We start from the raw sequence: 72,089 nt of genomic DNA on the forward strand, positions 1-72,089 counted from the left end.
TCTGAAATGAGGCCAACGCGGAAGTAACTTAAAACTGCATTCTATCAAAAGGCCACCAGGGGGCGACCGTTTTGGTGTCAAAAGGACTTCCATCTCTATACAAGTCAATGGAGAATTCACCAACTTCTCACTTGATTTCTAACCTCAGTAAACGTTTTCAAAATGTGTTTATGGTCTCAATCGCTAGTTTAAAGCCTTCTTCAATGCAGTATGATGTTCATTTGGGAAATTTTGGCCTCCCTGATTTTATATTTGATGATAAAGCAGGGTATGCATTAGGGCGTGGCTACGTCGTGATTGACAGGTTGATTGGTTCACAGGTTCAGGAGGGCGCCTCATGCTCCTCCTGATGCCCATATAAGTAGAATCCGTGTTTTTATTTTACCCAGCATGCACCGGAAATTTTCAAGATGGCGTTGCCCAGATCCGAAACTATTGGCCTCCGAGCAGCAGTCCACAAACCAATGGGTGACGTCACGGATGTTACGTCCATTTTATATACAGTCTATGGTTCCAGCCTGAAATATCTCAACAACTGTTTGAATGATTGACATTAGGTTTTGTTCAGACATTCATCATCCCAAGAAGACCTATCATTTTCTCTGGCAACACCATTTGTAGTTAACTAAAGTAGTTAAAACTTAAATGAACCCTTAACACCTTGTTGCCATTATCAGGTATAATTTTAATTTGGCCGAAACTTCACAGCTTTATAACTAAATACAAACAAAACTACTAGTATTCCCAACAACCTCCATGCCTATTAGTTAATGTTAGCATGCTAACAGGCTAATGTAAGATGGTGAACATGATAAAGATTATACCTGCTATAAACATCATGAAGCATGTTGGCTTCATCATTGTGAGACACCCAGTGATATTTTGTAGAGTTACTGACTGTATAAGCGGGTAGAGGTGAATGAATCTCTGGCAGTAGCAGCGTAATTTGGATCCCATGCATTATTGCATTAAAGGTATTTATGCTTATACCACCCACTCACCACACATTGAAAGTATATTATGGCCCAATTTGATAGTTTTACCAAGTAATTTTTGCATGAACATACAGAAGGAAAAACTAACAACCACCAAAACAGCTTCAGTGCTGCTCAACAGTGTACACGACTCTACAGAAGGGATGAATGCCATTCCTCCAAAAGATATGGCCTCATCTGGTGTCAATGTTATGGTTATGACATGTCAGCCCAAAACCTCTCAATCTCTGAAGAGTAGTTTAATTTCTTACCTGATTGTAGTGACGTGTCAGTGTACTCCAGAGTGAGACATCATCAGTGGGGTTGATTACGGTTGCAGTAGAGTCGTGAAGTGGTGAGAGCTGCTGGTTCTGGAAATATCAACATTCAACATTACTTAACATAGAAACACAGGACTCACCAGCATAATCTAACAATCCTATAAATTTATGTTTTTCCCCAATAGTTTCAATGATTTCAGCTTTCTGAGAAATCATGTTTTACAAGACTTTTTGACATGGCTGATGACTAAAAATATTACAGTACCCATGAGCCTCGGGCGCCAGTCAGATGCACTAATTAGAGGGTAATGATTTCAAAAAGTTTCGTCTTTGCAGATCCATCCAAATCCAGACGCAGCACTGTTGTTGCTGAATTTACTCGAATATTTCTCAATACTGTAATCTTTAGCTTCCACCCACCGTTAGCTGCACACATGACTGCATTTTAAGCTTAGTGATTTCTTGCCAAAATGCAACTTGGGAGTAGTAGTAAACGGCTACCCCTGAGTGTTTAAGTACACAGTTTTGTATCTTTAACTGTTTATCAAAGGACCAGCTGTTTTCTCATGCAGTTGTTTATTTTGTTAAGATCCTGATTTAACCAGGAGGGTTTTATGCTGATTCAAGCCATAGAAGTGCATCAACCGTGAGTAACGCAACATAATCTATTGGAAAAATGAATGGGATTTTTACTTCTGGAACCAAGGGTGTATAAAATAAATTGTCTCTTTGCCAATAAAGTAAGAGAGAAAGGAGGTAATTTCTGTAACAGATTTGTTATCCTGAATAGTAAAAGCGGAATAAATTTAACACATTTTGTTCAGATCATATGTTGAAATATGACTTGATAAAGTTTCCAAGGAGACAATTTGTCATACGAGCTATGAGCTAGTCTGGCTGTGGTGTGAATAACTGTCATCCAACATGCTGCACTGCATACTCTGACATCCATCTGTCAAAGTGTGACATTAAACAGGGACTTGATTATGAACACTCACTCACCACTGAAAGTCAAACTTGCCACTACTTCTGTTTGCCCAAATATCTTCAAACTGTTTCTCACATTTGGTTGTCCTAGAAGATTAATGTGTTATTGAAGCTAATTTGATTTAAGGTGCCACATATTCACCAACAGCAGTTCTGCGACGCTTTTTTAGTGAATCCACTCCCAGCTGTTCTCTCTATCCAAGACTGAGCTCCATGATGCAGAGACCAATCCTTCAGAAAAGAAAGGAAAAAAAAAATCCAATTTGATTGATGATGACTGACATGAGTCTTTGCCACATCCTGTTAATATATTTCTCGTCTACTCTGCATTACGAGGGAATAGCGGCACATACTGGCTGCTGCTCCTCTTTGTTAAATAGATAATTGACTATGAACTAAACTGCTTGATTAACGTGGCGTCCCTGCATTTTGTTGAGCTTTTTATGTTTTTTGTCTGCGTGTCTTTATTGCTCCCTGAGTTGGAATACAATCTATCAAACTAGTGAACCTTGGATTAACTAAAGTAAAGTACTGCCTGTCTTTTCTCCTGGGATGTATGGATGTTGGAGTATACAGTGCAAGTGCTTCCTACCTGCTCTACTGGGATTTGTGGATTTTTGGAGTATTCAATGTAAGTGCTTCCTACCTGCTCTACTGGGGTCCCTTCTCTCTGGAGGACAGTGCATGTCTCTCTCTTAGCTGTACTGTCACTGACGGACTGTGGTGGCTGGGGTTTTTTCTTCAGCTGCAGCTCCCCTCATGTTTCCTATAATGATCTCCACTCTGTGAATGTGGCTTTTTCCAATGCTGCCATTCAGCCCAAACAATGTAACTGCTTTAATTATGATGTCCTGCACCGCCACACAGTTTTAGAGTTTATTCAACCTCCTAATTACACCCAACAAGAGGTTTTTAACCTGCTGAGTTTGGGATTTAAAAAAACAAACAGACCTTGTTAGATCCACAGAGGCTTGCACCGTGGTTTAAATGTGTAATATGGAAGCAGAACTATTTTGGGAATCAGTGTTGGAAACATTGTGAGACTACCGTATACCAGGTGAGCTGTAGAGAGCTAGATCCACCCCCTACTCAAGAAGCCCCCCTTGGAAGAAGTTTTCGCCAGCTATACAGACCTCCTATATATCTCCATTTCCTGTTTAAGGTGTTGGAGAAAGTGGTTGCTTCTGAGCTTCTGGACCACCTTAATCACAACAATGTATTTTAAAAATTTCAGTCAGGTTTCCATTCAGCACACAGTACTGAAACAGCTCTACTCAAGCTGACGACATCTGATGCAGGGTCGCCTTCTGCCCTAATTCTCCTTGACATAAGTGCTGCATTTGACACTTGTGGATAGCACTATTGTCTTTGAGCGTCTCCACACCACCAATGGACTGTCAGACTTAAGTGGTCTCAGTTGTACCCTTCCGGTAGGGCTAAGTATGTCTCACTTGGAGGATGAAGGTTGTCACAGCTGGCTCTGGACCATGACGCACCGTCTCAAAGGAAATAGCAAAGCATTTATTTAATACAACAATAAGGATAACTCAGAGAATACAATAACGTGGGGTGTGAGAGTCAGTACAATCAGTGGTATAGTAGGATGTGTATGCATGGTGAGTATGGTGTGTGTGTGGGTGTTGTACGGTGCATGGAAGAAAACCAAAAGGACAACTGAAACTGCTGCCACGTCACCTGGGGAGGCAGGCATCTGTCTGGGAGGAAAGAGAGAGAGACAATGAGTGAAAACCCTCCTTACATAGTAAACCAGCTCACCAGGCCCAGGTGTCCCCACTTACCATATTGCCAGGCTTGCCCAGCCCACTGCCAACCAGCAACCCACTCCAGACCCCACTGGCAAACACCAGCAGAGGCCGCCACAAGGTCTAGATCACTCTGTGTCACATGTGGCAGTCCACAAGGATCTGTTCTCAGCCCTCTCCATTTACCATACATGCTCCCCCTTAGATGTGTCATCAGCATACATGTGATCTCTGCTGATGCTGATGATACTCAGCTGTACATCAAAACTGCCCAAAGCCCCTCTGCAGCACGTCACCTCTTAGCATCTGTCTTAAGGAGATTAAGGCCTGGATGAGCACACATTTCCTCCAGTTAAACAGCAGCAAAACTGAAGCTCTCTTTTCTGGCACTCCACACCAGATTCAGTCATCCCTCATACCTCATCTCACCTCTGACATCCAGGACTTCCCTCTTTCCCCCATGAACCTCCCTACCTACAGGAACTGATCATACCAAACCTCCATGTGCACCCTCAGATCTGGCAGCAGCTTGCTCCTCCAGGCCCCCAATTCTAAGCTCCACACCATGGGGGCCCTAGTCTTCTGCTCTGCTGCACCACGCTTGTGGAACAGCCTTCCTAACCATCTGAGGGCAGCACAGAACCAAGACTCTTTTAAAAAAGGGACCTTTCTATTCAGGAAGGCTTTTTCATCTTAACTCTAACTATTTTCTTTATCACTGTGAATGAAAAGTGCAGTACAAATTAAATGTATTATTATTTTATTTATTATTCATAATCTCACCCCGTTTCCAACTGCACTTCAATTGTCCCACATGCCTCCAGCAATGAAATTTCCAAAAGTCAGCCGCCACAGCGGGTGTGCAGCACTCCGCACCATTGATTCTTGAGAACAGAGCCCAGAGACACCAATTTGTCTGTCGACAGCAGCCACAAAAGACCAAAATATAATGCAGTACTTTGAGTAATGTCTGCTATTATTCACACATTTTTCTCATTCTGTTGCTTAAATCTCTGATTATCCTAGTCTCCTGATGTTGACATTGATCTGTTCACCGGCATCATCAGGGCAACGAGTTTTCATCCTATCTTTGAGAAGTGCTGAAAGGCATTCTGGGACATCATTAACCAACACTGTGTCTCAATTCCATGCTCTCTACTTATACTATAAAACACTGCACAACACTTGACAGTGCATGATTTTGGCAATTAGTTGAGTATGATAAAAATGTGCCACTGTGAGGGACTCTAAAGGTAAACAAGCTTTATGGAGAGAATTCATAATCACTACCAACTCAAAAAAGGGATTATAAATGCATGTTTTCCAGAAAGAATGTGCTTTTCTTATTGTCACTTAGTTGTTTGACCTTCACCATGCAGAATGATGTAACACTAAATGGCTGTTTTCACATTTTCTCTGTGCTAACCTTAACTATAATGTATTTTGCAATTTCCTTGTACAAAACTGGAAACACACAAATTGTGTATTGAACACAAAGTAAAAACAGCCATGGACTAATGAGGGTTGAACCACAAAATGTCTTATTACAACCCCTCAGTACAAAATAACAACAAGAAAAAAAACATTCACATATGTAACCTCAAATTGACACAAGGAGGTGAATGAGATGAAAGCAACACAGACTGCACCTTGACTCTGACAAACACAATCAAAGATGCTTCAAAACTGTATCTGTGGTAAATATTCAACCTATTATGTGTTTACAAGAGGTTGAATAATTTTTCCAGTAAATATATAACACTGCTTGAAGTAAGTAACAGTGTAATCTTTCATTTCTAGTGAAGCCTGTACCACTGTGACATTTAATCTAATGCTCCATCTCCCTCCAACGCCACTCACAGCCTTCCTCGGAGTTATCTTTAATGTAATCATCCACTTATTAGGTATGCATGCCATAGAAACATACCCGTTTCAGTTGAATCTGTCCATTATACTGTACCTAGAGGGACGGACAGCTAATGTGTGCCTAAAACATTATGTGTCATTATCACATCCAATAATTTCACCACTTATATTATGATCCATCATACTGCTCGCCGTTTTTATACTGGCAATTTAAAATCTTTCCATCTTTGAAGAGTTATCATGCTTAAGTACAGGCACATAGTGTGCACTGTGCATGCTGGCCTTGGTTTTGGCATGGACTCTGGCTCTCCAAGTGGAGCAGACAAAAACATACATAAATGCCCTCTGGCCAAATCTGTTTATGATAGAGAGAGAGAGAGAGAGAGAGAGAGAGAGAGAGAGAGAGAGAGAGAGAGAGAGAGAGAGAGAGAGAGAGAGAGAGAGAGAGAGAGAGAGAGAGAGAGAGAGAGAGAGAGAGAGAGAGAGAGAGAGAGAGAGAGCAGGAGGGAAGGTTTATTTAACTGGTGGTGGGTAGGAGAGAAACAAAAACAGGAGAAGATGAGAGGCAGCGTGGAGTGGAGAAAGAAATCGATGAGGAGCTCAGAGAGAAATGATGATGGCGCTGTTGAAACAGCTTGAAAAAACATCAGATACTGTAGGTGGACAGGAAGGCAGAGGAAAAGACAGATGAGGAGAATAATGGACTGAGTGGGGTGTTAAAGGGGGATTGGGTAATTTATGTAAAGAGTGGAAGGAGGCACGAAGGGAGGGCTGAACAAAAGAAAGAATGGACTCCTACAAGAGGAAAGTCAAGAGTTACTGAGAAAAATCTGCAACTGTGGGTCCCCACTATGAACAAGTAACATTAAAACCCCCCTGCAGAGTAGTGTTGCTGCTGCCTTGAGATCGCTCTTTAAGTGGGAGATCATATATTCATACACCAGCACACACACACACACACATACACACAGAGCCTATAAATACCCTTGTGAGAGTGGAGTGTCCTTGATAACACTGTGAAATCCTTGAGCAGAAACAGGCAGTCAAACTGTCTCTTAAAATGTTGTGTAGGACCAGCAGAGATGAAGTTGGAAAACCGACGAGCACAGTCCTCATCGAGCTTTGGGGAAAACACAATTTCTTCTTCCTGCCAGTGGATGCATGTTTTGGATTAAACAAGAATTTTTAAGTTATGCACATCAAAGCACAACATGTAGATAGATGATGTGGGATCCTGTGTGCTGGCTGGATTCACTTCTTCACAAACTTGAGTCTAACCGCCCCGGAGCACTTTTATGTTCACACATGTGTTTCAGTCTTTTCAGATATGAAAACAAAATATAAAGAGATTGGGCAACAAAGCCTGTGATATTTGCAGTTTGCATCCTTTATTTTACTGCAGACAAAGAAACATTTAAATCAACTACATTTAATCCTAATACTGCCTTTTAATTCTCACAGCAGACTCCTCTGCAGTTTTTAGACTTTATAGTCAAATATTTGATTATAGTCTGCTAAAAAATAAAAAAATTTAAATGTGCTTTGTAAATGACATAGTGTGGTGTTCATGTTTTTTCACTCCTTGTCTGAGATAACATTTTTCTATTAATCAGACACTTACCTTGACTTTGTCTAGTGGTAACCGAATAACAACTAAATGTGTGTTTGATTCAGTGACTCAAACCAGCTGTTTACTGTGTTATAATACAAATGTCCTTGCAGCCATGGACCTGCAGTAGGTTATATTTCTGGTGCAGACACCAATCTTCAAATGAAAACTATCCAAGAGAAGCCACATGTGGTTTCAATAGACTTCTGCCTCGGAGTAACTGTGGTGCGGGCGTGGGAAGACGGAAAGGAATCATTTCTCTAATCATGATTGCTTTAGATTCATGTGTAAGTTAGCAAAGGCAAAACACATTATGAAAGCACATGAGGGTAATCATTGCAGTGTCATTTGTTGCCACTCAGAACTCAAGGAGAACTGCACAGTCATTATCAGTTCCCAGTATATAATCAACCTTTATAGCTCAGTAGTCAACTGAGCAGGCTTGTTCTTTTCCAGCAATGCAGAAGAAATTAATTAACATGGGAAACAATATTCCATTACATCTACACAAACATAATGGCATCTATAGCATCTATAGCATCCGTGAGCTGGATTTCTTTTTCCAGCTGATTTCATATTGCTTACTTAAAAATCTAATTAGGATATTGAGCATGATGAACCACTCCCAAGCTATTTTTATGTAATCATACATCTGTGCAGACTTTTGAAATAACCATCATTGCAGCACACGTGAACAGTGTACATCATGCATTGTATGCACTGTAGGTACACTCTACACACCCATAGTCCCCATTTACACACAGTCACGTCATGCATCTTGGGCAGTCAGATAGTTATCGGGAAAAGCATTACAAGTGTAAATTAATCCATAAAGATGGAATTTGAGATGGCTGGAAATCCAAATATTTGAAGAAACATTTTAGCCACATGTTGAAAAGGTCTAAATGCATCTGTATCCCCAAGATGCAGACATAATCATGACTTTTACTACCAACATCAGTAAGCTGTCTGTGGAAATAGCCAGCACAGGGTCTGTCCCCCTGTGACGACACGGCGACAGCTACAATTGCAATGAAATTAGCTGTTCTCCTTATCTGATAAGGACAGTCTCCAACAGGTACAACATACTGATTTAACTCTTATCTGATCCCTCATCAGGTGAATGATTTTGGAGGTGAGAGAGCAGGGTGAGGGAGAGCCTGTGAAAATGAGATACACATAGTTTTGCTTGTAGTTCACAGATATGGCCCATTCATTTGTTTGCTGTTCCTCACTACTCCTTATAATAGAAACTGTTAATGAATTAATAGTGAGGAGCACATTGAGATTTCAAACACTCAGTAATGATCATCATCTACAAAATGTGGAGTATTAATTATGGGATTGTTTGTAGAAAAATGGTGTAGGCCCACATGCATTACCTAGTGCATAAACACACCCTCAGAAATGAGACACACAAAATACCATAGGATAAATAGAGTGCAATTATTGCAAAATTGCAATATAAATGCACTATATAGGGATTTTGGACACAGCCTGATATTGCTGTAACTAAACTGCTCAAGTTATTCTACTGGAGTTTTTGGCTGTTACCAAACAGCTGCAGGTGACAAGTATAAACAGGGCCATAGTCCACCCACCCAGGTGTTTCCACTTATGTTGTCTGATCAGATCTCTTCTCAAGATCACGTGGGTGTGTGCAGACTCTGCTTGAATGACAAGTTCCTCACTATCTTGTTAGTTTTGATGCATCAAGTGCAGGACAATTTACACCTTATTATTAGTCCACTCAGAGTTTTGGTGAGATCACGATCGTGATTTACAGCACAACTTTCACCTGATCTGAGGTCTGAAGAACAAGTAAAAACCCCTGTGTGTGTGTTTGTGTGTGTGCAGGGGCTTTAACTGTGAACTTCTTTTAAATTGTGAGCAAATGTTATTTGAATGCCAAAAGTAAAGTCAATTTTATTCATATAGCACCAAATCACAACAGAAGTTATCTCAGGGCACATGTACACAATACCTCAATGAAAGGCATAATTCCAGTGTTACGCCTACGATACATGTCTCCGGTGTACAGTAGATGTTTGTAAAGCGTTGGTCAGGTCTTGGTGTGACTCTCTGTAGGCGTTGCAAATACTGGTTCTCTGAAAATGCTGGTCTCTTGCGAAGTCTCACTCACACTCACACTCACACACACACACACACACACACACACACACACACACACACACACACACACACACACACACACGAGGGCTTGAGTGAACTACAGTGTGTTTCAAGATAAGAATGCGGACAGATAGACTATGATCAGGGCCAAGACCTCTGCGATAACCGCAGCTCATTTCCATTCGCTGTCCTTGTAGCTTCACAAACATTCTGCAGATAGAGACTAACTGCATATTCACCAGACTGAAGGTCCCACATTCCCAGAGAGAAGATATGACAACTTTACCAGCAATTTAGTCCACTACTGCTTAGCACGTCACATTCAGATAAAGTTCTCCAAGGATAATGCAAAAAATGTATTTCTCTTAATCTCTTCACTGTGTCACCCTCTGTCCCACAATGCCTTGGGGCTGGCAAGTGCTGCAGACTGACGTGTCTTTAAGTCTCAATCACCAGCAAGGCTTTAAGTTGAAAATGACTTTCTGATCTCATGGACTCCCTTTTGAGATTTGCTGAGCCGAACACAGTTACACTCAATGCATCTGCGTATGCCAGCAAATAAAAAAAAAAAAAGTCCTGATTTAGATTTTTGACCTGGTGAGGTTTTGGAGTAAAGCAAACCTCGGTAGTGGGTGGTTTGAATTGTGTGAGCATATCAGTTTGTTCATCATCGACACAAATCTAAAGCATCCTTTAATCATTCACTTCATTCCTTTTTATAATTTTCATTTCAGATTTAAAATGCTGGCTGAATTAGTAAATGTTGTGCCACTACTTTAAATGCATTAAGTCAGATTGGGTTGTTATTCAAATTAAAGGGTGATTAGAGACTGTGGCCTAAGAACACCGTGAACAAAAGGATGAAAAGAAAGAAAGAGATAATAGGAAAAGTTGAGGGAAAGGTGACACTTGGATGAAAAGATCAGTGTGTGCGGGTTTAATCTCCCAAACCTCCCCACACAGCATGTAGCAGTCAGCAGGCAAGAGATGGTACTGATGGTGCTGGGAGTGAGAGGAGCAGGTGGCATGGCTGCCAGCCGAAATCAGTGTCATGCCCTTGAGCCACACCTTTCTAAAGGAGCACGCAGCTAAAGTGCTGTCCTTGTTTTCCAGTGTCTGAATATAATACTCACAGCGGACATAAACTAGTTTGAAATACTGAGCTGCAGACATTTTATTTGAAAGTGAAACTGCTATGCACAGTGCATCTACAGTAAGAGGAGTAAGATGCATGATTTATCAGTGATATGTGATTCTGCTTGATTCTTAAAACCACATAACAAGGATGGAAAAGAAAAAAGAAACACTGTTTTTATCTTTACATGTTTTTTATTGCTTCTTCTTTTGGAAGCCCAGAGAGCAAAGCCAACATTTTTTTTTTTTTAAACTCAAAGAATCATTTTAACAGGCAACAAACCCTGTGAACACACTTAAAACAAATGCCAACACGTGCATATCCCACACACTTTCCCCACACATTCAATTTAAGATGAAACAATGAAAAATTTAAATAAATCTGACTCATCGAAGTGAGCATCACAGCACAAATAACAAAGAAAAAATTTGTCACTTCTTCTAAAATAAAGAAAAAAGAAAATGCTTGCGCTTGTAAATGATACATGAGATGTAAGCAGGTCTGAGCCACACTTCTATGTAATCATAGTCAAACCTCTTTGTTAAAATGTAATTAAATTAAAAGGTTAAAGTAATTTCCATCACATTTCCAGTTTTTCACAACTGGCGTTTTGAAGGAAATGAACAACTAAATATCAGTCTTTTGTTGGGTTGCCATTTAGTCAGATGAATCACTCGCCACCCCTCTGCTGCCTCAGTCAGATACGCTGTTATCTCACTGAGTCGGAAAGAGTCGGACACCCGTCAGAGACCGGTCGAAGACACATTTAATCACAGAGCAGCCGTTTGGATGACTGGGGATCAAGTTCAGCTGGCCAATTTGTGGATGTTACTGAGGAGTCTCCTGCTGTATTCCCTGTGGTCGACTGGTTGGACTTCCATTACGGTTACCTTTACTCGGGTCTCATCCTGAGGAGGAAAAAAATAGACTTGAGTGAAGTGCAGATATATCAGTATCAATCAAGTGTTGACTTTCTATAACAAAATAACATTAGAAGAGAATTTATTTTAAGAAACCAGCACACTCACATCTCACTGGGTTTAAATTGTAACCAAACCCAAACCTGTATGAAACCTGACGTCTAATGGTGAAGTCATAGATAAAATATATAAAATGGACGTAACATCTGTAACGTCACCCATTGGTTTGTGGACTGCTGCTTGGAAGCGAATAGTTTCGGATCTGAGCAGCGCCAAATCTTGAAAATTTCCGGTGCATGCCGGGTAAAAAAACAAACACGGATTCTACTTATATGGGCATCAGGAGGAGCATGAGGCGCCCTCCTGAACCTGTGAACCAATCAACCTGTCAATCACCACGTAGCCACGCCCTAATGCATACCCTGCTTTATCGTCAAATATAAAATCAGGGAGGCCAAAATGTCCCAAATGAACATCATACTGCATTGAAGAAGGCTTTAAACTAGCGATTGAGACCATAAACACATTTTGAAAACGTTTACTGAGGTTAGAAATCAAGTGAGAAGTTGGTGAATTCTCCATTGACTTGTATAGAGACGGAAGTCCTTTTGACATCAAAACGTTCGCCCCCTGGTGGCCTTTTGATAGAATGCAGTTTTAAGTTACTTCCGCGTTGGCATCATTTCAGAGGACCGGAACTCCCCGCCTGGGTGAAGTGCAGAATTGTTCATCTGCCAGCTGAGGTCACTTTAGTCAGACCCGATAGGTTAACACTTTTCTTACTTTAAAACAATACTCACATACGTATACATGGAAAGTGTTTTTGTTGCTGATAACTGTTACTCCAAGCACAAAATCCGAAGACGTTTGTTTGCAAAAATGCATTTGGAATTTCAGCTTAACCTAATATGAGCCTTCAGTAGTCTGTGTTACTAGTCAAGTAGTTATCTTCTTAAGTCTACATGATCCAATTGGAGTGATTATTATTTAAAGCCACACTGACTCGTTACACAGGGTGAAGCCAAAAATGTATTTTCATTATTTTCACAGTCACTATAAAAAGGTTTAATCCTGAGACAATTCATTAATCATTTAACAACTCAGCCAGTGTAACCTGCGTCTTTGATTTGCATATAATCTCATATGTGTTTCAACACCGCTATTAGTATTTTCAATTTGCATCTATGCGAGGATAGCAGGTAAATTAAAGACTAGAGGGGGCCGTCAAGACAAAGGTTCCTCTTGACATGTGGTGACAACTTATTTAAAATAATTGCCTTCTAAAGGACGGCGTACTTTGAGAAAAAAAGGCTTGTTAATTTAATGTGGGGAGACTAATACTCTAATCAAAGTCACATCTGGAGAAAACAATTACTCAGCGGTCCAACATTCACCCTCAATTCTCCAACTCAATTTCATATGGTGCGGGAGTTTCGGTTAATCCCAGAAAAAAACGATATAACATAATACCTGGAGACCCGTATACCGACACACACCTCTTACAGATGCCCCGACATCACTAAGGGTAATTAAGACAAATTAGATACAGCGAGGATCCCTGTGGTAGGGCTAGGCAACAATTTTGGCTTCCAATGATTATGAAAACAAGATAATTGAGATAAAACGATTATTGTGCCATGTTCTGTTTCACAATGATGCTCTCACTTTGTCTCGTGTTATAAATCCAGTGCCAGATCCATATAGTAATACCATACATATATAATCTCATCATATAGTAAATGGGGCTTTGAGAGGGATCAGACTTGAGCCATCATAACTCAGAGATTTCCAGATCTATAGGAAAGGGATTTGTATCACATGCAGCACAGAAAACGTTATTCACATATTAAAAAGCCCATGTGATATGATATACATAGGTAAAACTATGGATTACTGAGCACAAGAGCTCCATCAGACACAATGATGGGAACTGTCCTGTTGCCAGCCGTTTCAATGAATCCTCAACACCCTATCTCCTCTCTACGATTCAAGGGCATAGAACACACTGAATTGCCAGGAGGGGGAGATATGGAAAGAAAGATATGCCAAAGGAAGGCCTATTGGATTGACACTTTAGATACACTTCAGCCTACGGGCCTCAATGACTATTTTGATATGAGTGCTGTAATTTTCTAGTGTAGAATTTGGGCTCTATAGTTCATGATGGCCCTTGTCTGATACTCCTCTACAGCTCTGTTTTGTTTTAGTTTTTCTTATGAATCCAGGCATCAATGATTTATGATGGTTCAAGCCTGATCCCTCTCAAAGCCCCATTTAAGGCGCTTTTCCACTACACAGTTCCAGCACGACTCGCCTCAACTTGCCTCGGTTCTTTTTGCCTTTCCACTAGGGAAAGTACCTGGTACCTGGTGCTTTTATAGTACCTGCTCTGGTGAGGTTCCAAGCGATCCAAGCCGGTACTAAAATGTGACGTCGACACACTGCTGGCCGCTGATTGGTCAGAAGAGTTGTCGCTGGAAGAGTCATGAGCCGTCCCACACAAGAATCAAACCCGGCATTTTTAAATACCGGCAGCAGCGTTACCATAGTTACAGCTATACGGCTCAATGTTCTTGCTTTGTGTGACAGAAAGCCTCATACAGCAGCAAGTACACCACTGCCTCCATGTCCTCCATTGTTTCTGTGTTTTGTGTCACGTATAAAACGAAGTCACGGCAGTTTCGCGACCCCGCCCACGTTAAGTAGGTACTTTTTGTAATGGAAAAGGTTGTTCCTGGAACCGTGCCGAGGCGAGTCGTGCTGGAACTGTGTAGTGGAAAAGCGCCATTACTATGTGATGAAATTACATTTGTATTGTTTTACTTTAAGGTGCTTCTGATCTATATGTTGTTTCATATTTGCTGTGTTCCACCCCTTTTTGTGGTCTATAACAAGTTTGGTAAAAACTATACATATATTTACATGTATGTATGGTTTAAAGGTTAGGGCATCTATAAGCTTGTAGCTTCAGCCCTGACCCTTTCGATCAGCCATGCAGCTCTGTTGTTAGAGGGATGTGGTACTGTTTTTTTTTTTTTGTGGTTCTATTTATTTTTTTGCTGATCGAAATAAAGTCAAAGTCAATGACAAGACTGAGATGAGTTATTTTTACCTGCCCGTTCATTATTAAATCATTGATGCTTCCAGCACCTGACAAAGATTTAGCTGAGTGGAGTGGTGGTCATCCTGCATGCATTTGTTTTTCAATTGAATTATAATTTAAGTTCAAGAAAATCCAGTTAAAAAGATGAAAAATGATGTTTACAAAGTCAATGAGTCAACGCGTGATCATGTTAAAAAATTGTGATCTAAATATTGACCAAAGTAATAGTGATTGTGTCATGTTGAGCAGCCCTACCCTGCAGAGAAATGTGGATAATGAAAGTGTAAGTTATACATTACAGTGACGAGCCAAACTTACAAATATACCTTTAGCTTCTAGCCATGCTAACAGCTCCATGGATAGTAATGTCTGAACTTTGGTCTAGACTGAAATATCTCAACAACTATTGGATGGATTACCATGACATGTTGCCCAGGTTGACTGTAATGGTCACCAGAGGAGGAATCTTTGTTTTTAGTGACATATATAATTATATTCTCCAGGTCAAAGATTTCACTTATCCAGTAAAATATCTCAACATCCACTGGATGGATTTGTAGAGATATTTAATGGTTTCTAGGTGATGTGCCTTCTTAACTTGGGTAATGCTCTGGCTTTTCCTGTAGCACCATCATGAGGTTGACATTTGTAGTTTTTAAGTGAAATATTTCAACAATTATTGGCTTAATTTTCATGGAAATTGTTACACATACTCATTGTTCCCTTAGGATGACTTGTGATCATTTTAGTAATACCTTAACTTGTCCCTTAGCACCATCATCAAGTCCAACATTTATTTGTCATTGGTTTATGAATGAATACCTACAAAAATAATGACATTCACATCATCCTGAGCTAAAGTTCCTGTTTAATGCTAATTTAGCAAATGTTAGCATGCTAAGAAGCAAAACTATAATGTGTTAGCATTTAGTTCAAGCCCCAGTAGTGAATATGTAGACTCTTGGTCTTATTACATTCTGTATGCATTATGTACTATCATATCAAATTTAAGAGTGGCACCAACGCTACATTAATGAAATACAGATCACAACACAGACTATACTCAAAATGACCATCGAGCTGAATGAACATTCTGTTGGCCTTAATAACGTAGAAATCTATCCTTAATATATAATACTGAGAGTGTAAAGGACCATATTAATAAGACTTTGGATGGCAGCTTCTTGGAACATTTCCCTTTAGCATCAACACCTTCAGCCTCAAACCTTTTTCACAGGTTCAGGGACAGTGAAAATACCTGAATGTGCTGTTGACAAGATCTCCTGAGACTTGTTTCTTGATGATGTAACATGAGTGTGTTAAGTGTGTGTGTGTGTGTGTGTGTGTGTGTGTGTCTCTCAATGGCCTGTCTGTTAATGTAAGGCAGGGAAAACGGGTCCTCTCTGACACTAATGCATTCAATGAGACAAAATCAATTCATTCACTTCAGACAGACAGATGCAGGCGCACACAGATGCACTTGCACCAAGACACATATATGCACACACACGTTTGAGGCCCTCCTGCAGACAACCACACACACACTCACACGCACACGCTCACACCTTTATGAAGCTTATATACCTGTGTGAACTAATACAGTATCACAGATTCAACATAAACACCCATCCAGGCTTGAAGACTCCCCAAGACTTGGGACTCAATATACTTCATCTAATTATTGAGTGATAATCAGATACACATCCCACATTCTAAGTGTATCAGTAATCTTGTATTTTCCTTTTAAACCAATGCAAATGAGATGTTTATGTGAAAAGATGCACCTATGTGCTCAGTAATCCTGCAGGCCAAATCTGATCTTCAGTATCATCTGAATTACATTAACTTCACCTGTGGCAGAGTGAGAAAGGCTTCTACTACACTGAAGTCTGATTCACTGCACACACTCCACTCCTGCCTCTGTGGGGCTCCACTTTAATCCGACACAGCACACAGTTAAGATGGAATAGTATTTAAATACAAGTGGTTTTGTGTCTGCAGGTGCAGATTTTCATCTCCCCCCTTTCTAAGAATATTTGTACATTTATTGGTTTTAAATATAAACATGAGCTGAATCAAAGTGTGGATGTATGAGCCAAAGTGTTAAAAATGTTGACCATATGATTGAGCTAGATGAAGCATACAGGAGGTGCACAAAGACCATGAATGTCTGCACTAAATAGCATGGTAATTGATAAATAGTTAATTAAAAAGTAAGTCAAACTTTCACTCTGAATCACAAATGTCAACCTCGTAGTAGATGAAAAGTCAGGTGGGGTCAGCAGAGTTGTCCTCTGAATGTTTGTGTTAATGTTCAAAGGTATTTATCCAATACTTTAATTAGATATTTCGGTCTGGACCAAAGTGGTCGAACCAGATCCCAATCCACAGCACCGCCACTCGCTAAAAAACTCATTAGTACTGTGGCATTGCAACAGGAATTCTCCACTGCAAGAACTTTTCCAGGGGACCAAAACGAGAAAAAAAAAAGAGTTTCACCAGAGGAAACAAAATTGATATTCTTTAGGATAGTTCCAGTTGTTGAAATGTCACTGCTCCAGGGTTAGTACTTTCCAAAAGTTCAAGAACTTTAGGGACAAGGTTCAGGCAGAGCTGACAGTTATTGACTGGTCAAACTCTGAGGGTTGCTACAACTTGTGTAACATCTCATCCGTAAAAACAAGGAAGTACTTTAGTGCTGATATTAGGACGACTGTCTGGTATCTGGAGTAAACGAGCTTAGAGCAACGAGTGAGTTAGAGTTAATGAGAGGGAGAGGGAGAGCAATAGTAGAGAGAATAAACTGAGTGAATGAGAGAAAGAAACATTTCGGTTATATTCGAAACCAAAAAAACCCAAAAACAACCATTAAACACTCAGCAGATCATCTACTGTGGAGTCTCACGCTCTGGAGTTTTCACTCTCATTTTCTTTCTTCTCTGCATTGCTCCTTTTTTATTGATTCATTAAATACAATTCTGACAACGGTAAATACACAGAACAACAGTATGACGATGACTTTGTTTCCTCATGTGTGTAATGTTTTTCGAATGCCGCCTACATTTTTAAAGTGCCATGGGTCATTTTTCTAATCTTCACGCTTCTTTGGACGCAGTATAAACACAGGAATGTGCTAAAGGGACTTTTACGTCTTAGTTTGAACTTATTTCTTCTGGTTCCTGGTTATGTGACTTTTTGGTTGAAAGGCTAGTAGTGTGATATGAGACATTTTTTATTTTCTGGCAACATTATTAGTGATTAACAGTCGTTGCAGCTTGCTACAACAACCTCATTGTTCTACGGATGAGATGGTACACAAAACTTTTACATGTTTTCAACTATAAACTAAGGGCCAACTGTTACAGATTATCATGTTTTCAAATTGTTAATTAAGTCATAACCCAAAAGTAAAGAGTTGAGGCTAAAACTGCTGCACCACCAGAATCAGCAACAGATCATGTTCTTTAATATTTATATTATAGCACAGAAAACTTTGGGGGATTTGAGTGCATTGGGTTTGATCAACTATAAAAGGCTGTAGTTTATCATTTCTGTTCTGCCCTGAAATAACACAAACTTGGGTTCATATGAAGGTGAAACCACTTCAAAACATGATCCTAAACCTGGTTGATCTTTCTCTCTGTCTGTCCTTCTTCTGAAAAATGACAAAGTGCAAATTTTTGTGAGTTCATTAAACTGAAGACATTTCATTACATTGTTCTATTTTTAATGAAAACGCAGCGGTAGACATCTGATCTATTTGTCTTGTCTCACACTCACAAGTCATGAGAACAAACTGAGGCTGAAGTAGAAAGACACACTGAACAAGTGATTCATAGACGCTGCGCTGTGCTCGTCTCTTTAGATCTTTAGAGCTTTGAAATAAAAACAGTAAACTTTGACTAACAACCACTGAAAATACATTCTGAACACACATAAGGCCTGTGTAGAATTATGCATCTTTTACATTATTATGTTCTCGGGCATTAGAACAGTTTTTGACACCTTCAATAACTCAACAAAATGTGATAAATAATAATAAATTGATTAAAAATGTTTGATTTTATGTGTTTTTTAATATGTATTCATTGTGTTGGTGGACCTAGAAACAGCTGTTCAGCACATCCATGCTGCTTCATGCACTTCTACTCCACCTTATCCATCTATATTCAGGTTTGGATGTGTTTAACATTAAATGTGTGCGCCTGTCTTACTGTCTGTTAATGAACAGCAAAACACAGGCCTAAATGACTAGAGTGAATTGTGCCTCATTATACAATTCATTAATGGGTTGTTGTGTTAAACTGATTTGGTGCAGGGAATGTAAAGCTGGTCTTATTCATAGTCAGTGAACAAAGTGACCACTCAGTTAATTGGTTTGGACGTGAGGAGGCTGTTCAATCGCAGAGGTGTTGACTTGAAATGGACACGATGTCTTCCTCTTCTTGCTAGACGAGGCCTTCAGATTGTGTTCGAAGTCAGTCTGTCTTACACTTTATGTGTATATATATAGTCATATCCTTCAGAGGATGATTTGTTGTGCCCTGACTTCTTCTGCTCTTTTTTCTTCGTCGGGGCAGATTTTCACTTATGCAATAGGAATATTTAATTTAATGGGCAGATGTCTATTAACTTTACATTTGTACTTGCAAAGAGATTAACCATTAATTTTAAATGACCCTGTGACCTTTCCTGTGATGCAGCTGTGAGGAAAACCTTTCTATTTTGAGCCCCACTACTGGCAGAGCTGTAATAAAAGCAAAATAATCTGTATATTGTTTATTTTTTCCCCAACAATTTTATATTGTGGGCTGCAATAAAAATTGCTGCCTCTAGCATCTGCTAGTGGAGCATCAGGCTTTTTCTTGTGGCATCATAAATAGCAGCAATATGCTGACATTTACTGTAAACACAGTCAAGCTCATTTCACTCCATAAATGAAGATTCCTCTTCACTGCTTCGTATGTTAAATGAGTTTACAGTTACAGAAAATGTGCATTAATTTGTATGAGGACTGAAGTTCAGTACTTTCCCTCGACTTTGTGTAAATCCTCATCAAAATGCTATCCAGTTTGTTTCCAGTGGATGAAGAAAGGCTTATAAACTCAGTGCAGTGCTCCATGTATGTTCCTTGAGGTCAGGACATGGGACTGCTCAGAGCTCATCCTACATCTCAATCATTCCACTCAGATTCTTGGTTTGTGCCCACAGTAGCAAATTAGTGTCTAAATAATTAAGCTAATTAGGCTTAGAGAGACAATAGCTAAATGCTAATTAGTGCCTAATTAAGAGAAATTAATCCACAGCTGTATTTGTTTTCCGGTATCCAAAGTGCAGTGGCTACATAACAAGTCTCTTGTCACTGCGATACTAATTGAAATGATTCTGGATTCATGTTGTGTGACTGACAGTGTGTTGTGATTATACTGCAGTTTGCGCATCTTGTATTGTGGCTTTACATGCTTGGGAACTGCAGTTCAGCGGAAGATAATAAGTGATGACAAGTGTGGTGGTTACAAATTCACGGATGACATGCTGCCAATTAATTGAAATCGCACACATTGCAATGTATCACGCTTTAACGTCATGGGGAGACTTTATCAAGCTAGTTCCATTACAACTTTTATTTTCACTGTTTGGAAAGCATCTTTAACACTTCTGCCTGCACCCAGCTCATCATAAAGATTTCTGCTAGCCGATAAATACTTTAAGCCAAAGAAAATACTAAATCTGTAAACAGTGCAAGTGTTGCCGTCTCATCATTTTGTAATCGTGATACACACACACACACACACACACACACACACACACACACACACACACACACACACACACACACACACACACACACACACACACACACACACACACACACACACACACACACACACACACACACACACACACACACACACACACACACACAGCCATGTCCTACTTTTTGGTTTGATTGTGAAATAGACACTAAATGAGATCATTTACTGTTTTTACAACAATGCCACTTGTTTGCAATCTAGTTATTTGGAAAGCCCATTTATCCAGCCATTATTAGTGTTGGGAGAAATAAAATGCCTGCTGGTGTATTTATTCAGAACAGCGTTAAAACATTGTTTGTAAAAGACATGCGCTAGCCAATCAGGGTCGTGCATTTCTGCAAGGCAGGGATCAGTGAGATTTTTTTTCCACTGCTTGCAGGACAATGATGAGTACCATTATCATTATATTCTGCTCCGTTTATTCCCTGGAAACTAAACTGCATTGCATTGTATCAAACTCTATTGTGCTCCCATGTATAGCTACTTACGTTATACGTCTCCAGCTTGACTCTGTTCTTAAAAATGTGAGTTGTGTAGTTGACTTTCTGGAAGACTTCATCGAATGCAGCCTCATCCTATGGAAGAGAGACACACACACAGAGACACACACACACACAGACACACACACACACACACACACAGACACACACACACACACAAGTAAATACAAGGTCAGGGTAACTGGTTTACAGGAGGTAGTCTGTTAAAGAGCTGTGAGAGTTAGAGAGGAGAACTGTGTGTGTGTGTGTGTGTGTGTGTGTGTGTGTGTGTGTTACCGTGTCTCTGAGATACCCCAGTGTTTCTGCACTGTGACCCAACAAGACCTCAGCTGTCTCCTGGAAACATGTCACCCACTGGTTATCCCCGAAGTCAGCTATGTTAGCCTGAGAGTCAGACAGACAGAGATGATGAAGGGGTGAGAGATTACTTATGTGTGTAAGTCCAAGTGTGTGTGTGTGTGTGTATGTGTGATCACAGACATTTCAATATTCTTTGGCAGGAGGAAGTCAGCAGGACTATTATGCGTGGCAAACAAGATTTAATGAATCCACCTTTTGCACTTACAGAAAGTAGGAGTCTGTACTTAAAGTTGGGGAACTCTCTGTTACACTTCTCACAGCGGTACTTTCCATTCTGTTGGTCTATGACCTTCTTGTTGCATTCTGCAGATGGACAGGCCTGGTACAGACAATTCTCTTTACGAACGTACACCACTGTCGCCATGCAGCTGAAATAGTCCGCCTGAGAAGAGGGAACACAAATGGGAGAAAAATACATCAAATTGTGGGCATAGAGCTACAAGATCAATAAATACTACAAAATCACATGAAATTTGAACGTCTAAAAGGCTGCAATTAATTAGCAGGTGTTGCTCCTTTACACAATATTGTGCTTTGGACAAATTGAACCAAAAAAATCAAGTAACATACATGAAAAACCAAGTGAACCTTTAGTACTATCATTTAAACATTTAACATTTGTGCTGCATTTTGAACATTTCATTTTACACTTGATGAAACCCGGTTGTTCCTGCAGAGGGAATGCAAATGATGCTGTCTGGTCAAATGTCATGCCACCCTTACCAAATCCTGACCAGACATTTTTTAACAGCATTGCATGAAATGTATCACTGTGACGACTGTAACTGCAACAGCAAAAATCCCTCTCGCTGGGGCTGGAGAGCAGACTATGTAAGAAGTATGATTTGCCAGCTAAATAGCACTGGCCACTGAAAGCAAAATTCACATCCTTAAAAACGTACTTGACAGAATACCGAAGAAATGCTGCAGGAGGAAACAACTGAGGAAATAGAATGAGTCAGAGTATGTGTTGATCATCCAGTTTCCCTGTTTAGCTGGTAGCTTTCTCCTTTGAATGTCTTGGTTGTTGCTTGTAATACTGGCAGATGTTAACAACATGAAGTTTTTACCTTTTTTCATTAAAGTTATAAAACGTACCCATGGGATGCCTTTTCTGGAGTCTTGAATGAAAATGTGTTACCAAGATGTTTCATGTACTGGCAACAGATACTGTAGTGTTGGACTTCTCATCTTAAGATAATTCTTTGTGAATCACAATTTATGTAAAATTAGCTTCTTTGGTGTTTACATTAAAACAATCTGTCATATTTTTAATGAGAGTCTCAGCTGACATTTCGTTTGGCAGCGTACAAAGATCGATTACAGCACATCTGTTTATAACCTGGTACACATTTTATTTTATTTATTTCCCTTTTACATATAAATAAAGATTCATAGGCCATGATTGAGGTATTATCTCTGAATCATTTTGTGCCAAGAAAATGCAGAACTGGATCCTCTCAGTCCATCTGTTCATGTCATTACACTTTTTTTCCCCAGTTGCTTTGGGAAAATCATTCACTCAAAATCATGAATCTGAAAACACTGTGTGCAACTGTCATATTTATGGTTCATTTTCTCACAACAGTTAATGCATTTTTTGCTGAAGTCCCGACATCAGCAGACTCAGTGATGCCTCGCTGTTGCCTTTAAGATCAAAGTGGATTAAGCTGCTTTTCTAACGTAATGTAAAACTATCAGACATGTTCCTCGTTATACTTTGTGTGTTAATACCAGGCGGGGAGTTCTGGTCCTCTGAAATGATGCCAACGCAGAAGTAACTTAAAACTGCATTCTATCAAAAGGCCACCAGGGGGCGACCGTTTTGGTGTCAAAAGGACTTCGGTCTCTATACAAGTCAATGGAGAATTCACCAACTTCTCACTTGATTTCTAACCTCAGTAAACGTTTTCAAAATGTGTTTATGGTCTCAATCGCTAGTTTAAAGCCTTCTTCAATGCAGTATGATGTTCATTTGGGACATTTTGGCCTCCCTGATTTTATATGTGACGATAAAGCAGGGTATGCATTAGGGCGTGGCTACGTCGTGATTGACAGGTTGATTGGTTCACAGGTTCAGGAGGGCGCCTCATGCTCCTCCTGATGCCCATATAAGTAGAATCTGTGTTTTTATTTTTCCCAGCATGCACCGGAAATTTTCAAGATGGCGCTGCTCAGATCCGAAACTATTCGCTTCCAAGCAGCAGTCCACAAACCAATGGGTGACGTCACGGATGTTACGTCCATTTTTATATACAGTCTATGGTTAATATTCACTTGTAAAATATTAAGACAACCTTTTAAACATAAATGTACACTTCAATAAATCTAGAGAAACATGTCGAATTAATCTTGCATGTGCAACTCTTCACCTATCATTTCTTAAACATTCACACACAGGGAGTTTTACACAGGTATGTATCACAGTCATTTAACATGGAGCAGACAGACAGGGAAGAATAAAAGATTATTCATACAGAGGAGAGATGTGTATATGTGTCTGGTCACAGGGAGAGGTGGATCCAGAGGAAGAAAGACAACATGTAGGGGAGGCATTGGGAGGGTTTTTCTACATTGTAAAGGCAAATATCAGATGAAATGTTGTGTAATTACTACAGTAAATAGCTTCTAAGAAAAGAGGAAATTGACAAAGAGAAACCTCAAAATAGACGGTTGAAATTGGTGTTTCTATGACATGAGTTTATTCAGTTTGCTGTAGAGGATATTTAAGGCTTTCCGTCCCGATGAGCCCACTCTCTTGGTTGGTTTGATTGGCTAGCCCCCAAAAGCTGTTTTTCCTCTGACTTACAGCCACTCGGGAGGCCACGTCAACAAACCATGAAACTAACTATAGTAGTAGGATTTCATTACGTTTTCTTGCTCTTTACTGAAAATGTCAACTTCCCAAATACATTTGTACATGTCCCACACAAAATACGATCCAAAATATGAGGAGAAGCTTTAACAACAACCTCAGCAACATAGGCTACGGAACGACGGCAGGAAATGGACTATTGTGCTGCACGGAATAAAACGATGTGACTGCTGTAAGTGTTTTAGGAAATGCAGCAGTGTCTCAAAAAAATGTGCTTAACCAATTGACAAAAAACAATAGCAGACCTGTTCACCAGCCAGGAGAACAGGTCGGAGCATTGCAAAGACCGTCGCTAAGCTTTTCAAAAGCAGCGGTCTTAAAGGTGTACAATGAATAGACCGGAACAGACACCTCATCAAAGCGTTTGTTATGTAGGAGGCAGCAGCGCTTTGGTAGATGAACAAGACGCCAGATGGCTCGGGCTGTAAGAACACAATGAGTAATCACTTGTCCACAGTACAAGAGTTAAAATCACAAACCAGTGGTGGGGTACAACAACCAATTTCAAAACACTCAATGATTCAAACTCTTTATTGCTGGGGACAACAGCACACAAACCTAAAAGGGAAGCTACAGTATTCTGCCCACCTAAACTGACAAAGATGTTCCCAGAGGGCGAAGAAAACATCACCTACACAAAGTAATGCAACCATCAGCTAGCAGAAAGAGTGCAGAAACATTTACAGGATCATTCATGTGAACTGTCCTTTCCATCAAAAGGTGTTGAGATCAATCCAAATTCACTCATCCAAACTGAGCGTCAATAATCTTGGGTGGATGTTCTGTCCTCATCAAAATGGTGTTAGTACTCCTCTTGCCTTCCTCTTGTGTTATCATTATAACATAACTTTGCAACACACAGCAAATGTCATGAAACTAAAGCCCATCAGTCTTGAGTGAGAGACAAAAACGCAAAGTGGAGCAAAAGTGATCCTTCTAGTTGAGGCAGGACATCCTTCACAGTTCTGAGAATGCAAATAAGCTGCTTAGGGTGAAAAGAGAAGAATTAAATACAATAAAAAAACTCAGATCAAACTTGGCATCGTCAGTAAAACTGTTGCCAACAAGTCAGTCCAGCTGGTAGATGCACGCTGTTTACACATCTCTATTTGACTTCCAAACAATCTTGGAACAGTTTAAGAAGAGAGCAGAGGGAGTGTGAGATTCCTATGCATAATAGATGCAAGATGAGAGGAAACGCTCTCTCCGACTCTAATACATAAATTGTGTTAATGTACATACACACTCAGACACACACAACTAACATACAAGGTTATATGCAAAGACCCAAACTTACACATTTGCAATACAGCTACAATGAGCGAAACTTTCAGTTATGAATTTAAATTAAAGTGTACACAGTCAAACAGAATCAAATTAAAATGCAGCGATGTTGCAGTAATTTAAACAGATATTAGCACCTTAGGCGGCAGAACTCACACTGGTAAAATCAACAGCTAAAAAGGAAAGAAATGCTAATTTTGGGGGAAAAAGGCTATTCTCTCATCCTGTGGAGAAGCACAGCATTTGATTTCCATAAATATAAATATAAAGAATGCACACAGCAGATGAACTGTGTCTCATTGGGAAGAGGCACACACACACGTGTACACGCCTGCAAGCAGACAGACACACATGGATAAGAACGGGCGCACATGTGCAAGCACAAGACGATAAATACGTTATACATGCACACGTAAGAAAACTATAGAAAAATGTGTTTCCTTAGCATCACCAGAGGGTATTTCTACCAGGAGAGCAGGCCTTAAACAAGATGTTGGAATTACAGCCAGAATTTAAAATGAAATGCTTTAAAATGTATTCTAAACAACAACTACAAGCTAGAGCCGGGCCAGACTCATTACTAATGTTGGCCTAAATGAGTCTATCAAAGACTCTCTCTCTAGGATGCGAGCCAAATTCACACACACTGAGCAATTCAATGCCGTTCCTTCGTCATACAAACATAAAATCCACAAAATAGAAACCGGAGTCCTTTTCCATTATTCCTAGCTGCGGTATTCAGGCGACCGGGCCTCCTTTGAACACTAATTTTTTTTTAAAAGTAAACGCTTCAGACCCCGCGGGACACTCAGCTGAGCGCACGGAGGGGTCATACACTTTCTGTAAAGTGTTCAGTAAAAGCACGGAATGTGAAAAGGCCATTATGTTCATCTCTTCTGAGATGGTTGACGTTGTCCTGTGTCCCCCTCGACCTCTACGGATACTGTCAGTCAGACTTAGAGCTCTCTGACACTTTTTCCCCCCCTAGCCAACACTGAGTCACAGCTTCATAATCTGTCCACCCATCCATCTACCCACTACTCATGCCACACAGCAAGAACCCCTCCGAAACACTTACTAAGAAGGTTTTTTTTAATTAGGAGAATTTCTCCCGTTAGCAACAACCCCTCTACCCCCCTCAACACTCCACTCCCATGTTTCCGCCCGTGTGCCTGCCTCATCACATTTTGTAGACGTGGGCAGATTTGGGACGCTGGAAGGCTGAAGAGGTGGGAATGCAATGGGTGGAGAAGGTGGTGGGAGGGTGCATGTGGCGGGGAAGAGAAGAACAGGATGCTTTCTTTAGGGGCTTGTTGAGGGTTTGCGATGCTGTCAGACGCTACAGAGAACAGAGTAGAGAGGTCAGCCGGATCTGGACCATGGCGATTTTGTCACAACTAGACCACTCCAAATAAATCCCGCCCTTGTCATCATCTCTCCCCTTCTCCTTATGTGGGTTTTTTTTTCTCCTCTCCTTCAGTATTCCAGTGCATACACAGGAGCCTTGGGGCAAAGTCTTAACCTTAAGCACAGTGAGGAGAACCTAGAAGAGCAGCGTGACTAACTCTGCACAAAAAGACAGATACAAAAAAAAACGCTCACAGACACAAACACACAAATATACGAGCGCAGGCTTACCTAAAGATTCATACACATAAACACACACACACACACACACACACACACACACACACACACACACACACACACACACACACACACACACACACACACACACACACACATCCAACATTCTCAAAATAGTTTTCATTCTTATCACACCAAATCCCTGTGTCACCTTCTGGCACCTAAATGCAATTAAAATTTGTATGTGGAAGGGCAACCAAGTGAAAATCTACTTCACATAATTGACGTGGCTGCACATGCCAACTTTAATGCTTTTCCCAAAACCCCAACACACACACAGCTACATTAATTAGAAATGGCTTTAACACTTGCTTACACACACACACACACACACACACACACACACACACACACACACACACACACACACACACACACACACACACACACACACACACACACACACACACACACACACACACACACACACACACACATACAGGGAGGCAAACAGGTAGAATGTCAAATTAGATTCCTTTAAAGTATAAGCTAATGATTGGCTTTCCATTATTATTACCAAAGCTGCTGCCTTAGAGTATGTTACAGAAAAACGTCCTTAAAGCAAAACCATTCAATTACAGAAACAGTTGGAGGTACTCATGGCGGAGAGAGAGAGGAAAGACAAGACAAAGAGGAGAAGGAAAGGAAAAAACAGAAAAAGGGGAGAATAAAAAAACCCTTGAATTATTTACACATTCTCACCTTTCAACTCCTTTCCCCAAATCTGCCAGTTAACTGTTCCTATCTGTATCCTTTTCTCAATACCCCCTTGTCACTTCACTCTTAGTCACCACACTCTTCACTATTTTTTTTTTTTTTTTTTTTTTTGCTGTGGCCTTGTTCCCTTTCCCTCCTTCAATGCAAGTTTATAAGTGACATGAAGTCTGAGTGGCTCTGCTTGGCTTTTCTACTCGTCTCTCACTCTCCAACACTCTCCGTCCTCTCTACTTCCCTTCTGGTAATGTTATGCCCTGTAGGCGTCCTCCACCTCCAACACATAATTAGAATTTTTTATTAGAAACAACATTGATCTTGAAGCTAGCCGTAAACGTGAAACGAGGGAGACTAGTCAGAGATAAACCCAATTAATTAGATTGGAAGTTTGTGAGTGGCACATACCACTTACATGCACTCTTTTGGTCTAAAGCATGATAATTCTGGGTAAAGGCACTTCTTAAAATGGTTCATGGTTCAATTTGAGAGTTCTCACACACTCCTCTAATGGCGGCATTCAGCACTTCAATCAGTATTGCTAATATGTGAGCATCACTATCTCCCTGCTACAGCTAAAACAAGAGGACCATGACTCTAATCCATGAAGTCATACGTAGCAAGGCAGAGCCTAAAGCTGCTCTATTTACAATGAATGGAAGACTGACTGCTGTGGATTTGTGTTTGTCGAAATGCTTACATTCAAATGAGACTAAGCAGTTGATTCAAAAATCACTGAATCCATGCCTTTTCACAGGAAATCATGTTTGATAGTTTTGAATAAAAGACCTCCAGTGTAATCACTACATAGGGATGAACACACACAAAAAAACACCATTCAACTGTTTTTTTTATCATAACACTGTTTAGTAATGAAAATATTTCTCATGATTTTCTTTCCACAATAAACAAGTGATTTAGTTTACGAGTCTTGCTCACAACGTCAAAGTCTGTCAACACCATGGATTCGTCCTCGTGTGACTGCTAAACTCTAACCCTTTGATTATCAGGGCGTGACACCCAAACCTGGTGTTTACTGTGCTCGTCTCACATCTCTAAAAGATCTTCTGCGATCAAACTCTGTTGTTTTGTAGCTATGCTGATGTCGCGTCATCTGTAGGGGTTTCTTTAATTTTTCAGCTGCCTGAGTGGGAGGTTTTCTGATTTGCATATCAATCAAAATATCATATCAAAGTAAACTGATCTCAAACTCAAAAACCAAAAGCTTAAAAAAGAGCAGAAAAAAGTTTTGAAAATGACAATGCCATATCATGATCTTTTAAGTTGATATTAGTCGAACTTGTTAGCTAACAGTTTCTTATGTAGACAACCAGCAGTTATGGAGCAGCATTATCATTCAGAGTTGTGTCTCAGGCCACCTGGTTAAGTCCAATATTCGCTCTTCTTTAGCTCTTGTTTTGCTCTACAACAACAACTCTGGAGGGGAATGTCTGGCTCTTAAACTGCTAAATGCTCCACTGTATTCACCATCCAGTGCAGGTAGTGTACACTGCGGTTAAGATTAGGGTTACAGCTTTATAGCGGCAAACAGCTGTCTGCAGGCGCTGTAAGAGTGGTGAGTGTGAACCATAACAGTAAAGTTCAAGCCAGACAGAAAAACACTGAGTTGAAACTCAGCTCCATAAATCTGAGGAGAGCTGCAGAGTCACAATTCAGGGTGATAATTATCTGTAGGTTCATCACTACAAGTAACGCCTCTCAAATGACACATTATCATTTGATTCCTTAATATTATTATTATTAAAATACTGATTACAGACGCCTTAAGTTATTAATGCATACAAACAATAATGAAGTAAAATAATGAGCACCAAAGTAGCTCAAAGCTCTCATGATGGTTCTCATATTCTGGCCCTTCAATTTGGACTATACTGAATCACGTGAATGTCAAAATGAATCTACAATCAGAGCCAATGAAACAATTGAGACATAAAATAAGGCTCACTTTGTGCATTTTCACCACTTTTACAAGCTATTCTGTTTTTGAAGGACAAGTAATAGTCTATTAATAGTGTATTAATAATAAACTAGGACTTCTAACTCTGTAACAAAACAGTGTGTCTGACTTATAGACAGATAGAACCATTGTTATACTGTACTGACAAGAATGAGGGTAGATGAATAAAGTAGTTGATCAACAGAAACTTAACAGGCAATAATTCCCTAGTTCCAGCTTCCCAGTTGTTTTTCTCTACTTTTCATATCACTGTATACCAAAGACTGTATATAAAATGGACGTAACATCCATGACATCACCCATTGGTTTGTGGACTGCTGCTTGGAAGCGAATAGTGTCGGATCTGAGCAGCGCCATCTTGAACATTTCCGGTGCATGCCGGGTAAAAAAAAAACACGGATTCTACTTATATGGGCATCAGGAGGAGCAAGAGGCGCCCTCCTGAACCTGTGAACCAATCAACCTGTCAATCACGACGTAGCCACGCCCTAATGCATACCCTGCTTTATCGTCAAATATAAAATCAGGGAGGCCAAAATGTCCCAAATGAACATCATACTGCATTGAAGAAGGCTTTAAACTAGCGATTGAGACCATAAACACATTTTGAAAACGTTTACTGAGGTTAGAAATCAAGTGAGAAGTTGGTGAATTCTCCATTGACTTGTATAGAGACGGAAGTCCTTTTGACACGCAAAAACGGTCGCCCCCTGGTGGCCTTTTGATAGAATGCAGTTTTAAGTTACTTCGGTGTTGGCATCATTTCAGAGGACCAGAACTCCCCGCCTGCTGTATACTGGATATCTTTGGGTTTTGGTCAGGTCAGGTTTATGTATGTATTGTATATATGTGTGTGTATGTATATGTGTGTGTATATGTATATATGTATGTGTGTATGTGTGCACTGCACCTTATCTCTGTGTCCCATCTGTTGATTCTTAATGTCACTCAGTGTTTTCCAGTTCATCTTTCCTCCGCTGCCCACTGATCGTGCCTCTGTCAGGGATTGGCTGTCCACCGCATAGCCTTCTTTGTCATACCTATAGTGTGGAAATTAACACACAATATATATTATTTAGAGTGCAGGGAGATAGAAAAAAAAGAGAGGAGGGTTTGCTGAGTCAAATGAAAAACACACAGAGCATGCTTGAGGACGTGACTAATGATCCTTTGATATTGAGGTGATTGAACTACACAGGAAACACCATCAATATTAGTCATCTGCAAACATGTGCAGGAATGTATCTCTCTCTTTGTAAAACAGGTTTAAAAGCAAGTCTCTCTCCTTGTTTACATGTATGAAGGTGTGTTTTATTAACAGACTTTGATTTTTTTTCCCTGTGAAGGAGATACTGCACTTTGTCTGTTATTATCTTTTAGAAACCATCTTCAGCCATCACTGAATTACTCCCTTAATCTCTTAACTGATTTACAGTCACTGCATCTGTATCCCGCAATCCATTTGATCTAACATATGGCTGCCCATCATGCATGAATGCTTTCATACATCAATCAGCCTTTCATATCCGCATATATTTCTATTCATATAGACACTGTGTCAAAAACAAACTTATCTCGCTCTCTTTTCGTCTACCCCTTCCATCTATTCATCTATCTACCTTTTTAATATTCTTTTAAAAATCTTAATGCATCAGTGTGACTCCTGCTCTGTATTCTAGCAGTGCAGAGAAATCTAATCAAGGCATCATCCAAATTCATCAGTTTCCTTCAATTATGCAAAGCAAGCCTGGTCAAAAATAAAGAAATAAATAACACAAAGCACCACATCGCCACAGGAACTGCAGTCAGGCAAACACTGTCTTTGTAAAGCACAGACCTATATGTTGAAAAGGAGTGGAAAACCCTGCCTGCTCCTTGATTACCATTCATTGTCATGCGTTCATTGCTGTCAGCATTTATCTGGAGAGAGGACCTAACAGCAGGAGAGATCAGGGGAAAAGCCAGGGATTATAAAAGAATGGAAGAAGGAATGAAAGGAAGGAGGGGCACTGTATTTTAGTTATTTAGCCCTTTGAATGTCAGGATGAGATGGTGTATTGACCAGAGTCTAATAAGACCAAGATTAAAGCTGGAGCAATGGAGCCTGCCCCTCCTCTCTGTCCCTCACCAACACACACAAGTAACTGCTATAACTAATGCAGTGCACATACAAAAATGGCTAAAGCTATTGTTCATGAAGCAATTAGCCACATTTATAAACCAGACATTAACAACTGAAAGACTGAGCAGAATAATGCCCACAGGTACCAGCAAACACACCCCCTATATTTACTGTATTCACACTTTGAAGCTGTGATTACACCATTCGACGCAATTTTCAGACTAAAAATAGCTTTCGGTGTAACACTCAGGCAATCGTATGCACACTGAAGCATTGTTATGTACACACTCGGCAATCAAAAAAGACACATTTATATTTCAGCTGCGGCCAGACTTGGGAACAGCTTTAATGAGTGAATGAGTCATAATTCAAAATCCCTCCACAGGAGCTGCTAATAAGAATCCAGTTTGATGCGGCTCCCCGTGTCCCCATCTCTCTCTGCGCACATACAGTAACAGTTCAGAGCTAGTATCCAGAAATATCCGTGTTCTGATTATTCCATCCATCCAATCCTGCCTACATCGTGTCTAGAGCCCCCGCTGGGACTGAAGAGGGGCATGTCACCAGTCTCCTGACACGTGATCACTGGGGCTTTGTACTTCGGTTTGTTCATTGTGTCTGGATATGTGTGAACATGCCTCGCAACAGCGTTTAACAGGAATACTTCCATAGGAATGCTTACTCAAGTTGTGTGGTGGTTGTGTAAACTGATTGGATATCTATGTGCACTTGTAAACATGCGGGTTGATGAATATGTGCATGAGTGTTCATTATACGTGGAAACCAGTGTGACTCACCAGGCCCTCAGTCTAAAGGCCTCCGGCATGTCTGGGTTGACCATCACTGTTGAGCTGAACAAAGCAGAGACAGATCTGCCCCCAAAATCAGACAAGCGAGCTCCTTTAATGGCGACCACAGGTTTTCCAGAGCCGTCAAACTTCTCCGCCTATAGAAAAAAAAAAAAAAAAAAGGATCGAAGACAGTAGTTGCGGTCAGAGCGATGGAGAACAAGAGATAGCAAATGCAGTTGTGTTATTGTCTCTTAAGTGTTCAGTCCGCGTCTGCAGCTTGGAGAGACCCGAAAGTAATATGTGGTATAGTTTGCTTTTATAATTGGACAACCTACAAGTTAATTTGAAAGTCGTTTTTTTTCCGGATTTTGGCAAAGAGGAGGGATTAGCTCTCGCAGATTGAATGAGCTTAGAGAAGAATAGTGCCATTTCATGCACATTCGAGAGTTATTTAGCCTGCCGTCTCAAATCAGGGACTTTGGTCCAAAACACTCCTGAAGGTCACAGGAATGATTTGACCAATCCAAATTTTACAGCCCAGAAAACCTAATCAAACTGCTCAGTACGCAAGAGCACACACACAGAGATATGCTATGGGCACGCATGCACTGACACGGATGCACAAGGCACATACACGCATGGGCACCTTCATAAACAGACGATTAATTACAGCCTGCTCAACATGTTTTTATGTTAAACTGCAAATCCATCCCGGGGAGAAGTGAAAAAATAAGGAGAAAGAGAGAGAGAGAGAGAGAATAAGAGATTACAGTTATTACCTCTTCTCCCCACAGTGTGACTGTCACCACTTTTCCAGTGGTGTCTATTAAGTGGAGGGCCCTCTTGGAGACTTCTCTGCTGGCCTTTGTGGTGATGCGGGACACATCGTCTGCACTCTTGCACACTCCAATCACATCTACAGACAGGAAGGAACAATTTCACATCTCCATTTATACAGTAGATAACTCATGCACACAAGTACACAAATAGAAAAATGAAATAATAGTGCGTTAGGTGAAGTGAGCCTTTTGAAAAGTCTCTGCATGGTATAAAGAGTGAGAATGGCCCCTGGATATACTCGACGTAATGTGGAGTGGTTTCATGTCATAAGTAGTAAAGATCCAACACAGTCTGATACTGCCAAGTCACAGCAGACTGACGTATAAATGACATAACAGGCACGCTAACACTCAGGCCCACATGCCAAATCACAACAAACACACTCATTCCTCTATGTTTCTTGTCATGCTCAAGGCCTGAACACTTCATTCAGGATCACTGCACTAAGGAGAAGTTACTGCTGAGCTCTAAGAACGCTAAGGGCGTACCATGACCAAAACTAAAAACTCAAAAAGTCAAATAATTCATAAACAAACTCATCACAGAATCCTCACACACAAAGTTAGAGAAAACCAGGGAAACAAATACAGATTATGTCAAGTAAAAATGAAATAAGTCAAGAATAATGTATTTTAATGTTATGCCACAGCTTTTCAAACAGTCTATAAAATGTAAAACCAATGACAAATGTTCGTCACATGATGGGCATTGATTACTTTAAATGTCTCCTGTGCTGATGGATGGTCTTAAAACCCATTTTCACAAGACAAAAGCAAACAAATTTGAGGAGCTAGGTTTGGTATTTTTACTTGATTTATAACTTAAACGGCTAGTTAATTTACTGTCATCTATGGTGCCAAGACTAGTGCCCATGCATTACACAAAATAAATGACCAGAATTACAATATAGATTTTGCAAACCAGTCATTCTCTGAACTTCATCTTCCTGTCTGCTACGTCTGCTAACCTTTTTTCTAAACTCGGTCTCCCTCCCTCGTTCCTCCCTTGCTCTCTCTGTCTGTGCTCTCTCAGCCCCCCTTAATTCCATTATGATTGAGACGATGTCATCCACCTCTGAACTCCATTATCACCACAGGAACAGGCTGACAGTTCTCATTACCATGTTATAATCCCCTATTTAACAAAGGAGCGGAGAGAGAGTGAGTGGAGGGAGAGTGAATGGAGACACAACAGATGACACACAGGACATGTAACAGTTCCTCTCTGCGACCAACGCAAACACACTCCTCCAGGTCCACCACTCAGTGCATCTCTTAACTGTGTAGTGCTAACATGCTGGCTTATATCTGCTCCTGTTTATACTAATGTAATCATGCAATATTCCCACTGTGAATTGCGCTTTTCCACTACACAGTTCCAGCACGACTCGCCTCGGGTTCTTTTTGCCTTTCCACTAGGAAAAGTACCCGGTACCTGGTACTTTTTTAGTACCTGCTCTGGTGAGGTTCCAAGCGAGCCAAGCCGATACTAAATGTGACGTCAACAGACTGCCGGCCACTGATTGGTCAGAAGAGTTGTCGCTGGAAGAGTCATGAGCCGTCCCACATAAGAATCAAACCCGGCATTTTTAAATACCAACAACAGCGTTACAACCATAGTTACAGCCATACAGCTCAATTTTCTTGCTTTGTGTGACAGAAAGCCTCATACAGCAGCAAGTACACCATCGCCTCCATGTCCTCCATTGTTTATGTGTTTTGTGTCGCGTATAAAATGAAGTCACAGCAGTTTCGCGGAGCCGTGCTATGACGACCCCGCCCACGTTGAGTAGGTACTTTTTTATAATGGAAAAGGTCTGTTCTGGAACCGTGTCGAGGCAAGCCGAGTCGTGCTGGAACTGTGTAGTGGAAAAGCGCCATTAATAACCATCAATTTGTTTTCTAACATGGTGTGTCCAATACTAAAATAGTCCTGCTGTATTGCTATCTAGCAGTTGCTGTAGCACACTACCTAAAATTACATCACAAGTACAACAGACCAGACTGCACCTGACTGCATCCACCTGTGCTGTGTGTGATCAGAAATACTTCAGGCTCGAACCTTTCAACCTTTTCATCATTATGAGGGAACATACAAGTCATGTGATTCATTGTTAATGCTTTTAAGTAAAGTTCTTGTGCAGCACATCGAAAAATTTTGTTTTGTTATGTTTCTATAAAAGTAAGTTATTGACAAAAAGTATTGTTGGTATTGGTAACGAAACTCAGGTATCAAACAGACACTGGTATTGAAAACTTGTCAGCCCTCTTCATAAGTAGGAATAATTATTGATGAATGTGAGTCTTAAATGCCAACTAAACAACAGACAGGTGTTTGTACAAGACTCACTACAATTGGCTAAATATTACAACGTGCAGTGTTATTTCCTAACACTCCAACTTGCAATGCAGACCTCATTGTCATAACTTCACAAACTTCTCTGTCACACCTGTACATCATCTCCCTGATAACACTGAGCAAAATGCAGAAAGAGAAGACTCTTGAATTACTAATTTCAACCCCAATCTATACTCGGATCATCCCAATTTACCTGTCAGAGAGATAAGACATTCATGTCAGGCACAGAGGGCGGCCAAAGCAACTAACCTTCCTAAAAACAGAGGAATGAACGCTATCCTCGTCTTATCTCTCCTCTTCATTGTATGCTGAATTAACCTTCTCTCTGACCCTGTCATAATGTATTACTCCATGACATCAGGTACACAACTGACTGACAGATGCTTGTCCGTTAGCTCAATTATTGAACCATTCATATCTTGAGTCTTTAATTGCCTGGGTTGACTGAGAGCACTGAGCAGTGATTATCCGGTTGATAATCCACATGTTCAAATCAGGCGGGGAGTTCTGGTCCTCTGAAATGAGGCCAACGTGGAAGTAACTTAAAACTGCATTCTATCAAAAGGCCACCAGGGGGCGACCGTTTCTGTGTCAAAAGGACTTCCGTCTCTATACAAGTCAATGGAGACTTCACCAACTTCTCACTTGATTTCTAACCTCAGTAAACGTTTTCAAAATGTGTTTATGGTCTCAATCGCTAGTTTAAAGCCTTCTTCAATGCAGTATGATGTTCATTTGTGAAATGTTGGCCTCCCTGATTTTATATGTGACGATAAAGCAGGGTATGCATTAGGGCGTGGCTACGTCGTGATTGACAGGTTGATTGGTTCACAGGTTCAGGAGGGCGCCTCATGCTCCTCCTGATGCCCATATAAGTAGAATCCGTGTTTTTATTTTTCCCAGCATGCACCGGAAATTTTCAAGATGGCGCTGCTCAGATCCGAAACTATTCGCTTCCAAGCAGCAGTCCACAAACCAATGGGTGACATCACGGATGTTACGTCCATTTTATATACAGTCTATGGTTCAAATCCAACAACAGTTATGGCAACACCAATCCACCCCTCCTTAGTTCTGTCATTGTGGATGTGGCAAAGACATCGATCCGAGTAATGTGCTGCCTAACATTACAGACAGTTTTTTCTTCACACGCATCAACATTAACCTTTTCTTTCTTCACCAACCTGGACTAACACATCACTTTCTGCTGTTGGCTTTTCCTCCTGATTTTCACACTAGACATGCTTTATATAGTATCCCTTCAGGAATGTTCTCAAATGTCTTCCTAACTATCCACTAAAATCATTATCTGAACATATTTGTAGCTAAAATATGCCAAACGACTGCTGGGTCACACTTTTCTATCTTTAACATCTTGGCTCAGTAGCTGTTAACAAAGTTGAAGGGCCAGTGAGTCATCTTAACGCTCCAGTTTGCTGATTGATTTGATTTGTATCTGTCGAGATCAGGTGATTATCAGACATGTCTTCCGGCCTTTATTGCAAAAACTGAGCATGTGATATGTAGTCCGCCTTAAACTCCTAGAGCAGCTGTGTATCTTACCTTCGCTGCCATCCTTTCTCAATTGTACTTGACACTGAAGCTCTATCTGCTTACTCACTGATTGTTGTTTTTCTTTTATCGGTTAAATGGCAGAAATGTACAAATAATCTAATTGGTGAGCTTCTTTTCTTACCAATGATGGCATCCTTGTCCTTGTTCTCCATCTCTGCGATGGGCACAAAGTCGCAGTTCATTGTGGGGATGTCCTGACTGTCATCACATGGCACAATGGAGGAATGAGCATGGAGGGTCATCTCGTAGTCATTCTTGAGTGTGGTGTACTGTTTGTTGGCCACCTTCAGTGACGCCTTAGAGATGTAGTACACCTACAGAGAATGGGCGAGCAAGGTGTGCCGGCATTATAAAATGAAACCTAATCAAACTGGTCATTTCCTGTCAATTTGAAGCAACTATGACTGATCAAATAGGTTATTGATCCTGTTAAGGAAATTATTATCACAATGCAACCTGTTCCACTAAAACCTCATTTTAAGAATGTAAAAACCTTTAGGTCCAACTAAGATGTGGTGTCATATCAGCCCCATCACTTCTCTAATTCACCAGAAAATAAGAAGCAGCTGAGAGTGAGCCTGCTAAACAGCAATTTAAACTCAATCTGCAAGGCACACTTCTTCATTCATTCTCCCAACTGCCCAATAGTCCCCTCCTCTCTCTCTTCTACAGAGTTTGTCTCAATGACTTACTCTCTTTTCTCTACTTACTCCCTATCTCTCTCTCTGATTTACCCCACACAGAGATAGGAGCATGAAACTAATGTGATAAGCGTTCTGGCCGCTCGGAGCCAGTCACACCCACACGCTGTTCTGTCAATACTCAGATCACGAAGGGAAGACGGATTCATTCCTTTATTTATCTTTAGAGGGCAGAGGGCACAAATTGGATCTGGGCCTGTGTTGGGAGTCACTAACAGTGGCTGATACCTGAGCCAGTGTGACTAGCAAAATGATGGCCGGGGTTAATTGAGTTATTAAGCTCCGTGGGCCACATGGAGCTGAGCAAGAGCTTTGACGTGTTCTACCTGTCTGTAATTGCGTAGGTATACAGGAACATGCAAAAGGCATGTTGTGGGTGTTAAGACTGAGCATCACCCATTTTTTGCACACACAATACACAACAATAAGAGGTTTATCTCGAATAAACAATGGCTTGCTGATAATTCTTCCAGCTGGTTCATGAGACTGGAGCTAAATGGTGCCAACGCTCTCCGAGGAAAATGTTGATATCTCTCGCAGTCTGTCATCATGCATTTGTAAACTTTATCTGAATTTTTTCTTTTTAGTAACGTCTAAAAATGGAGTTTAACACTTGAGTGCAATACTAACGTAATACTTGATTTCCCATGTGGAGAAACCGAGCTTACAAGCTCCAACTGAAGGCAGCACATACTCAGTGCCCTCATTAGTATTGATAAGGAATTTCTAATGAATTATTCCTTAATATTAATTATTATTTTCAAAGATGCCACTGTCCTTATGTTATTGTAAATATTTCTGCTTGGTTTTCAGCCCTCCAGTGAGGTCAGAGGTCTGTAACAGCAGCTGGAGTTGGTGGCCGTTAGATTTCTTACTAAAGGACACTGAAGCAGCTTGTTGACACAGAGTCTTGGACCAGGGCCCACCAGTTACACGATGATCTTGTTAACAAATGCTGCCTCCAAGGCTCTTTTAGACCAACAGGTTTGGCAAACAGATTCATATTTGTTAGCGCTTGACTGACTTTAATTCATGTATTACGCTCTGTAATAAAATGCAAGAATACATTACAGGATAGGGTTTTTTCAAAGTTTATCTTAATGAAATATTCAATGGCTAATATATACAATGAAAGCATTACTGGTCACTATGATGATTCCTCTTCTCCATACACCCACACGTGTGCTGCAACTAATAGATGAGGGACAGAATCCAAAGTCCTCATTCTGTGCAAAAATGGATTCTGAATTTCAGCCAAAGGTAATATGAAGCTTCAGCAGTTTAAATTAGCCAGTCTCTTGTGTTTGTTTGGACAGTGTTTCCTTACTCAGTCTCAGTTGAAACCTCATATTAGCTTTGGACAAACTACAGAGTGCATTTTTGAGGATTTTGTTCCCTCATTTCTTACAGTATAGTCTCACTACGAATGGACAGGAAGACTGATTACTCCTATCCTTTAATATCTTTTAATTAAGAATTAACGATTAATTTTGTGATATTTTGTACTTACTTTGTATATTTTAATTGTTATGCTGTTATGCACCACAACACCAAGGCATCTCCATTAGCAAAAAAACCTGTTTCTGATTCTGGATCTGTGTACCAATTACTTAAGCCTTGCAGCCTGCAATGCCCGAAGAGAAACTTTTATACATCTGTCTGTATCATCTGTGGAGAACACAGCCTTCACGACTGGCAGACATTTCTGATGCAATGAAGATAACAGAAAACCAGAAACCCACAGTAAAAAACAATATATATAAAAAAAGTTTTCTCAAGCTGTAGTCGGCTACATACAGTATTCATATTCCCATATATCCACCCAAATGCTCAGCACGAAACATATATATTTCAGTAAAATATGACTTAATAAATCCCTTCCACAAAATCCTCTAATACTTGCCTCTAGCTCATTCATTGACTAGAAGTCCTGCAGGCATGAGAGGATTTTGCAGAGGGGTTTTATTAGACACAATTTTACCAATGATACATTTGTGTGAGGCGCTATGTGCATACAAATGGTTACCTATACCTAAGACTGTGGCTTTGCAAGCAGTAGCCTTTAGATATCGACTTGCTGTCATCAAAGTCAGTTTACTTCACTGAAGAAATGACATGACAACAACATTATGAGGTTATTATGAACCCTATTTTTTAAAAAGGATGTTGGTACAAACATTTTCTTGCAGCATTCCCAGCCTGAGTGATGTGTAATACATACAAAAGTTATCAGTTTATACTGAAATTTCGAAGAAGCTCTTATCGCTTTAAGTGTGGATGGATATGGGTGAATGGGATCTGCTCACCTTGCCTTGCTCCACTAGAGAGAAAAACTTGTCCACTTCGCTGTTGAAGGCTGTGATCTTGATTTCTCCCTGTTGACCAGCACATTCCCATTAAACAACATTTCATTTCATGGATAAAATGCAAAAAGCAGCCATGTGTGACATACTGTATGATGACATGCATGCACATAGTAGACAGATATTCAGGCCTCTCTACTCACACTTTCATCCAATACATCAAAAGAGAAAAGCTTCCCCTCTCCTTTAGAGTTACTCCAGGTGCGCGTATTGGACTTGTTGGTGACTCGTGCTCTGATAGTCCACCTAGGGATAAAACAGAATACCGGTATAAACTTGTAATTAGAGCCTGACCAATATTATATTAGTCAGCAAATTATTTTTAAGAAAATAAAAAATCTTAAACTGTAATAATGAATCAGTGCTGACAGCTAATTTGATAACATAAATAAATGTTACATTTTAAAATAATTAACTTCCTGATAAAGAAAACATGCCCAAAACTTAAGAATTGCAAATGTTTCACTTGAAAAAAAATTGGAAAAAAATAATTCATTCATCATGTTTTACTTTACAGTTTCCATCAACAACATTCTATCATGTGAGTCCATATAGAAGACTTAATGTATCCTGTATCTTTGACCAGCACAGTTATGTGCAACTTAACTAAAGGAGCTGCAGCCTAAAGGCATAGACTGTATATAAAATGGACTTAACATCCATGACGTCACCCATTGGTTTGTGGACTGCTGCTTGGAAGCGAATAGTTTCAGATCTGAGTGGCGCGATCTTGAAAATTTCAGGTGCATGCTGGGAAAAATAAAAACACGGATTCTACTTATATGGGCATCAGGAGGAGCATGAGGCGCCCTCCTGAACCTGTGAATCAACCTGTCAATCACGACGTAGCCACGCCCTAATGCATACCCTGCTTTATCATCAAATATAAAATCAGGGAGGCCAAAATGTCCCAAATGAACATCATACTGCATTGAAGAAGGCTTTAAACTAGCGATTGAGACCATAAACACATTTTGAAAACGTTTACTGAGGTTAGAAATCAAGTGAGAAGTTGGTGAATTCTCCATTGACTTGTATAGAGACGGAAGTCCTTTTGACACCAAAACGGTCGCCCCCTGGTGGCCTTTTGATAGAATGCAGTTTTAAGTTACTTCCGCGTTGGCATCATTTCAGAGGACTGGAACCCGCCTGCCTAAAGGTCGGCACAAACTGTAAAAAATGCTGCAGAGACACTTCAAAAAACTTCCTCTTTTTGTAAATGAGCATCCCAACTCAGCTCACATCAGTCACCAAAGTGAAACACAACTGTGCAAAAGAACCATTCCCAAGGAAATTGAATGAGTTTCTTTTCAGTCTTTTTAAAGTTCCATGAAAGAAAGAAAGAAAAAAACAGCATCCGGCAACTTTCTTTTCAAAGACTGAACTAGGTGTTGTACATCTGCCAACTCCTGGATGCATTTAAAAAGTGCTACTTGTTCTGTTTTTAACAACAGCCAGCCAAGCTCTGCAGTTTATGCAGCAGTGAGCTTTTTGACTGAGTTGATAATTGTGCAGTGGAGGATATTCATACCATAACTTTGCCTGCAATTAAATCCCCTATCATGAGAGCAGCTGCTGGCCTAGAGTGAACCCCATTCCCTGCTCAGTATGGATAAGACTGCTACACAAAGGTTTATGGCAGCCAAAAGCCAATTATAGTCTGCTCTAGATGCTATTACTTAACACTAGCAGAATGGGATGAGAAAGCCATGCAAACGATCATAAAAGACGATGTGCACATACACTGCATCCCTATGTGATCTGCAGCACGTTACACAGTCGCACATGCACACACTTTTCATTTTACACGCATACGTACAAGAACCGCAGCTGCTGAAGTCATCGGTTTTACTCGCTGTAGTTCCTCCCCAACTTCAAAGTTAGAACAGTCATCAGTTTATTACAACACCTAGAGGCACAGTTATCTTTACAGCTTGCAATTTCAAACAGGGGCACCGTTATCAGAGCCCAAACATGGAGCGAGAGTTGACGGGGTACCTTTACTCCAATCTGGACAACTAAATCTTGCTACACTGTGCTCTTGTCTTTTTGTGGTCAACTTTAAGGTCAGAGACAGAAATTTAAGCCTAATGAATTGATAAGAAACGAGACGGGTAGGGGGAAAAACAGCAGTGAAATGGAACCCTAGAGGAGGTAAAGATATTGTGAGAGGGAAGCAAGGAGGGAAAAAAACCAGGATGGCCAAAACCCCACCGGGCCAAATAACAGAATCAAAACCTCAGCAGCAGATCATATAGACCCAGCAGTACCTGCCGCTAAAGTGTCCGTTTCCATGCAAATGGGCTGATTAACACGCACACAGACATACTTATTGATACATGAAAAAAATTAATGCTCACACACACACACATACACAGAAATGCATATACACACACATTTCCAAACATGCCCCAAAGTGGTACTCAGGAATAGCAGCAAAACAGGGAAGTGGAATCACAGCATGAGAGGAAATAGTTTAGCTGATGAATGAGCAGAAGGGAGGAGGAAAAAAAAAACATCAAGGTAAGTGCTTTGCAGCTGTCCACTGCAAAACTTTGATTCTTATGTTTCAAATTATTTTGTAAATCTGTGTATATGAAAGACAGAGTTAAGACAGACAGTTAAACTCACTTGGATTGGTAGGGGTTGAGGCTCCCAATAGGAATCATTTTAGGTGAAGAATCTGGAGAAGAGCTCGAAGCCTTCCACGGTGACGACTTCGTAGGTGTCGTCTTCGAGGGTGAAGCTTTCCACGGCGGCGACTTCGTAGGTGTCGTCTTCATGGGTGAAGCTTTCCACGGTGGCGTCTTTGCAGGTGATGTCTTCATGGGTGAATCCTTCCACGGTGATGTCTTTGTGGGTGAATCCTTCATGGGTGAATCCTTCCACGGTGACGTCTTCATGGGTGAAGCGTTCCACGGTGACGTCCTGACAGGTGACTTTCCCACGAAACCTCTTCCACGGCCTCGGGGAGGAGAATCGGTGACTGGGAAAACAAAAGTTAGATACTGATTAAAAAGATTAAACAAATAAATGGAAATCAGTAGTGCTAAAAAGTAAACTAACTGATTAGCAATTTAGATAATAGGTACTTTTTACAGGTTTACTATTTGTTGTCCTTTTTAAGCAGTCAATGATGAAAACAATTGAGAGCCGCAGCCTTTAAATTACAGCACTTGTGCTCGTGTGTATAGGTAATAACAGTGTCCTTTTATGTCAGAACTAAAGGCTTAAGCCATTCATGAACCTTTCCTCATTATTACCTCGAAGTACAAAGTTACCATTATCTGATGAGGACAAAAAAGGACCTGATAGTAATAGTCAGAACACCTACCAGTTTGCCACTAGGCAGTACAAACTTAATTAAACAGCCTGACAAAAATATTTAAGCAGTTATAAAACATTAGTGGTGCCATTATCTGATCATGCGAGCAGCTGCCAAAATAATAAAATGCCTGAGAATAGCTGTTTTCCTTACAAATTAAACTCTCCCCACGGATCTCTCTCTGTGTCGAGTTATTCAGTTCCCCTTAACTTCAGTTTGTGCCAATGAAATAAAATGGTGTTTTTCTTGGGTAAGACTGCCAATCAATTATTAATTTCATAATTACTGTACGTATGCCTTTCAGCCATGAGGAAAAAGAAAGAAAGTAATTAAAATTAGCTATCAGAATCTCAGTCTTGTGGCCAAGACACAAACCAAACATTACTGGTCTGTAAATATTCAGGCATCACGGCCACATTACATTTAAGTTGAGTCAGAGGAAAGTCAGAGTTATGAGTTATGGGGTATGACACTTTTGATTCTTTTGAATATGCAGCAACGTGTATATAGGAAGGCAGCCTATGATTACAGGCCATCTCTCATAGTTGCTTCAGCTGTAATATGTATTGTATCATATATGCTGAACTTATCTGACGGTCACCTGAAGCCCTAATGTGTAATTATTTAAGCTGTTAAAATGTTTATACACAGCATGATGTGCTTCGTTGAATCGGATTGATACGTTGCCATGGTTATGTGTGCATAAACTTAACTCAGATCTAATAGGAAATCTCACAAAAGTTAGGGACAGGTTACTCTTGTTTCTGAAACAACACAGCTCAGCTTTTATGTGTATGTGAGTTTTACAACGGACAACGCCAGAAATCTTCAATAGTCTGGATGAGCCCACAGAATCACCAGGCGTCAACTAACCTCCCACAATAAAGTAGCATCAGGCCCCATCAGCAGTGATTCAGGATGGATAGTTATGTGGTGTCAAAATATATTTCATGTGATGCCTCATATTTTGGCATAGATGATCGGCCATATTGAGCAGCAGCATTTGGGAGAAGAATAGACAGGGGTAAAAAGAGGAAATTCCATAAAGACCACTCCCCTGATTTAAGCTCCTGTTCTGGTGCACAACAAACACTTACTATACTCTGTGATACCCTGCTTTGCGAGTGTGTACTTCTGTGTGTGTGTGTGTGTGTGTGTGTGTCATCATGAAAACATTCCTTGGGGAAATCACAGATTGAACAGCTATTTTCAGGCGATGGGTAATTAACATCAATATTCATACACATGCTATCTGGATGGAGTGTTAGAAGGAAGGAGCTGGTAGTGAAAGAAGAGAAGGGGAGATGATAGGTGTGTGTGTGTGTGTGTGTGTGTGTGTGTGTGTGTGGGGAGGGGGTCTGAAGAACACAGCAAAGAAATGGGGCTTAGAGCTTCATCAAGAACACTCATTTTTTATGATTAAGATCAGTACAGGCTCCTAATATGTATGCCAATAACGTATTTAACAGCCCCTGTTTGTGACAAGTACTTGTTGATGAGGATGCATATAGACGGGAAAAAAGCAATAAATAGAGACAGTCAACGAGAGAGAAAGCATGTCTTTATAATAATAATAATGATAATAACAATAATGGTGACTTGAATTTATGTATAGAACTTTTCAGGGGACCCAAAGACACTTTACACATACTGAGGCTGACAAAACAAAAAGAGAGAGAGAGAGAGGCAGAAAGAGAGAAGAAGAGGGCGGGGGGGGGGAGAGTTGTGAGGACAAAGGAAACCTGAAGAGAATGGTTAGTGATGAATAATGATTTTTTTTTTTTTTATACTGCACTTTAGCGAGTGCAGATCTCTTTTTGGAATTTAAATATCATGTGCAAAGCAGTTTGAAGGGAGTCTATTTCAAGTGATAGCTGCAGCTGAATATTTAAATGGGAACACAGATCTGTGGGTGACTGCTGTGTCATGACCTCTGACTCTCCACCTACTGCTTAGAGACGACTGTTTTTCTTTTAATTGTAGACTATTAATAAGAATATTGCAACTCATATTTTGATGCTTTCCTCTGACAGGAGTTTAGAAGGAAAGCTCAAACAATAGTCAGTGCTTTTGACTATGTGAAATTAACATTTGTAATTTCTCGTGTTTGTGAAGCTCTGAAAAAATTCTCTCTGACCACATTTTCCCACTGCGGGGATACAAGAGGTCAGCGCTCACAATAGAGCAGAATGCTTGGAGCGGATATCGGATGTTTCCCATTCTGCTAATTATGCTTCATCCGGGCCTCACTCCTCCGTCCTCCGTCCTCCAGCCCGTGACCTGGACATTGATCAAGGTCTGCGACCATCGAGGATGTTCCAATTCCTTAAATGCATCCAAGAGGAGAGGAGAGAGGAGACCTCCAGTGAAGCTTGGAGGACTGAGACACACGTATCTTATGTGGAAGTTTTTCTACAGGTCTTACAGGACAGTAAAGGAGCGGCCACGGAGGCTCTAATATTTAAAAGTATTATAATGTCATTAATATAATACTAATCAGCACTGGCATAATGAGAACTGCCCTCTATAGAGCTTCTTCTGCCTGAACTCTGCTCCCTACAAACAAAAGGAGATTTTCCTCCTGATGAATCCTACAGAGACCTTAGTTTTAGTAATTGTGGTTTTGGAACTTTTTGTCTCCATCCTGACAATTTTGTTTCGATTTTTATCATTTTGTAATCTTCAGGGTCGATTCACTTATTTTCTGATCTCTATATTTTGCTTGTTTGGCTTTTTAACGTTTTATAGGTCGATGTGATTTTAAAATGCTGTTTTATTGTTGCTCATGTTGTGTGGACGCCAGGATGGTAGTGACCACTTTGAGGAAGCAAATAGGGATCAAAAATAAAGAATAAAAAAGATAATATTCATATTATTGCAAGATAGGAATACTGTAGACAGGGCAAAATACCTAATCTAATAACCTTTTTTCATGTTTATCCCTGACATATAAAATATTAGATGTAGTTTAATCTAAATCATGACAGAATCATTCATTACTTTTCTATTTTCTTCATCTTTTCTTATTTCTTATTCTCTGTTCCAAGTATATCTTGGCTCAATCTGTAAGGATGTTTATCCTAAACAGCTGAACAATCATGGCTGCTATTAGTCTCAGCCTGAGCCTGAAAAGGACAGACTTGCTATACTTGCAGCTTTTCACAGATAAATAATAGATTTCATTTAAAGCATTTATAGCTCTCGTGTCTGTCCTATTCTTTTAGTTCAAACTAATTTTATTTTTCTCTTGGTGTTATTTATATCATGACCTGATGCAGCAGATCTATAATCAGAATTGGAACAGCAGTCATCATAATTTCTACACATTATGGGACAGCTGCACAAGATGCTGCTGTAGTCTCAAAATGATGCTGCAGTGAGCGAGGTCCCCTTTGGAAATACAATCCCTGCATCTTCTCTTTTCTTGTGGCATGTTTTCCATCACATCCCTGTTTGAAGGAGCTGAGACTCGAGGAAAAGTTGTGAGTGAAGGAAGCAAGGACACATCAGCAGTAGATGCATTTCTAAACAGCAGCCTCCGTAGTCATTACACCACCTACCGTTCATTGGAAACACTTCATTTGTAACATTTAGCTACCTGCTGAATGCACTCACATTTATCGACATACTGAAATGCAATTTACAAAAATATTGGAAAATAATCAAACACTGCATTCTGTATGATAAAGCACTTAAAGCTTTTATGCGTAAGGCTTGTTTTTTGCACTGAAGATGGATCCAGGACCATTTCATCAACAGAACAATTAAATAGCAGCAGGGTTTCTATATCCGGAGGGATGTCTGAGGTAAATGGATCAAAGGATCTAACAAGAAAAGAGTCTGATGAACTAGTTAATGCAGAGCCTTGTCTTTGCTGAGTCAAGCTAGTTGACTTTCTCTCCCTTTTCCCCTCTGTCTGTGCATCGCTACGAGGGGATTCAGTCCACAACACAATATTCATGAAGCCATGAACTGGAGGAGCCATCAGCCCACACAAGCTCCCTCAGTCACAACACACACATACAGACACACACCTACACACACAAACAATATATACCAAGCACTCATTATCCACCCACATGCCTACATCCTCCACTGAGGACTATTGGGTATGTTTCTGCCACATAACAAAATCAATGTCAGTGCTGAGAGCAGTTGGTGATATAAAACAACTGAGTGAAACAAAGACTACGCTAATAAAAGAAGATCCAATAAAACACAGGCTACTTTAGACTTGATACATGGCTCCATCTCTTTAGGCAAGAAACCAATTATCATTTGGAGGTCCTACTGTGTTATAAAAGTCTGGTTGGTGGTACAACAGTGAGAGAGGTGAGTTATAGAGTCCACCAGTAGCAGTGGCCAGTGGGCAACAAGATAGTGTCCTGCTCTGATAGCTGGGCAGTAAATATGATAAAAGTGCACAATGTGATTTGGACAAAAAAGGCACAAGAGCTGGAGGAACTGCACTTCCATTATTTTAGCATTTCCTATGGCTACCTTAAGCTAGTTGAAAACCAAGCAATGCCAAATGATCCTGTTTCATCTGATTCTTCCCCCACTGTCAGACTACTAACCTCTGGACACTGATGTTATATGAATATCAAAGGTTTGGAAATAAGGAGTCTGTAGTGCTGGTTAAAGTATGGTGTAATACTAAATTAAAGACTCTGTTGGTCGCTCTCGTTGGCTGCGGCACAACAGTATTAAGAGAGACGAGAAAGTGAAATGACTGCATATCATTTATCAGTGCCCTTCTCAAAGAGGATACATGGCTCCCTCTGCTGGTGATGTGGAGTATTATCAAAATACTCAAATTCTCTCAAATATCTGGGCTGAAACTCATGACAATATAACTCCCACAAATGTCCAGTTATTCTAAAACTACTATTAAATATGTACAGCTGATAATGACAAAAAATGCAAATGTAGAGATCTCAGACTGAATAATTAAGAGAAGAAAAAGGTAATTTAAAATAAAGAAACTAACTCCTCATTTAACTGATGTTTTATAAGGTGCAAAATGATGTTGAATTACTTGAAAATCATCACTTCTCACAAACGTGACATTGTTCTTATTCATGAATATGGTTTGATCCTCTATAGGCATCAACATTTTAATAGTTCCTCCAACATGACTGCACTCATTTGCTGGCAGAGAAATTCAGTCATGTCCACTTCTTATTCAGGTATTTAATTGCTTTAATGATTTAATTGTAATCAGCTTAGTAAATAAAGAAGTATTAATCTATAAGACATGTAATATCCATGAGCCGAAAGCCTGAGGGGTGTTTGTGTGAATTTTTTTGCTGTGTTTAAAAATGATTTATATCGACATCTCTTCAGTGCACACAGTGGCATCCATATATATTTTTTATTACTGTCAATATTCCATAATTGCTGCTGGTTTAAAAAAAAAACAAACAAACCCAAAAGATATTTCATAACTAATTGGCTCTGATAGCTCTATCAGCCCCTTGCTGCTCACTTGTTTTTGGAACAGCGCAGGTTTCACTGTAATATATTTGTGTTATATCTAGAATATCAGAGCTGTGTTCAGTAAAGGTGTGCTTGAGAGATATAAACAAAATGTATCAAATTTGCTGGTTATCGCTTGCTTTTCTTTGTGCTTTAGTCGGGGAACATTTAGGTCAATTACAATGTCAATAATCAATCACCTTTTCATTGCAAAATATGAAGATTTGTTTTTGTCACTGCTGCAGAGAGTGAGAAGTCAACGACGTGAAAAGCGACGTCTAGACTGGAGAAGTATCTATACAGGAGCATGAAATCATAAACAAAATCTTTGACATGACACTCACTGCTGTTGTTGTTATGGGAGGGTCCAGGGACCGCAGCAGATGGAGGGGATGCTGGGACAGAGGTGCTCGAGGCTGACTTCGCTGGAGATGAAGTCTTACCTGCAAGATGAACAAACAGGGTAAGGAGATCTGTGGAGGCTGCTTATTACTGTTTCTCAATTCATGCGCATTTTAAGAGAACCTTACCATCTGTATTATATGGGGTGGGATTTCCAATCTTCCCTCCGGTTTCCTCGGCCGACTTCAATATCTCTATGTCCATCACAATCACCACGCACCTGGAGCACAAGAAGAAGGAAGAAAACTAAGGTCAAAGGGGAATTAATGCAGCAAATAGAGAGAAGGTGAGAAAAAAAGAAAGAAAGGAAGGAAACAAAGAAGAAACACATACCTGCCATCTGACAATGTGTTTTTGACGGTCTTCTTCAACATACACACACAGTTCGGTGCCAAGAGGTTGTCTTCGTTCAGATGGTTTAACTGGGTGGCCAACAGGAAGGCTACATACACAAAAACATGTATTTAACTTGTTTGTCATAAAAGACCACATGTGCTTTTTACAAACTGAAAGTCTGAAAGTTTTCTGGCTACTACAAGATACTCACAAGACAGAGAGTTCAGACCATCACTCATCATAAGACGGAACCTTGGTGGACCCGAGGCACTGTTTATATGACCGATTTTCTAATAAACAGAGAGAGAAGAAAGGATTGTATAAGATAACAACAAAAAGTGAAGTCTCAGGATTATCACGTTTGATACTGGGTGGTGGACATGAGACCATGTTACTAATAACTGGATATTAGTGATGATCTTCATATAATCATCTTTCACTAGAAGACCACAACATTTTTCAAATTCTGACACTAATATTATTTCTAGAGCTGCAATGATTAATCGATTGGTTGCCAACTATTTTGATGATCAAATAATATTTTTGAGATTCAGTTTGGAAATTCTCTGATTCCAGCTTTCTTAAATGTTAATATATGTTCTGGCTTTTTAATCCTGTAGGATAATAGACTGAGTATCTTTAGGTTGTGGACAGTTGATCAGGACTAAACAAGACATTTGAAGACATCACTTTGGGATTTGGGAAACAGTGATTTAAGATTTTAATTGCAGCTCTAATTACTTCAATAAGAAAGGAAAATACCATGAGACAATAGAAATGTCAAATCAATGAGTACAACTGTGTTATGGCACCATTTTATTTTTTAATCCACGTAAAGAAATACTTTTATTTGTCATGAATTCAGTTCACTGGATTAGCAAAAAACATGTCAGACATGTCCATGTACTTACATTATTCATAACCATCTTCTAAATGTAAATGACATGAAGTTACTCATCATATGATAGAGGATGTTATCCATAGTGCACTCACTTATGGTGGTGTTTAAATTACATTATAGATGAATTGGTTAGTCAAATGGACTCAATAATAATTCACTTACCAGAAGCTGCAGAACAGGATTGTGCACCTCTTCACCTTTGTACAGGGCCTAGAGAGTGATAAGTATGGATATGTTATTAGCTACTTCCTTATCACATGACCATACTGCAAATGCAAAGTTACAGCCTAATATTAGTTGGTATTTTTCTCTTTAAAGCAGCCCCTACAGAAGGTAAACATCAGTGAAACATTGCAAAAAGCTTATGCTTGAGAAGAAATGCCAAAACAATAAAGAAGTTCTGCGTCAACATTTGGAAAACATTAAGCAAATATTTGTATTTAATCACAACATAATAACAGGATCTCATTGACACTTCGTTTGTTGTGATAACAGCTGCAGTTCTCAGCTGCCAAATCGATCTCTTTATTTAGATGCTGCTGTGAGGCTTTGAATCTCATTAGCTCAGACTGCTAGCATCTGCAGCTAGTAGTCGTACACTGCTAAATATCAGCCTCGAGAAACAGTCAGCCAAAAATAAAAGTATTTATTCAGTTAAATAAATATCCACGCTTACTTCCACTGCCCCCTGTGTGAGTCGTACACTCATGTCTGAGGTAAAGTTGATCTCAAAGCCTCTGGACAAGCTTCTCTCATACGTGCTTAGTGTGTTAGTATCGCGAGAAGTGAGCGCGGCAAACGATACTTCACGACTGCAGTGACGTCAAGTAATACGAACCACACCGGATATGGGACATTCAATGGCTTCAAAATAAGATAGTAATTTTGGTCCGATAAAGACGATAAAGCAAAAGGAGAAAAAAAAAGGGGGGGGGAAAAGATGCATGGTGCGCTTTTAAATGCATTTAAAATAGTACAGACACATACAACAACATTCTCAATATAACATGTCAAAAATATCTAAAGATTAAACAAATAAGGTCAATTATGCATTAACTACACCATCCTGGATTTGCTACAAACAAGTAGGGAACTATTTCAAAGCTACGAGGGTAAAAGCTGCTGTCCTGTAAAAGACCGTTTATTTTTTTTTATTTAATTAAAAAGTCCATCTCCTCACGATCTGAGGAAACAGCCTGTTTAAGCTCCCTGAGTCCATAACTCGAATGGTTTAAAATTAATTTATTAGCTGAAAAAGAACATCTTTTTTCATCAATCCTTTAGGGGTCATGTAACTGTTTAGTTTATCTGAAAAAGTCAAAATCACCACATGCTGAATTTAACTTCAGCAACGTGCTTATACCTAGAGGTTTTATTCTGAAGGCTGTGGGCAGAAACTCTAATTGATGCACGTGAGCTTGACATCGGTGTTCTGAAACTCAAAACAAACCAAGACCTATCCTACGGTGCCCCATGCACATGAGGTTTTGAAGTACTTCTTCAGGATGGATCTTCCGTGCGTCCAGTGGCAGGATTACGTCGCGCAGAAATGGACCGGGCTGGATCCCGACTTAAAGGAGCGTTTTACGTCCCTGCGTCAAATAGATGATGTTTTTAAATGCGCCCTAACTCTGACAACGTGAGCAGCTACTGTAGCTAACTTCCCCACATCACCTCTGTCTCAGTGTTTACTAATGGACATGGTCTTTGGGTTATAGAAGAATATTAAAAACATTATTATATTTTAATCAACCATTGTGGGACATAACTTTGTTTTAGACTTTTTCACTTGAACCCATTTTTCAAGTTGCAAAGTCCACATTGACTTGTAAATAAATTCTAACTTGCCTGACCATGCTGCTGTGTATTTTTTTTTTTTTAACACAGAGGGAACTCATTACATTATTAATCAAGCAATTTGTTATGTTTCTGTGGTCTGTGTCTCTGTTTTCCAGCCAAACTGATCTGGACTTTGTGCAGTGCATGTCAGCAGGATACTCTGTACAGAAGGACCCAGAGCAAGCAACTACATGCAGGGAGAGGGGTAATGCTAGTTTCCAGACCAGAGACTACACTGCAGCTGCTCTGCAATACTCACAGGTGATGTGAAAACAATTACCCATAGTTCAGATGTTTCACAAAATACAAACATAAATCCAATGGATCAATCATTCCATTTAAAATCCTAACTAGTCATGATATAACATTTAAAAAACAGTAAATGAGGTATCTCTGTGAACTGGTTCAAAATGTATGAGAAAATATGTTGTTTCACAAACTGCAATGTAAAAATCCATTATATAGCTTTGTGCCTCCCAGTCCTAATCAATATGCATCAACATCCAGCTTCTCTTTCTCCTGTCATGACAGGGCATATGTTTTGCTCCCCAAAGTTTGGAGCAGCTGTCTTTGTGCTACGCCAACCGCTCTGCTGCGCTCTTCCGTCTGCAGCACTACCAGGTGAGAAGCCAACACTTACAACAATGAAATAATGAGGTGGTGTAATCCTTGTGGTATCATTAAAAGCTGTTTATTTGCAGCCTGAACATTTGCCTGTAGATGTTTAACAGATTGTGCTGTCATTGTGTCATCGTTTTGATCAGTACTCAATGTCATGAGTCCTGCAGAGAATCTTATTAAAATTCATATGTAAGCACGACCCACTCGTGCTTGAAATGATGTCAAATTAACATAACTATCAGATGATTTACATGAACACATAACACCACCCTGGTGAGCCAGTAAATGCAACCACACATTTTAGCTCTAAACCAAATTTGTCACCCACCTCACACTGCATAACCTAACGTGCCAGATGGTTTGTGTGATCTTGTGATCTCACGAATCCTGCTGCCCCGTGACGTAACTGCAGAAATGTCAGAGAGCAGCCTTCACCCAGAGGACTCCCCGTCGCTCCCTTGTTTATGACGTTTATAAGGCAGGAACTTTTCCAAGAACACAGGAAATATCAAATTGAACTGTAGACATTCATGGACCTTTAAAAGCGTCTTGTGTAATACCTCATTTAATTGAAGTCTATCAGCCTTGTGATTGCTAATTCATTTTGACTCTCAGAAAGAAAGTGAGACATATTTTTTGCTACTTTTATACAACTACTGTACTTATAAAGCTCAGAGTCCAAAATTCTACATATGCTGAAGTGACCATAAGAGTTTAGAAGCAGCAGCTGACTCCTGTGTTGTAGCTGTCCCACTCAGAGAGAAGGTATCTTCATCATGGTTAGAATCTGTCTGCTTAGAAACCAGAACAAGAGCATGACTACTTCCTGTCTTTGGCTCGACTCAAGCTGTGGCTAAATAAACCATTTCTTGCAGTTACTCATTTTTAAGCTGAACATCTCTTGTCTACTACTATGTTCATTAAGATATGTCTGTTTTTTTCCCTCAGGAATCTCTTGCTGACATTGACAAAGCCCTAAAGTATGGCTACCCCTCTCATCTTGTACACAAACTAGAGGACCGCCGCACACAGTGCCTCAAACACCTCTCTGTGGGTCAAAAAGCAAAACTGGATCATCAAAGTCAAGGCATAACAAAAGGACCATCTGTTGGACCTCTCTCAGTTGGGATTTGTCCTCAAGTTGTTGTTGCCTTCAGCCCAGAGAAAGGTCGACACCTTGTGGCTGCAGAGAGAATAGCAGCTGGGGGAGTGATCCTTACCGATAGGCCTTATAGTTATGTGCTCATACCAGGGATGAACGAGGTGAAGGGAGGAAAGCAGGAAGCAGAGAAGGCAGTATTGTTTGGAACGGAGCAAAGGCGCTGTCACAGGTGTTTGACTGAAACACTATGTCCTGTGCCGTGTGAGGGGTGTAGCTACAGCCGTTACTGTTCAACTGGCTGTCAGCAAGACGCCTGGGAGGAACATCACCGCTGGGAGTGTCCAATCGGTGCAGATCTGATGGCGATGGGTGTGATGTCACAGCTCGCCCTGAGGGTCACACTAAAGGCGGGGTTAAAAAACATCCAAATGGCTAAGAAGGCTGAGGATGAGAACACAAAGTCTGGGTTAAACAGTGACTGCAGTGAGTCCAGTAATTCTAGTCCACGTCATACGAATCAACCCGATCCTACCAATCCTACTTCACACTGTGATGACTCTTACATGAATGTGTTTCACTTGCTGCACCACCTCAACCACCACAACCCTGGTATGCGTTTCCTGTGGGCAGTAACCGTAGCAACACTGTACGTGAAGCTCAGCAAGGCAGGACCACCACCTGCATCCTGGAACCTCAGTGGATCCTCAAGGGAAACAATACAATCACCAGACAGAGGAGAGGTGGAGGGCATGATCGCAGATTGGAGCCCGGAGCTGTGGCCCCTGGGAAGTGCAGTTCTGAGGCACATCCTGCAGCTGAGGTGTAACGCCCAGGCAATCCTCATGCTACAAGATACAGGTGCTCTGAGTTCAATTTTTCACAAGTGTTATAGTTGTTCAGTTTCAAAAACTTTAATTTAGGTGGTAATTTAACTGCCATCTACAGTATGAATGTTCTTGACCTTTACGTTTGCATCTCACAGGAGCAGCACATTCACCAGTGCAGTCCAGCCAGGAAATCCGCATTGCTACAGCAATATTCCCAACTCTTAGTCTTCTGAATCACTCCTGCTGTCCCAACACCAGCATGGTTTTCAGCACTGGCGCTAGTGGTGATCTTCCTGGTTCAGATCTGTCTGCAGACTTCAGTGAGAACGTAGTCGAGCACAGCGGCACGGCCTGCGGAGTCACTGTAACTGTCAGAGCAGCCAAAGCTATCACTCCTGGACAAGAGATTCTGCACTGCTATGGTAAGGAAAATGATGTTGTGTTTATGAATCAGAATCACTTTGCATATGAGCAATGTTTAAATATAATATTGATACTGTGATATAAGATTCTTGTTTGTTTGCATCATAGTGCAGTTTTTGTTCTACCACCATCTTGTCATCTATCACTGTCTATCCTTCCTTTCTCAGGTCCTCACAGCAGTAGGATGGTGACCCAACAGCGTAAGCGTCTCCTGCAGGAACAGTACTACTTCCTGTGTCAGTGTGAGGCCTGCACCCTGCCGGAGCAGGAGGAGGACGGGCCAGAGGACAGACAGCAGGGGTCTGGACTCCTGTGTGTCAAGTGCAAAGCGTCTCTCAAAGTAAGCGCTCATTAGTGTTTTTTGTTGCCTAATAATTATACAAGATGAATTTACTGCTACTTTTAAGAAATTCCTCTGTCAATATTTCTCTCACTATTGTTGACATTTCACTCCTATTCATTTGAGACATTTTGTATGATTTTCAGAAATGCAGTAAGGACAGAGGAACAGGATTTATATGTCTACAGTCCTCTTGTGGTCATCGTATGTCTTCCTCTGAAGTGAGTCAAAGACTGCAGGAGATCAGAGTGGACCTTGTGAAGGCCGTGGACCTCATGGAGAGAGAGAGACCAGGTGCTTCTGAAAAAACTCTATCCAAATCCAAATGTATCATTTTCATTTGTAAGTCTTTGAAGCATCATCATGTTTAATGTTTGCTCTTCCTTCCCTTAGATGAGGCTCTGACACTGTTGAAAAGGACTCGGCATCAGTCTGGACTGGTCCTCGCAGAGACACACCCACTACATGGAGAGCTGGCAGATGCTATGGCCAGAGCGTACGCTACAATGGGTGGGTATAATAATGCATGTGAGCTTTAGAGCCAAGAAACCAGTAACAGAATATGCAAGAGAATGTGGCTTTACTTGTGACATTATTTAGAGTTGTGGGGAAAATGTGATTTTTCAGTTGTCTTACTTCTTTGTTTCCTGTCTGCTGCTGTTGTAGGTGACTGGAATAATGCAGCCGCCCATCTGAAGCACAGTAATGTAGCTATTGCCTCTCAGTATGGAGGAGACAGTATTGAAATGGGTCGACAGCTCTTCAAATTAGCTCAGCTACATTTCAACGGGTAAGTAAGAGTCGTACAGACAGGAAGGAATGTTTTTCAGGACATGTGACTTTGTTCAGTGTCTGATTTTAAATGTGAAGTCAAACTGATAGGAATAGTTTTAACAGTTGTCTGACTTTTTCCTCTCCTCCTCCCAGTGGTGCCAGAGGTCCGGCCCTCTCTGTCTTTCCCGAGGTCAGACGTCTCCTCTGCCTCCACTGTGGCCCTCAATGTCATGAATTACAGGAGCTGCAAGTCATGGAGGACTGTCTAGGAAGGTAGTCTTAGACACCAGAGTGAAAATCTTTGCCATATGTGTACAGTTTTGTACTCCGTGAAACTAAATAATAAATATAAAATGTTCTCACTGTGTTGGGCTTGTTGGCTTTTGTATGTGTAAAGGAATTGATATAATACTGTGCAGTATATTGTTTTAGAAGCAACATGCTGGTCAGCACAGCTACTAAATTTCCACAGGTGTACATGTAGTTTATTGTAGCTCTCTGACCTCTTGGTGTCAGACTGTATCCATCAATAATTTCAATTTCATGCTTCAGTGGTAGGCTTGCAATGTGAGGCAACTTATCCACCAGGTGCTTCCAGGTCCATTTACCTCTCTGAACAACACTGTAAAAGTAAATATGTGTTTTTGTTTTTTCCATTATTGGGTTTCTCCACTATATGTTTGCAGCCCATCAGGAACAGTGTAGCAAGTTAATCAATTTTTAATATCTGCTCACACCTTCAGCTACCATATACAAGTAGCCCTCTGACCTTTAGGTGGCAGCAGTTATCCTCTGACAAATTCAATTTCATGCTTGGATGGCTGGAAAGCAAGATGTGGCTCTGACTTTTGAACCTACAGTATCCACCTTCGTTTCATTCGAAGACCTCTGTACCCTCAACTTAAAAGTCTTCATGGATCAGTCCTATTAAATTTGAGTGATATTGTTTTTAGATGGAGTTTTTTTTTCCTTTAGTGTAACTGGTGAATGAGAAATAAAGGCTTATGTGCCACATAAACAGCTAGAAAATAAGGGATCCACATGACTGTAAGCTCTGCTGAAGAGGTTCATTGGTTTTCAGAGATGAGGGCAGGCTCCTGTTGAGCAGGGACAATAACATCTTGATCACAGCTGGAAGTCTTGAGACATTTGCCAGTTAGATATCACCAGTATCTGGAGGGAAGCCGATCCGACAGACACGAATGTGCGCAGAAAGTCAAGGTCAAGGCACACACTTTGAGAGGCAGCTGGTGAAATCAGCTGATGAGACGTATAACGGTGAACCCAAAAGGCACCACAGGGCAGGTTCCTGATGATTACTGCTGTGATGAGGTTGCTGCAGGTCCATGGCAAAATCAAATAAGGACCAACTGAGGACTAAACTGAGGTCAACATATCACAGGACACACCAGGACTTTGCTCTGACATTAAGGCTGTGCTGAAAATCAAATCATTCAGAGAAAACTCCTTCAAAGAACATGTACAACATTAAAGCATAGACTGTATATAAAATGGACGTAATATCCGTGACGTCACCCATTGGTTTGTGGACTGCTGCTTGGAAGCCAATAGTTTCGGATCTGGGCAGCGCCATCTTGAAAATTTCAGGTGCACACGGATTCTACTTATATGGGCATCAGGAGGAGCATGAGGCACCCTCCTGAGCCTGTGAACCAATCAACCTGTCAATCACGACGTAGCCACGCCCTAATGCATACCCTGCTTTATCGTCAAATATAAAATCAGGGAGGCCAAAACTTCACAAATGAACATCATACTGCATTGAAGAAGGCTTTAAACTAGCGATTGAGACCATAAACACATTTTGAAAACGTTTACTGAGGTTAGATATCAAGTGAGAAGTTGGTGAATTCTCCATTGACTTGTATAGAGACGGAAGTCCTTTTGACACCAAAACGGTCGCCCCCTGGTGGCCTTTTGATAGAATGCAGTTTTAAGTTACTTCCTCGTTGGCATCATTTCAGAGGACCGGGACTCCCCGCCTGCATTAAAGGCACATCTGTAATCTAATTAACAAACAATGCCCTGAATATGAACCAAAATTGAATTGTTATGGCCCCAGATCATTTTCTTTCATTCTGTGTAATTAATAATGTTTTTTTTAATTGTTTTGTATATTTCTTAAAACTAGCTGGCTTGAATGAACATTAAACCATTTAAAGTTTAGATATATGTTTTTTTGCCAAACAACTATACAAAAAAATACTTATTTCCAACTTGCCCTCTGCATAAAGTGAAACATAAACAATGTCTACCAATATAAATCACTGAAAATAGTACAAACTGTAGCTACTCTTCACCATAAAGAATCACAAACCCTACCTATCATGTCTTCTAATGATCTACTGCATAATAAACAAGATGTCAAGTAAAGTCCTCTTACATTGGGAGACTCACTGATGCAGCTTAAAATCTGCAGAGATCTGCAGAGATAACATTGCTTACATAGACGTAGTGTTACAGCACACAAGAGATGTTCATTAATGCAGCTTAACATCGCTAAACGTAATCCAAGAGATGCATTTGAACATGACAATTGTGTAATATCCCCCTCTCAACACTCTAATGAAAGACTGCCCGCATTTTCAAACTTCTGGGAGGGTTTTTTTTTTTACCACAAAGGTGTATCAGTTCGGGTTACAAGTGTTACACTCCACACGTCATCTCAGGCTAATTCTGCAGTTCAATATCCAATATCACACATGTTGCTTATGCTCTGAGTTGTTTCTGTTTGTTTGCTTGCTTGTTCTTCCTTTTTGTAAGCTACGCTGCTTCTACGTATACCAACCAGGAGTCCCTGTTGTTGAAAATGTGAACTCAGATTCAGAGGGAATAGCACTAGAAAAACAGAAGGCTACAGTTAACAGGACGGAGAGATGAAAAACTGGGGGGAGGTAAGCTTGAGATTCAGCCATGAATACGTCTGCAGACATCTTCCTGTTGCTGCTGTATCAGATCACAGGTTTCTATTTCTTTGTTTTACTGTCCAGTGCCATTTGAGGCGATTTCTAGCGGCTGTGATCTTGGGCTTATCAGATATCTCGTTATACATAATGCAATCAAAATTGGCCAGACCACAAACAAAAAGCTGTCTCGTGTGTCTTCTGTAACACGGCCTGCGTCAATATCTGTAATACAGACCGACAAAGATACTAACAGCTGAGTTGGCCTGACTCAACTCTTCTCCTGTAAGCTGCTGGTCATCAACATTACAACCACCCTTGCATGAATTATACACACAGCTGTAACCATAACAATGAACTCTGACCTCTGAGGCAGAAGGTGTGGCTAGAACGAAAGAAAAAACAAGTACTGTATACTCACCTGGTACATTGTAACACTTGCTAAGACCAGCAGTAATAATAGTAAAATTACCAGCGGTCTCTATCACAATTTGGAAAACAAACTTTTTTCTACACAGAAATGAAGCAAAATATGTAAAAAAAAAAAAAAAAAAGAAAAGCAACAAAATGGATGATAACAAACCAAGCACCAACTTGAATCAATAAAACCTTTTTTTTAAAGCTAAATATTTGAGATGTAAAGAAACTCTATGTGCAAATCACAGTCATGTATCCCAACACACAGTTTAAAGGGTTTAAAAGAAGAAAGCAACTGATGCAGCAGAGGCCACGATATCCTGACATTTAGTCTGTAATGTGGCTCCAGAAAGGCCAGTTTCCACATTTCCCAGGGTAGTTCAATAGCTTTTTAGCCATGCTAGAGGCATCTCTATGGATTGTAATGTCAGTCAGGTAGTCTATCCATCCCTTTGGTCCAGACTGATATACCTAAATGACTATTAGATGAACTGCAAGAACCTTTGTGATCTGTTTACCTTAAATCTAGTGCCATCATCGGGTCAAATGTTTAATTGGCTTAATACTTTGGTTTATTACTACATACAAGAAATCCTGCAGCTTCAGCTCTATTATGTGTTTAATGCTAAATACCAAATGTTAGCTTGACTTGACTTTCTTTGAGTTTGTTTTTTTTTTTTTTTGCTTTGGAGTTTAGTTCTGCGGGCATAAATGTCAGTTTTTCAGACCAATATGAACTAATGCCTAATACTTAAAATCATTTCACATCAAAACCATTTGTTCAAGGAAAACAAAGGTCAAGTTCAAAGCAATAAGACAACCCACAACTGAAACTACAAGGCAAGCGATGCAGTCATGCTGAACCTTTATGCCCTTTCTAATATTTTGACAGCTTTAATAGCTTTGAGTTGGTGGTATAGTTTTTTGGTTTGTGATCATAATATCTTTTCATTTTCTTACTTTCACAGTAACAACCCCTCCGCTCTGTCTTTCACCACTCATCCATCAACCTGTACCTTGAATTCCTCCATGCTGACCCCTTTGGAGGGTCTCACTTTTTTTTCTAGAGCAAATATCCCTCTTCCTGCTTACAGAACACAAACCCTTCTCTCCACACTCTGAAAGCTTGGACCCCCCTCTAGCTCTCCGGTGTCTGCATCTTGCCTCTAAGTGGATTTGTTCCTTCAGTCAGTCTCCTCCGATGCTCTATCTTTCAGCCCCTCTCCCCACAGCCGAGGACATCTGATCCATGATGCAGACGATGGTAATGTGGCGGGTGCTCATGTAAAAATAAAATCCCCATCACTCTCTTACACAGGCAAGGTTATTACCAACTATTATGGAAATGGCTGACAGTAAATCATAGTCACTCAAGACTGAACGTGAAATACAATGACGCATTTTAAAACAGATGACAATTTGTTCTCAATTTCTGTTGGAGCAAAAAATAGCAACATTCATTAGTTTTTGCTCGTACTTGCAGGGTGTAGTTTCAACATCCAAATCATTATTGGAAGGAGAGGCTTGTGTGAATGAGAATCACGACCTATGTGTTTGAGAGCTGGTGCAAGTTCAGCTGCAGACTGAGCCTTACTAAATTTGGCACATGTGCATGAGAGGTGTGTACACCACCGGACAAGGTGAGGGTCAGCTGGGCTGGCAGACCCACAGGCAATCACTCACCTAAAACAGTCTGTTCACCTTGCTGGGACACAGTCACACACCTATGACTAAGCAGCTCAAACCATACACGGCTAGGGTTTGATGAATCCAGCTTTTCTTTTTATATTTGTGTTTGAGTTTGGGAAGTAAAGTTTGACCCTTTTCTTGTCATTTAAACCTTCAACGAGGCTTGTATATACATGAGTGTTTTATTTAGCATCATTTTAGTGTCAGTCTTATCACATTAACTTCCACAGTGAGAAGAGTTGCTGTTGACGAACTCCACAGAGCAATGCTTCATCCTGTCCTCTAAATAGTGTCTGCTTTCTTGTTTTGATGTTCTCAGATATGAAAGCGGGATATTGCTGGCATTATTCATCCCGCTCCAGGGAACAATAACCCAGGTGACACACTTCCAACCTTAAAAAAGTGAATAAGAAATATCGAGGAGAAAGTCACCCTTCTGGAAATGTATTTATTTACTTCGTTTATATTCTGTGGCGTCAGCATAGCCTTCTGCTGCCTGAGGTACTACTAAATATGTTAACTGAGGAATGAAAGGTCTGCAACTATTTCTTTCAACTATTTTGCGATAAAAGTCTATTTCATCTGACAAACTGATAATATAAGAAGATATTTCTCTCCTTTGGGCGCATTATACTGTATGAAGCTGAAATTGTTCTAAAACAGGCTCACATAAAACTGTTTATCCATCTTGTAGACCAATCATACACTGTAAAGAAAAAAAACTGTAATAAAAGAAATCATAAAAAGTCTGGCAGCAAAGTTTCCAGATCGATACCATCAAATTACAATAATTAACTACACAGAATTACATGTAATAACATTTAAAAATACAGTTTTTAGATTATTAGTATATTATTGTTGTCAAAATACATGATATGCACATTTGCCATGTCCCCACAGGTACAATTATATTTGAACAAATTGCCATTAAAAAGTATATCATTAATGTAATCTAAAATTATAGTTCATTATCTGTAATGTTAAGGGTAGGCCTTTAAATTGCTGCAATTAAATGTAAATTCACAGGCATTTCATTGCTCTATGGAAAAAAGGGAAAAGTCTGTAAAATAATACAGAGCACTTCGGGTAAAATTAAAAAAAAATGTGTACAGTGTAAGGGTAAAAGCTAAGAATAGATCTGTGTCACTCGCTCTCTACTCTCCAGATAAAAATAATGACCTCCCCTTTTTAATTTGCTCCTCTATAATAAATGTAAGATAATCTCCTCCTCCTCCTCTTTGTCCATCTATCCACGCCTCCTTTTCTTTGCTAATGTCCCCCTCTGTTCTCAGCTGTAATGGTATTGGAGTATTTTCAGCAGCATGATGAAACGTAGATGGATGATGAGGACATTTGCCCCTATGACTGCTCACGCTTCTCATTCATCAGTTATCCCTCCCTGTAATGTAATGTGATCCTTTATTACTCTCCTTAGGGAAATTTTCTTTTTCACTTTCTCCCCTCTCAAGAGGAGCACAGGGCCAGCTGGAGAACAGGTAGAGATTTGGTGCCTTGTTCAAGGAAACTTCAGTTGAGATGATGCCTGCTGGTCCTGCTGTTGATAAGTGTTCCCCCTACCATCTCTCTCATTATATAATAATAATAATAACAATAATAATAATACATTTTATTTAAGGCGCCTTTCAGGGCACTCAAGTTCGCCTTACAATACACATAAACAACGATTAAAAGAGCAGAAAGGGACACATGTAAGTGCAATAAAAACAAATAAAATCAGAAAACTGCAGGGTGGATGACAAATTAAAGTGAGTATGAAAGTTTGAAGAGGTGGGTTTTTAGACGGGATTTGAAGATGGATAGAGAGTCTGTATGGATAGAGTCTATATACTGCGCACGTCAACACCAGATCTTACAAACACATGTACTGTAATGTGATTGCTTGATTTTTTGCCCAAAAGTCAATTGCATCTGTCCTCAGTGTGACAATCATTTCTACAAAGATGGTATGACACTTAAAGAGCTTCGTAAGTTGACTAACTAATGGCCATCTTTCAACAGTCCTGGAGGTCTCAAGTGGCACATCTCCCAGCAGCTACACAGACATTATTGAATAAATGAGAGGTGGGAGCTCTGGACTCTGGCCGCTGGTCGTCCATCTCTGCAGTGTCGTGCTCTCCGCGGTGCAGAGCAGAACTGCAGCGGTTTGTCCTGCAAAGTTCAGCCTGTCTGTGAGTAGAAGTGATGAGTAGTCCGGCTACTGATGGATGGAGGGTGGTACGTCTATGATTGCATCGCTCTGCCAAATATAAATTTCTTCTCTTACTTTGCCCTTCAGGACAGCCTGACAGCACAGAGGTTTATTGGAAGATGTTGAGAGAGTGGTGTCAAGATGGCTCGGCCACAATCAGCATGCACACATGCACTTGACCTTTCTTAACTGTGAAAGTTATCCACTTTATTCCTAAAGCACACCTAAAGCCTCACATTATCTTGAGTTAAAGGTAGGGTTGGTAATCCTGTTCAGAAGCACTTTTTGTTATACTGGGTGAAATGGTCCTTCTATTATCAGAGGTATCAATACATTATGTCTTTAGAAAAAGGAACGGAAAAAATCAGACCTCTGTGGCCGCCACAGGACTGATAAAACTCCGACCAATCCATGCTCTTCACACCGAAAAGCAAAAACCAATCAGGTGCCTTCATGTCTAGTTCTGCATCCGCCCCCCCTCTCTCCCTGCCTACTTCGCGCATGCACAGTCTTCACCTGTCGCTGTTGCCGGTTTGTGGGGGCGTGGCTTGGACGGACTCACTGACGGGAGGGGGAGCAGCGGGGTGGAACTTAGAGGAGGCATGACTTGCTAGCTCTCTTGCTAGCTTTCCAACATTACCAACCCTACCTTTAACTTTGAAAGGCCTATATTGTACAAAGGGAGATTTCCATTTCTTTTTTGATTATAAAGCAGGTCTAGGTGGTATATAAATACTGTGATAGTATCAAAACACCCAGTCCACAGAGAAAAGCACACAGCCTGTATTCAGAAACTGCTCCTTTACTGCTCCCATTTGGATTTCTGTAAGGTTGTGATGTATCAATCATACACTCTGTGTGAGAGTCTCTACTGCGTTTCGCTGTCATTTATGTTGACACATTAGCTTCTCTCCTTGCCTCTGCTCTTTGTTTAACCGCAGAGAGACAGACAGCAGAGAAAACAATGTGCAATTGTTGGATGTCAGGAAGCAAATTTGTCATTGCAAAGCCTTTCAAAGGTTGGATATCCTCAGTGGTGGCCATTTATCGGCGAGTTGTACCCAGAGCCCTGATTTTACCTCCAGTAGCTACAGGCTAAGCCACAATCCATTACCTGTGGTTGGTCTGGGCATACATCACTCATTAGAGCTCTGGAAAGAAGCTTAAGAAAGGAGATTAAACTATATTGTTTTTGGCACTAAAAACAACAAAAATATCACCTTATGGATATTGAGACTTCAAATAAAACACTGGAAAAGTGTAAAACATGGAACCTTTAAAATACATTTTTGTTCACAACAAGAAATATGGATTTTGTCCTCTTTCACTTATATTGTGTATCAAAAAAGCGCAGTATAAACAGGGTCAGGATCTCAATGTTCACTGGGGACCTGATTAATGTTTTAAGACAGACCTGAACCTTTCCTTTAACATAGATTAAAAAGTAGACAGACTTATTAATGACACCTTGTGGTTGTAAGTTTAGTATCAGCATTGTACTACTGGGTCTAAATATAATGGGAACATATTATTGAGCTAGATTGAGAAAGGAAACAATCAAGACAGTTTTCATATAGCAATTATCTAAAAGACAAACGGAAGCAAATGCCCTTTTTCCAAAACATTTTATCTATATTGTGGAACGGAAACAGGATCACCTCCCACTGGGGCTGATTAACCCCTCGTAACAGGACTGGCGGCAGGCCAGTGTGTTGCCCTGACTTGAGCAACTGGTTCACTTTCCAAGGTGTCATTGATACACTTCACCCTTCAGCATGAACGTTTCAACTGCCACGAGGGCCTCGGTATCATTGCTTAATGACAGCCAGAAGGACAAATAGCGGTCACCTGAACATCAGATATCAACCGTTTTGTAATTCAATCTAAATAGAGACATTGAGTCAAGTATCCTTATCATTTGTTTGTTACATGATCGTTATAAACTTCATGTTCATCATGAACTGAGAAGAGATGTAAACTAATCCAACACTCAACTGGAGGAGTCATTTTGTGTAATACTAAATGTTTAAACACTTTTTGGGAATGGGGATGAAGATTATACAAAAGAAGTCATGAATATCTGTTTCTATGTGTCATCACCTCCTATCGCCGCTGATTGTAAACAGGATGAATAAAGTAGCAGTTAAATGGGTAGCAGAGGAACTACAAAAACCCTGTTGACCTAGCCATTGTCATGATAACCTTTAAAGACAGTACACTAAAAAGAATCGTGGAACGCTCTTATAAACTGTGTAGTTCAATCTAAATATTGTCTACGCAGATCAAATATCCACATTATATAACAAAATCAGTATTCTTTAACTTAAAGTCTGTGTAAAGTAAGAATAAATATGTGTTCTGAGTTTGACATATCACAGATAAATGTGTTGTTAACCACCCTGCAAAATTTGAATGATTAAAAAAATCGCCAAATATATGAAATTAGGCTTCAAAGTTGTGTAAAAGTCTGCCTTTTTCTCTGCTCCCAAACGCTGTGGGAGTGGCCGTCGAGTCCGCTGAAACCCCGCCCCCTACCAAGTGTCACCTGTCAATCAAAGTCACCACCTCTACCAGAAACATGGACGCTAGGCCTGAGAGCTTTCTGCTGCTAACTCAGCTGCTAGCTCGGCGGCTAACTCAGCTGACAACTCGGCGGCTAGCTCGGTGGCTAACTCAGCTAACTGGCTAACTGTAGACTGTAGTAGTAGTGTGCGCTGAATGTATTTATACCTCTACAGCAGCAGGGGCGGGTTTATGCTCTGGTGTGTAACCGTGCTATCGGTCACCGGTTACGTAATCGCCGGGTTACGTAACCCGGCGGAGATTTTCAGACCCGCCCATTAAATCCAGACACAGAAATCTTGAAACACAGTTTGTGAAGCCTAGCTCCACAATTCAAATCTAAATGGTTGAAATGCTTTTTACACCTTTTTTAGAAATACATTTATGACCTATTTAATTAAATTAAATTTTATTTAATTTTTACACGGCCTTTAAAGATCTCCAACATTAAAAAAGGTGTTGAGGAAAACAACGAACCCATGATCTTTTGGAATTGAATCAATTAACTTGTCACTAATGATACTAAATTACTTGCATACGTAATGAATGTGAAGGGCTTTGTATTTATTTACAGAGGAAACCGTGTGAATGTGATCTTAAGCACTTGACTCAACTATTGATTTCCGGATCATATTGCTTTCAGACTCTAAATCTTTAGAGTTTGAAGACTGTGTAATTAGGAAATGTGATGCATCACATGAAAGCACATAATCCCCGATAAAAAACTATAATGATGAAATTGTACATCACTGATTTAAAGGTTCAAAGACATCCTTCATCTGAAAACCTGAGATGGAATATTAACTTTTCATTATATGCAGGAAGTAAGATGGTTAATGGAATATTTCATGATATTGCATTACATTATTAAAATGTTACATAATAAAATATATAAAGAAAATGATTTACCTGGACATAGTTATGACCTCATCAGATAGCAGGTTTATTTTTAATATTGTATTCTATTAAGTTTTATCCTATTTTTTCCATATGTCAATCTAAATTAATTTCAATTGCTGCTGATATTCTTTTAGTATCTTGTCTATATTGGGTTTTTTTGCTCCTTGCTTGGAATATTCTTTATCCTAAATATGATCCATTGTGTGTCTCAGGATCCAATAGACAACAATCCAGAGGTGAATATGTTTGCATCCGAATCTGTGTCATCATAGTATGTGTCTGTAATCTGTTTTGACATCTATTGTTTTCTACACAGGACACACAAAGTGATCAGCAGCTAACTCCTCTGACTGAGCGACTTGTCTTTGTTTGGCAGGTTGTGTCTGTCTGGCCACAGCTCACTCCATTACAACTCTAAATTACTAATTAATGGTCCTGGGACAGGTGACACCAGCTCCTCAAGATCCATTTACACCCTCATCCCCCATAGGGATCTGACTGGACTGATCCAACCGCTGCACTTCTTCACTACTTCCTCTCCCTCCCTAACCTACTCATCGTTTATTCCTTACCTCACTGTTTCTATCTCTTATTTCCACAAAAGCCCTAGAAGGTACTGGTGTTGCAAATTAGCATCTGCCATAAACACACTACTACTGATACTTGTGTCAGATAGCTGTTTTCAGTTTGTCTATGTACACTGTATCTGTCCCTATCAAATAAACCATAAATAAATAAATAAATATATAATTAATCTGGTGGTGGAGTACTGTTTAAGGAGCAGATCTATGGATAGACAAATGGACAGATTGAGAGACAAGTGGACCAGACAAGTAGGAGAGGGAGAGGAGAGCAAGGTGTGTGATGTGTTACTACATTTGTCTGGAGGGAGGATAGATGAACCGTGATCTACACCTTCCTACAAGAACATTGCACCTACACTCCTCTCTGAAGTGTGTGTGTGTGTGTGTGTGTGTGTGTGTGTGTGTGTGTGTGTGTGTGTGTGTGTGTGTGTGTGTGTGTGTGTGTGTGTGTGTGTGTGTGTGTGTGTGTGTGTGTGTGTGTGTGTGTGTGTTTGATAGTACACACACACCAAGTAAAAAGAGGGAAATGGAGGAAGATTTTTGATGGAACTGTTGTTACACATACACACACACATACACACTCACACACACACACACACACACACACACACACACACACACACACACACACACACACACACACACACACACACACACACACACACACACACACACACACCAAGTAAAAAGAGGAAGATTTTTGATGGAACTGTTGTTACACACACACACACGCACACACACATACACATACACACACACACACACACACACACACACACACACACACACACAAGCACACACACAAGCACACACACAAGCACAAACACACACACACACACACACACCAAGTAAAAAGAGGGAGATGGAGGAAGATTTTTGATGGAACTGTTGTTACACACACACACAAACACACACACACACACACACACACACACACACACACACACACACACACACACACACACAAGCACACACACACACACACACCAAGTAAAAAGAGGAAGATTTTTGATGGAGCTGTAGTTACCCATGAGCACGCTGGTGTGCAGTACGTCCCTTAGCACTCATCTAACGGACAGCAGCAGTATAAGTTTATGTGTGTTTGCAATACATACAAAGCTCTTTGAGTTATTTTTTATAGCTAACAGACCTTTTTAGTCCCTAGGTCTCACAGCCTCTACATAGAAGATGATAATTTTGTGACTTTTATTAAGGTCACCCCTCAGCTTTAAGTTCTTTTCATGCAAAACTTAAGTGAACACCGCTAATCTGTCAAAGGCAAGAAGGAGGGCAGTATCCAGTGAATATGTAATATACGGCAACTTACGGCAAGAAGAAAAAGCAGTTTGACAAAGTAACGAGACCAGTCTATGATATAGAGGTCATGGTCTTGGAACGGCTTTCTGAGCGCAGCATGGATATAGGCAAAGTTGGGAAAAGGACATAAAAGGACAAACTATTGTTTATGCCTTACACTATAATTCAATGACACAGAAAAACACATCAGGGTACAGCTCTGAGCATGATTTGAACACCTCTGACAATGTCACAACCCAAATGTCCCACTATAAACACAGCTGGTCATGGATAAAGTGTCTATTCCCCCTTTTACCCATAAACAGAGTGCATCTCATTTTCCCATTCTAGCAATGCTCATTTTAAACAGCTCCAGCTACTGTAGGAGAAAATTACAAAAATGTAAATGTGTACTCCAAATCCCTTTGTCAACATACGTAAATGTGAGCCCTATCAATAAAGGTTCTGCGTAATTTCTCTGTGTTGCATCTTTTCACAGTGTTTCTGTGTGAAATAGTGCCAGAGAGATAATGATGGTGCAGGTAATGCCTTTGATGTACTCAGACATTGTGTTGAGTCATGTTTGGAGATGTAAGCTTACACCCACCAAATATTTTGTGCATTGTGATTCCCTTAGGCTTTGCAGGATCTTTTTCTCTATGGTGTTTACATGGTGTATGTGTGCTTATGTCTTTTTTTTTTAGGGGTTCTATTTATTTATGACTGCATGTGTCAGTGATGCGCCAACTGCAGGGAGGATGATGGAAAAGACCAGGTTGGCTGTTAAAACAAGGTTAATGAATGACGAATGACGCAGAAAGGATGAAGGAGGGGATTCACCCAAAAATCTGACAGTGGAACATAGGAGCATTGCACCCAGTAGTTGCAGAAAATATATAATTATGCATACAGCACAAATCAAATCATTCATACATACTGAACAGTACACACACACACACACACACACACACACACACACACACACACAAATGCAGTAAGCCTCTGCTAATTTAGCATGTGCACTAGAGCTGTCAGAAATAACGACACACCTGAGGATAGGAGGAAAACTCCACTGCCAAGGTTATTGGCAACTGGTCACTCACCCACAAGTGTACACGCAATCACACACACAAACTGTAGTGAAGAGATAGGGATGGGCAGCCTTGGGTAAATCAATTACGAGGTTCAGTGTCAAGTTGAAGGCCACGAGTAGGGCACCATAACAATATCCCTCCAACAGCCCGTGAATAGTAGCCGCCACTAAATCAGCTCTCTGCAGCGACAGATAGAGTGGACAGCCGTGGAGCAGGCGCAGGGGTTCTGAGAGGAGGAGGACTGAGCAGATGTCCTTGTGTGTTTGGAGGAAGAAATACTATTTCATATGCCTTAATAGGCAAAAACAACCTGACGTTAACATGGCCCTTTGCGCTTATCAGGAACACCAGCAGCACGCCGGTTCTCCATCACTCTCTATATCTTTGTCTCCTTCTCACACTGTCCATAATCACATCCACACCACAGCAGTTTCTGTCCATACACTCCAGATGGAGTGCTCTTGAGCATGGCAGTGAAATGCAATCAGCTACATGTGCTCCACTGCCTTGGTCCCTGTAATAAATAATTAGAGTAGCAAAAATAAAATTGAAAAATGTCTAAATGTCTCTCAACAATTTGGTGAAGACCCTCTCCAGTCAGGAACTTTACTGTCCTGCATGAAGCTCTGACCTCCACCCCATCCAACACCTTTGGGATGAACTGAAATTCTGCTGTGAGCCAAGTATTATCACCAGTCATCTCTGGCTGACCTCACTTATGCACTTGTGGCTAATCGTGAATTAGCGAATCGCTGCAGCAGTTTCCAGAAAGCTTTCTTAGAGGAGTGTGGCTGTTATTTGAGTGCATTAATGACTGTTGTATCACATGCCATATTGGTGTTATGTTTGAGTGTCTGAACACTTTGAAGTAAGTAGCATTGCTGGCTGTGTGAGACTAGCATTTAGGCTCAATATAGCAAGAATTGTTTAAACGTTAGTAATGTAAAATTTCCATAAACACAGTAATTAGGTTTATACCTGGATGCTGTTAAATTAATAATTCAAAATCTTCCTCCTGAGCCTGTAGAAAACTGACATGGTTGGAACCTCAATACACGGTAGACTGTAGATAAAACTTTTGCTTTTCAGGTGTGTTATGTTCGCTTTATCAGGATAGACACCATGGTCTGCTCTCTTTGTCTAGGTGTGTTCTCTCACCCACTCAGTAAACACACACATACACACACACACACACACACACACACACACACACACACACACACACACACACACACACACACACCATTGTTGTGCTCATTGCGACTACGTGTCAGTAAGGATGATCAGTGACTACAGTTTACTGTTACTCTGCAGCTGCTTCAATTAAGCAAACCCCTAATGTTGATTTAAACAT

General features: G+C 40.3%; 2 protein-coding genes across 2 annotated transcripts; one reads left to right on the forward strand and one right to left on the reverse strand.

Annotated features, from left to right (window-relative positions):
- Positions 1–10,960: 10,960 nt before the first annotated feature.
- Positions 10,961–51,894, reverse strand: LOC133993953 (replication protein A 70 kDa DNA-binding subunit-like). Its single transcript, XM_062433097.1, has 17 exons — positions 51,811–51,894; positions 51,297–51,344; positions 50,445–50,523; positions 50,231–50,339; positions 50,021–50,117; positions 49,840–49,933; positions 43,324–43,678; positions 40,836–40,938; positions 40,636–40,704; positions 37,750–37,942; positions 33,635–33,771; positions 32,862–33,010; positions 30,853–30,982; positions 21,653–21,829; positions 21,364–21,471; positions 21,076–21,162; positions 10,961–11,656 (listed from the first exon to the last, which is right to left on the reverse strand). The coding sequence occupies exons 1-17, from the start codon at positions 51,841–51,843 to the stop codon at positions 11,555–11,557; spliced, it is 2,070 nt and encodes a 689-aa protein (XP_062289081.1). The 5' UTR covers positions 51,844–51,894; the 3' UTR covers positions 10,961–11,554.
- Positions 51,895–52,608: 714 nt separating this feature from the next.
- On the forward strand, positions 52,609–57,419 carry smyd4 (SET and MYND domain containing 4). Its single transcript, XM_062433257.1, has 10 exons — positions 52,609–52,773; positions 53,090–53,234; positions 53,505–53,594; positions 54,543–55,554; positions 55,679–55,945; positions 56,114–56,286; positions 56,433–56,580; positions 56,680–56,796; positions 56,953–57,076; positions 57,214–57,419. Exons 1-10 carry the CDS (start codon positions 52,640–52,642, stop codon positions 57,335–57,337), a joined length of 2,334 nt encoding a protein of 777 aa, XP_062289241.1. The 5' UTR covers positions 52,609–52,639; the 3' UTR covers positions 57,338–57,419.
- The last annotated feature ends 14,670 nt before the right edge of the window (positions 57,420–72,089 follow it).

The sequence above is a fragment of the Scomber scombrus genome, chromosome 14 (assembly GCF_963691925.1).
Source record: "Scomber scombrus chromosome 14, fScoSco1.1, whole genome shotgun sequence".
Lineage (NCBI taxonomy): Eukaryota > Metazoa > Chordata > Actinopteri > Scombriformes > Scombridae > Scomber > Scomber scombrus.

Excerpts from the sequence above, each read along its gene's own strand:
- LOC133993953 (XM_062433097.1), bottom strand. The coding sequence starts at position 51,843 with ATGAGTGTACGACTCACACAGGGGGCAGTGGAA. Across the intron at positions 50,340-50,444 it reads TGGTCTGAACTCTCTGTCTT|CCTTCCTGTTGGCCACCCAG; the intron begins GTGAGTATCTTG and ends TTGTGTATGTAG. Across the intron at positions 43,679-49,839 it reads CTCCCATAACAACAACAGCA|TCACCGATTCTCCTCCCCGA; the intron begins GTGAGTGTCATG and ends TTGTTTTCCCAG.
- smyd4 (XM_062433257.1), top strand. The coding sequence starts at position 52,640 with ATGGATCTTCCGTGCGTCCAGTGGCAGGATTACGTCGCGCAGAAATGG. Across the intron at positions 55,555-55,678 it reads CCTCATGCTACAAGATACAG|GAGCAGCACATTCACCAGTG; the intron begins GTGCTCTGAGTT and ends TGCATCTCACAG. Across the intron at positions 56,581-56,679 it reads CATGGAGAGAGAGAGACCAG|ATGAGGCTCTGACACTGTTG; the intron begins GTGCTTCTGAAA and ends TCCTTCCCTTAG.